The 72,089-nt window shown below is 42.7% G+C and overlaps 2 pseudogenes; both read right to left on the reverse strand.

Annotated features, from left to right (window-relative positions):
* Positions 1-26,648: 26,648 nt before the first annotated feature.
* Positions 26,649-27,800, reverse strand: LOC147423416 (uncharacterized; annotated as a pseudogene).
* Positions 27,801-27,806: 6 nt separating this feature from the next.
* On the reverse strand, positions 27,807-50,873 carry LOC147423417 (uncharacterized; annotated as a pseudogene).
* Between the last annotated feature and the right edge of the window lie 21,216 nt (positions 50,874-72,089).

Genomic DNA, 72,089 nt, shown 5'->3' on the forward strand with positions numbered 1-72,089 from the left:
ACAAACTCCTAGACTCTCTTTATGTCAACCCCTGCCGGCACTGCTTCAAAATAGTTGTGGAGATCAATCTTCTCCTAGTACCCGGCCATCTTGCTTCTTACGAACTCATTGAGTTCTCGCGGCAGCATTGGTAGCTCGATCACATTCCCTTCAGTGTCTTTGAACACTCCTTGGTAGATCTTTAGGTCGTTTGACTCTAGCAGATCTTCCTGGATCCATGTGCTAGTGGGCTTTAGTGTTCCTTCTGGTATGACGAAGGGGTCCACTTCTTCTAGGTAGTCCTTAATGGTTATTCTTTTCTTCTTTGCCGGTGACTTCGTGGCTACCATAGATCCTATTGCACTCAGTAGTTCGAAGTTAGTGTTTTTTCCATATTAGCTGAGAAACTGAGTTTTAACTAACCAAATGACTTGAAAATTGAAAATAAAGCTTAAAAGGAACTTGTGAAACTGTGCATGTGCTCATAGTCCAAATCTGGCCAAAATTTTCCATTTAGACATCCTACGCGTAGGATGTCTTTTTCATCAGAATTGGTTGATAATTGACATGCTGGTAGTGCATGGCTTATGGAACATGACTATGTGCCTGGATATGGTTTTGGGCATCAAAAAGTGGATTTTTTGGCTAATTCAGGCTTTAGGTCACCAATTGGGTAGAAAGTTCATAACAGGTAGTAATTGATGTCCAAATGGGTTGAAAATTGGTATATGGGCTCATTGCACCATGGTATTGGCTCCCATGATGTCACTCTTTGCACAGAAGGTCCAAATTATGCTGAAGACATCCTACGCGTAGGATGTCTATTTCATCAGAATTGACATGAGATTTGTTCTGTGGGTAGTGCATGGCCTATGGAACATGGCTATGCTCTTGGATTTGGATTTGGACAAGGATTGATGCTTGTAAGAGCCTGTGTAGTGTTTTTGGGCTCAAAAAGTGTATCTTGGAGGTGTTGGGGGTCAAAAATGATTAGAATGGCTTCAAACTTGATATATGAGCTCTTGATGAGGAGGTGATTTGATCTGGAATGGACAAACATCCTCTGTAGGCCAAAAATGTCAAATAGACATCCTACGCGTAGGATGTCTACTTCACCAATTTTTGCTTCTGACCACACAGATTGGTTGGTGATGTGTTGGTGAATGTTTTGTGCAAGTTTCATGTGATTTGGACAAGATTTGGTAGGTCTATGGCCCATTATTGCCTCTATGCCCTAACTTTACCTTTTTTCATACATATGAGGTCAATTTTGGTCCAAATGTGATGAGACTTGGTGGATAGCATGTAAAGGTCATTCAGAAAATGTGTATGATGAAAAATGTTGGGATCTATGCCCAGAAATGCCCTTGAGACATCCTACGTGTAGGATGTCTCCTGATGATTTTTTCATGGATTGTGCCCCTAGTGCCTGCCCTTGGTCCCCCTGAGTCCCTTTTAAGCCTAATTTCAACAAAAAAGTCAAATGGATAGAAATTAACTCCCTGTGTGGACTTCAGAGCCTCCGAGCCGTTTTCTGACTTTTGGAGTGCTTTTTGGCGATGAAATTTCTTGATGTTGGTCTCCATAGCTTCCCGATCACTTGGGGATCCTTGCCGTATGGTTTTTGTCGACTTTGGCTTCACCGGAGCTTCATTTGGTAATTTGTCACTCTAGAAGCACCCGTGGTTGCGTTTACATGTCTTTGATTATTAGTGGTGGTCTACCACCATAGGACTTGGTTGTTGATGGTCTGAGAAAGCCGCTCGTGAAGTTTGGTGGCAAACGGGCATGCGGTTTGGCCGCGAGAGCAATTTGACGCTTTGTGTGTCTGGTGCCATTTCTGGAGTTTAGTGCCGCTTGGGGTCACTTTTTGGTCATGCGGGTCAGATAGACTTGTCGAGCAATTCGAGATGCTCCTACCCATGAATTTTGGTAGCATTTGATCGCCTTTTCGCCGATTTCCCATTTGGTGGCCTCTTGCGGGATTCTAGGAATTAGGGTTTTTCCCGATGGTTTTCTACTGCCTTTGGACATCCAGGATTGGTCTCCTATGCTAGGTTAAGCTGCCGATGAAATCTTGTTGCTTTTGTGTTAGCCATTAGGCCGCCGTCTCTACTTGTATGTCTCTACCGCCCGCTTTGTGTGTGATCCCTACTCTAGTTTTCGCGACATAATGACAAACATGCGCGAAAAGCTCAAGGTGGTGAGCCTACCTCTCATGTCTGAAGCTCGTCAGGTAGTCGTGCACGTCGTAGAAGCTGCTGGAAGGTCCGTCCGCTCTAGGTGGCAGAAGCTCTCTCCACAAGGTCAATAGTGAAAATGAGCTAAAATTGAGGTGAAAATTTCTTATAATGGAGGTCCCTGAACCACTTTTCATGAAATTTGACATGTGCTCCTATCTTCTTGCGAGATGCGGTTTAGGCTCAAAAATTTCTTGATTTGGACTCCATTTGACCTGTTTACCAGAAATTTGGCATTTCCGTCAAAACCTGGCCAAAACACGCTTTCCGCTCCAGTCTCATAATTGCACCCCCACTGTACCATAGGTTGTCCTATAGTCATTGATCATCCCCCTATTTTTTTGTTTCATTACGACTGTTTTTCACCTGCTTTTTGTATTTTTGAAGTTTCTCTGCCGAAAATTAGCAAAATTAAAAGGAAAATAGCAAATCAAACCCAAAAAATCCCCAAAAATCATAATGAATCACAAACATCTTCGCAAAACATTATATACACTCACATGCAATTTTTATGGCCGGATTTCTCCGTTTTACCAATATTTTGTCCGAAAAATGTCTATTTCTACTTATATACACACACCTAGGGGCTTGATTTGGCGTTTGGTTCCATATACCTATAGATACATGCTGTATAAGGGCATATGTACTTGGGTTAGTCCAAAAATTCGCAATCAAACAACAACCCTTAAAATAGTCAAAAATCATGCCCTTTTTTGCTCTTTCCGCTATTGGTTCCGCATTTGAGAATGCCTCCCCCCCTCCTAGCCGGAGTCCTCCCGGACGACAAGGTATTGCCTCGGAGTATGTGCCGTGCATAGGTTGAAAAAGTTGTGCTAATGCTTGGCCGATTAATGTGGCCCTAATTGATGCATACTCGGTCAATGCATGGAAAAAATTAATGATGTGCAAGAGAAGGGAATAAGCAAGATGCTTATTGGCATTCGCCGTCAAGGTTTCCTATTTTCTTGGCAAGTAACAGCTGTAACTCTACTGCTCTCTATTTAATTGTCTTTTTTGCAAAAGGCAATCGCTTTGCCGCTTCTGTTGAGATAGCCGTAGTTTCTTTTATGGTTAGGATTGTTAGAATTAGGGTTGCAGAGAAACACACACAGCTTGGAGAAGACGAAGGAAGCTCAAGGTACACAATAGAGAGTGTGTTACTTAGTGTGCAATGGAAAGATAGATAGCCCTAGAGTGATGGGCGTATATACAATGCACGGGGGAAAAAACCTCCTAAAGAGGGAAAAAATGCCCCGGCAGTCCTAGTGTGTTCACACACATCACTACCACATGTATATGGTAACAAATCCCCCCTGGAGTGATGCGGTGAACGAGAGCTGGCACATGAGTAAAGGGAAGTGCCATGCCCTGAGGACAGGATCAGTCCACAAAGGGGAGTAAGCCCAAAGCTTTGCGGAAAGCTTCAAGCTTCTCACGAGACAATGCCTTTGTGAAAAGATCTGCAAGGTTGTCCTGTGTTGGCACATAAGCCAAGCTGATCTCTCCTGCTGAGAGCCTCTCCCTAACATAGTGGTAATGCACCTCAATGTGCTTTGTGCAAGCATGAAAAACTGGGTTCCTCGCAACTGCCAATGCGCTCTGACTGTCAGTGTAGATAGTGTTGGCAGTGTCCTGTCCAACACCCAAATCAGCCATAAGGCGTCTGAGCCATACACACTCAACCGTAGCTGTGAAGACTGCCCTGTACTCAGCCTCACAACTCGAAGTGGCCACAGTAGGTTGCTTCTTGCTCAACCATGATATACATGAACTGCCAAGCATGAAACAAAAACCACTTGTGGACACTCGCGTGTCAAAACAACCAGCCCAATCTGAGTCCGAAAAAGCATGTAAGTCTGGCGGCAATGATCCCCCCTTGGGATAAAACAAGCCAAGATGTAAAGTGCCACTAAGGTAGCGGAAAATCCTCTTGACAGCCTGCCAATGCTTAGACCCTGGGCTATGCATAAATCTGCTGACCTGCGAGACTGCAAACTGAATATCTAGCCTCGTGTTGCATACATAAATGAGGCAACCAACAGCAGTTTGGTAAAGAGTGACATCAGCAGGATCGCCAGCATCATGTAGACTCAACTTCAAACCTGTTTCCATGGGAGTGGCAATAGGTTTGCAATCCTCAAGTCCAAACTTACATAGCAATGTCTCTATGTAACTTTTCTGACACAAGGCAATACCACCATCACACTGCTTAAACTGTATACCCAAGTAATGATGCAACAGCCCCAAATCTTTCATCTTGAAAGTAGCATTCAAATCAGCCTTAAATTCAGCAATATGTCTCTCATTTGGTCCAGTGATCAGCAAATCATCAACATAAAGAACCACAATGAGAAATACATCCTCCTCACGCTTTACATACAATGTGCTTTCTGTTGGACTATTACGAAAGCCTTGTTTAACCAAATGAGTGTCAGCTTTCTCATACCAAGCACGAGGAGATTGCTTCAACCCATACAAAGCCTTCTTACATCTGCACACTTTGTCCTCTTGTTTTTTTATGACAAAACCGCGAGGCTGCATTACATAAACTTCCTCAAATATGTCACCATTCAAGAAAGCAGTAACAATGTCTGATTGATGTACATCCCAACCAAAATGAGCTACCAATGCACATAGAAAACGCACAGTAGTCATACAACAAGTGGGAGCAAAAGTCTCTTCATAATCTATGCCTTTTTGCTGTGCATAACCCTTTGCAACAAGTCGAGCCTTATGGCGGTCAATCTCACCATCCGGCTTGCGTTTCAACTTGTAAACCCACTTCGTACCAATGGCCTTTTTGCCAGGAGGCAAATCACATAAAGTCCATGTGTCATTTTCTATAAGTGCATCATATTCTGATTGCATGGCAGCCATCCAATTTTCTGAATTCTTTGCTTCATCAAAAGACAGAGGCTCCTCAACATCATGTAAACTAGACACAGCCAAAGCATAACAATCTGATGCATAAGATGCATGGCGAGAGCCTGAACGAGTACGACTAGACAAAGGTGCATCCAATTTACTATCACGCAAAGTGTGCACCAGCCATTTTGGCATACCTCTAGCCTGCTCATTTTCAGCCCTTTCCTCATCAAGTACATCATGTACATCTGCATCAGTAATAGGCTGATCTAAAACATTTTCAGAAACCCCCATAGGCTGTACATTTGCCTCATTGGAACTTACATTCGTATTTCCACCACTGAAAAGAGGCAACAAAGTGTCATAAATGTCCTGTGAGCTTACATTACTGTCTCTAGTGCATGACAACAAGGGCTGAATAGAATCTTCCACAAACACTACATCCCGAGAAACCAGAATACGTTTTGTTTGCGGATGATACAACCTGTAACCTTTGCTTTCAGCACTATAACCAACAAAAATACATTTGACAGCCTTATCATCCAATTTTCTGCGCTGCACTTGTGGCACCAAAGCATATGCCAAACAGCCAAAAACACGCATGTGCTCAATAGAAGGCTTTCTATCATGCCATGCTTCATATGGAGTAATAGACTGCAAAGCTTTCGTAGGACACCTGTTAAGTACATAAGTGGCACACATGATGGCCTCAAGCCAAAAAGAATGCGGCAAAGCTTGACTTTTGACCATACAACGTGCCATTTCCGTCAGTGACCTGTTTTTCCTCTCAGCAACACCATTTTGCTGAGGTGTACAAGGCACTGTACATTGGTGTTTTATCCCACGACTAGCCAGAAATGCATTAAATTCATGAGACATATACTCCCCCCCTCGATCGGAACGGAGGGTGCCCATAGTACATTATGAGACATTTTCAGCCATAGCCAAAAATTGTTTGAAGCACATAAAAACTTCGGACTTCGCTTTAAGCGGAAATACCCATGCATGCCTGGAGTAATCATCAATGAAAGTCACGAAGTACAGGTAATTGCCCAAGGACGGAGTTTGCATGGGCCCACAAACATCACTATGCACAAGCTGCAACCTGCATGTGGCCCTAACTGAACCATCCTTTGGAAACTTAGAACGCTACATTTTACCCAGAATACAGCCTTCACAAACATGTTTGACAGGTGCTTCAAGAGGCGGCAAAGAAGCAACCATATCATATTTCTGCAAACGCAGCAAACTGGCAAAATTCAGATGACCAAAACGTGCATGCCAAAGTTTTGCATCTGAAATAGCCCTTGAATCTGCAACAGCATTTGCAAAATTTTGTCCACACTTGTCATACAAAGTGAGCTTATACAGCCCACGGCACAAAAGCCCAGATGCAACAATTTCATCACCAAAACTGAGATCATGAACTGTACATCTGTCATCCACAAATTTGACTACAAGTCCAATTCTAGCAAGTTCGGATACAGACAAGAGATTCTTCTTGATCCCAGGTACATAAAGTGCATCAACAAGTGTGAAGGAACTGCCATTAGCAGCAATGAGCACAATCTTTCCAACTCCCTGAACTGGATAAGAGGCGTTGTTGGCACAAGTGACTGAATTCCCATGAGGGACAGACTCGAGAGAGGTAAACAATTCACGATGTGAGGTAATGTGCTTTGTAGCACCACTGTCGAAATACCACACATGTGAATCTGCAGCAACTGACAAGCATGCATCATGGACAGCAGGATTGTAAGTGCACTCTACGCTAAAAGCCCATTCTGCATCAACATCAGCATCACAGTCTCCTTTTACAGAAGACTCAACAATGGCTGCATTTGTATTGGAACCAGCATTTGCAGTGGAACCACCCTCTTTCTTCTTAGCCTCTTTGGCCTTCAACTTAGGACACGACTTGATCAAGTGATCATTGGCTTTACAATAATGGCAACGCATCTTCTTTTTGCCCTTATCACCAGAATTGCCAGACGAAGTGCTGCCACCAGAAGCATTAGGAACAGAATTTTTGCCACTCGTAGCAGAACCATAAGAAGTGGCTGCATTGCTGTTACCACCCTTTCTTTGAGAAGCAATAAAAGCTTGTTCAACTGCACGCTGTCTAGTCCTGTTTTTTCTGGAAAGTGACTCTTGCAACAGCAATGTGCATAATGCATCAAACTTGACAACTTCTGGATTTCCTTGGGTCATCAGTCTCCAAGTACTAGCAAAAGTCTGGTAGGAATTTGGTAAGGCATCAAGAACAGTCTGCACAAGGGAACTGTCTGAAATGACTTCACCTGCAGAAATAAGCTGCTCATTGATATCCTTGACACTAGCAAGGAAAGTGTCCATATCATCTTCCTCATGCATAATCTTCGACTCCAGCTCTTTACGCAGCAAAGCAATTTTAGCCTCATTGCGGCTTGCATAAAGACCTGCTAGAATATCCCAAGCCTGTTTTGCAGATTTTGCTGAACGGATGTGAGGAATAATGGTGCGCTTCATAGATAACGCAATCAATGCATGAGCCTGCGCATCCTTAACATCCCAACGAGCTTGTTCTGCCGTAGGCAAAACAACTCTAACAGCTGCAATCCTTGCAGCAAGACCTGCAACATCCTCAACATCGCCTACATCCTCAGAACCAGGACGTACATCAATGCCCTGCACAATGTTCCAGACACCTTTTGACACAAGAACATGTTGCATCATATAAGCGCACATAGGGTAGTTGTCCCCATCCAACCTGTCCTCAACAGCAAACATCTTGAACACATCTTTGTTGTTGTTGTCAGCCATGGTAAATGCTGCACCTGATGTGAAAACTGCTCGAAAATAGGAGAAATGGAGCGGGAACAACCTGTGCTATATAGCACAAACCATAGAAGACTATAAGGCACCTGTTATGCAGAAAACGGCACTGACAGAAAATCTGCACAAAATGACGAAATAGCCTGTGCAGTACTGCCTGTAGTGGAAACGGAGGCCGAAATGAGCCCAAATCAAAATTCTGAGCAGACCGAGCTCCACGAGCTCGCCCAAAATATTTGTCGACCTGCGAACGCTCGCCAAAGCTCACTGAAATTGGAGAAAGTGAGCAGGCGTATGCTGGAGTAGCTGGCGACTAAGCCCGGGAGGACGTGACCTGCTCTGATACCAATTGTTGAAATTAGGGTTGCAGAGAAACACACACAGCTTGGAGAAGACGAAGGAAGCTCAAGGTACACAATAGAGAGTGTGTTACTTAGTGTGCAATGGAAAGATAGATAGCCCTAGAGTGATGGGCGTATATACAATGCACGGGGGAAAAAACCTCCTAAAGAGGGAAAAAATGCCCCGGCGGTCCTAGTGTGTTCACACACATCACTACCACATGTATATGGTAACAAGGATTGGATTGGTCGGACTGGCCCATGGACCATATTTCCTTTGCTTTCCATTTGTAGCTTGTTTTTGCCGGTTTTTGTAGATGTTTTGGTACTTCCTTGGTTGCCACTATTTTGTTGCGGATTGGCATCCACATAAGTCAACTGTCCTTTTTCAAATACAGCTGTCTAACTTTCGTTGTTGCTTGTATTGAAGGTAGTTCCTTTTGCTTTTGTTTTGGTATCCAAATGCGAGTAACATTTGGGTTATTGCTGAGCATTTTCTTTGGGATCCATATTTGTTTTATGCCCTTGGTTTTTGGTTGAACTATCTGCTTCGGTTGAATTCTTTCTTTGCATTGTTGTTTGTCTGCCATGTCATTTCTATCCTTCCGCATCCATACTTGTTTCCTTGTTTTGGTAACCTAGATCTTTGCACTGTGGCCAGTGACTTCGTATGTATGTAGTTAGCATGGTTGGCTTTTACCTGTCTATTGGCCTTTGGTATCATGTTGTTCTTTGGTGGCATTCTTTCTTTTGGCTCTTTTTCCAGTGATTGCATTGCTTGCAGCTGATTATTCCGGCATTGCTGAGAAAAGGCTATCACTTGTTGTTCTTGTGCATGCTAAATTTTGATTGCATTCGCATTCCAATATATCTGCACATTGTACTCTTTTTTCCAAGGTTGTCCCAACATCATTGGGTGTTATGTGCTTTCATCCTCCACCACATAGAATTTATGTGGGTAAATATATTGATGTACTTGTACATGCAATATAGTCCATCCCAATGTTTTCGACGGGTTTGATGTACTACTTTCTAGCACTTGAGGAGTAGGATGAAGTTGGCCTGTGGTTTTGAGCTATTGGTATAATCCGTAAGAGATCAAATTTTCTTGAGCTCCCGAATCAAGCAATGCTACCGATTCAACTTGATTGCTACCCACTTTGACTGCAATTATTGGCTCCACTGTGTCTTCATCCAACTTCGTCAGTCGAATGGCATTGATTCACACTGGTGCTCCACTTTGTTGTTGTTGTCGCAGAAGTCTTCTTTTTGCAATGGGTTCTTGTGCTTCTGCTTGAGCTTCCTCTCGTACTCTCTGTTTTTCCTTCATTCGTTGTTTTCCTTGATGAATTTGTTGAAGCATATCCTGTGTGAGTGGTAGATGATATTTCTTTAGACAACATCCGCTAATCCAGTTCGACATTTCTTCACCTGCTAATGTAGCAAGCTTGACAGCTCCACTTTGTGATAGATCACTAATCACAAATGGTCCCATCCCTCGCTTTTTAAGTTTCTTGGCATGTTGCTTCAAAGTATAAACAAGTACATAATCACCTGTTTTGAACTCTTTAGTGCGCACATGTTTATCAAAAAATTCTTTTTGTCTTCTCATTTTAGCATAGATTGAAGCTACAGCTCTCAAGCGGAGTTCATCTAGCTTTTCAAGATCATCTATTCTTGAAGAGAGTTCATGCCCTGTCCATTCTAAGCGTTTTGCTACTCATAGAGTTGGAATTAAAAACTCTATGGGTAGTATAGCATTAAGGCCAAACACCATGTTGTACGGTGTTGTTCCTATTGATGTTTTGTAAGCTACCCTGTATGCCCATAGTGTTGAGCTTAGATGCTGATCCCAATCTGTTCGTGACTCTGACACTATTTTAGTGAGAACCGTGCATAGTGTTTTATTTGTGGCATCAGCTTGTCCATTTGCCTGTGGATGGTATGGAGCGGATTTCCTATGTATGACCATGAATTCCTCTAGCAGATATTCAATAACTTCATTAAGAAAATGTGTCCCACGGTCATTGACAATTTCTATAGGTAACCCGTATCGTACAAAAACATTCTCATACAAAAATTGTGCAGTGGTCCGTGCATCTGCTTTTTGCGTTGCCTTGGCTTCCACCCATTTTGTGAGATAGTCTGTAGCCACAATGATATATTGGGTATGGGTGCGATATGCAGGGGGTGAGATAGGTCCCACAAAATCAATGCCCCATTTTGCAAATGCTCTTGCTCCCATCATTGGCCGTAGTGGCATCTCATCTCTCTTTATCGGCACCTTGGTGCGCTGACATGCGTCACAACGCTTTACAAACTCTTCAGCATCCATGTGCAATGTAGGCCACCATATACCTGCGGTTAAGACTATTTTTGCCATCTTATCGCCCGAAAAATGGCCTCCACTTATTCCGCTATGTGCATGTTCTAGAATCAGCAGGTATTCGCTTTCACTTGCACAGATTCTAAGTTGATTGTCCTTTCCTCGCTTATAGAGTTGGTTCCCTATTAACTGAAAGTCACAGGCCTCCAGCGCTATAGCTTTTTTCCGTGCTCTTATTATGTTCTCGGGAAATGTCCTGGTGGTTAATAAATCAATGATATATTGACTCCATGCAGGTGCAATGTTTACCTGAAACAATGCCGCGTGATCCACTGGCCGTTTGACACTACATATAGTACAATTGGTAACATAAGAATGTGTATCCGCATACATAGTTGGCCAATAAACCCCTAAATGTTTCAGTCTCTGGTATGTGTTCACTGTTGAACAATGAAATGCACAATCCTGGACATGTGCTTCTTCAAGGTAGCACTCGAATTCTTCCAGATTTATACATAATTGTAGGATTTGGTCCGATCCTAGATGATACAGCCGTCCTGCTATCAACTGGAAGTTTTTTGTTTGTCAAATTTTTTGTTGTTTAGATTTGTACTCCGTATTATCAAATCTACTTCCAAAGGAAAGAATGCTAACAATTTCCTGAGACCATTTGGGTACCATTTCAACATTGAAAAGATAAGCATCTGGTATGTCATCATCTACTCCTTCAAGAGCTTCCCCATTGTGTATCCTTGAAAGATGATCCGCTCGTAGATGAGTTTTACCCTTTTTGACCACCACTGTGAAATCAAACTCTAACAATATAATAAATCAGCATACAATTCTCCCTGTATTGCATGGTTTATTTACCAGATACAAAAGAGCTTGATGATCTATGAAGAACACAAATTTGTTTGCAAGCAAACAATGCTGAAATTTCTTTACAACATAAATCATTCCTAACCCTTCTCGTTAAGTGGTTGTGTAGTTCTTTTCTGCACTGTTTAACTGTCGGCTTGCATAACACACTGGAAAATCCATTGTTCCGTCTCCAGGTTGAGCCAGAATACTCCCGATTGCATATGCAGAAGCATCAATGTGAACATGGAATATCTTTTTCCAATCTGGTGCCTTCAGTACAGGTGCTGATATAAGGTTTTCCTTCAGCTTTTGGAATGAAGTTTCACACTCCTCGGTCCAATCCAAATTGACTAGCAAACGATACAGAGGTTGTCAATGACTTTGACTTTGTCTAGGTCAGTGGTTATGCCATTTCTTGAGACAATGTGTTCTAAGATGCAGCCTTGCTTAACCATGAAGATACACTTTTCTGGGTTAAGGCAGATTCGATATGTCCTGCATTTTTCAAAAACCTTTTGCAAATGGTCAATATGTTCCTCTCGTAGAAGAGAGTGTACACAAAGATCATCCATGTATATTTCTAAGAATATTCTTAGATATTCTTTGAACGCGTGCATCATTAACCTTTGGAAGGTAGCTGGGGCATTAGTTAAGCCAAACAACATAACTCGATATGCATAAATTCCCCATTCTGTGGCAAACGCTGCTTTGTGTTGATCCTCCCTTACTATTGCCAGTTGGTTATATCCTGAAAACCCATCCAGAAAGGAATAAGCCCATTTTCCAGCCACCCGCTCAAGTACATGTTCTGTGATTGGCAAGGGATAATTATCCCTTATGGTGCCTGCATTTACCTTTTTGAGGTTCACACACACTCGTAGTTTTTCATTCTTTTTGGGAACTACCACAATGGTGACACCCAATCTGTATGTTCAATTTCATAGATGAATTCAGCTTTCATCAGTTTGTCGATCTCCTCTTTGATTCGTTTAGCAAATGTATCATTGTATGTATAAGGACGTTGTTTGCTAGGTTTTGCATCCGATTTCAAAGGAATTGTATGTTGACATATCAATGGATCAACTCCTTTGAGGTCTTAATAGGACCATGCAAACACATCTTTATACTTCTTGAGAAGTTGTGTTAGCCGTTCTTCTTCTTCAGGCTCTAAATCATTTGCTATATAGACCGGCTGAGGCTTTTCACCTGGTTCTGCAAGGTCTATCCTTTTTGCATTTTTTGGCCCATCGTAAGATTCTTGGTTGGTTCTTTCCCTGACTGGTGGTGTCATGATGATTTTTCTGTCCTGGATGGTAAATTTCCGATAGTGTGATGGTACATTTATGTTTCCCTTTTCGGACTCCCCTTTACCATAACTATCTTCTTCAGTAGTCCAAATCTCACGTAAAGACCGTTTCAGTTCTTGGTATTTTTGTTTACGCTCCAATTTGGTCCATTCTTGGTGTTTTGTTGTTTCTTCTTTTCATTTTTGAGATTTTTGTGATTTTGTTTCTGTTTTAGCTTTTCGTTTCTGCTTTATTTCCTCTCGCGTTCTTTCCCTTCGATCTTTTGAGAATCTTCCTGATATTCGATCTTTTACACAATCCTCTGCTTTTACAAGCATCAAATAGTGAGTTTTACCTTTTATCCTGGGCATCTGGTTCTCTCTTGCTTTGTTTCCTGCTCGTTTCCTCCTATAGCGTTCCTAGCGTTTAGGGTACTGATTAGCAAAATCATAAAACTTAATATTCTCGGGTTCCCTTCCACGCTCACTTGAGGTGTCTGAACACTCATTATCTGCATCATCATTTACTTCCAGATGTTCAGAGGAGTTATAAAAATGTTCTTGTCCCGGTGGTTCTATCGTCTCATCTTCTCCTGGTATAATGTTTACCATGTAGTAGGGTAGCACATCATAGCCATCCTTATCGCAAAATTTTGTTGTTGGACTATCTGTAATGGTACAGACATCCAATGTTGCTAGTATGTGTTCCCATTCTAGAGGTTCCAAGGCATCTTCAGGGAAAGGTTCCGAAATATACTCCTTGTCCTCAATTGCTCTTTCTAAGACGCATTCCTCTCTTCTTAAGCTTCCACAATGTGAATCTCCGCACGTCCATAGCTCTTTTTGTTGCCCTAACCATGCTATGAGTTCTGATCCTGCTACTGTAGCTGAATCAAACTCTTCCACAGGTGTTTGGTTCACATCTTTGTAACTATGGTCTTTCAGGTGTATTTTAGTTGTTGTCTCGCCATGTCTGAGGTATATATGGTCATAACCCCAATCTTGGACCATCTTCAATTGTCGCATGAATGGTCTTCCCAAGATGATCTTGTAATTGTTCTTTTTGTCGAAATCGACTATCGCAAATGTATGCTCATACTCGATCCTGCACGAAGTGACAATCACTTTTTCTAAGAGTCCCAGAGGCTTCTCCATGAACCCGTCTGCCAATTGCAATTTCATTCTGGTAGCTCTCAAAGCTAGTTTTTCCCATTTTTTCCGGATTTCCTTGGTGGCGATAGCAACTCCCGCTCCACTGTCAAGAATAGCTTTGGAAACTACTCCTTGGAATTCTACTGGTAGCGTGGTGTTTCCATCTTCTCCCTCGCAATACTCTCCAACCTTGTTTGATGGTACTGGCCTAGTGTTTAGTTGAGGCCTGTCCAACTCTCTGATTCCTTCCTGTAGCTTCAAGGTGGGGTCTTTCACTCCAAATTTTTCTAGGCATTTACCTACTGTGGTCCATATGTTTGGTCGTAACCTGAGGAGTTCTGCTAATGTGATTGTGCATGTCACCGGTGTGGACAATAACTCAATCAATCCTTGTGAATCCATCACTTTGTTAGAAGAAAGTCTTTGAGATGGGATTGCTCTCACTTCCGACTGGCTTCATACTCTCCTAGGTAAGAGGGTAAAGTTCTTAGCGAGTCTGGTTGGCTGTGCCCCGAACTAATTGATCCTTGGTCTCCCCCTTGTGAATGTATCTCAAAGTTCATTTGTGACCTTGCCTCAAATTCTTCAATAGGAGGTAAGGTTAAATTCTTTTCTTTTCTCGTGCTATTCATGTGGTTACTCATCCTATTAGCCTCGTTGGCCTCACGGATTTGCTTTCACAGATCGTCTAGACCGTTACAATCCTTACCCATTTCTGTCAATGTTTTAGGCTAGAACCCGTCACTTGCCTCATCTGTTGTATTTGGCACTATGATAGGCTCTCCTCTGGACTCATAGGCATTAGTGAGTCTTTCCTTTGTTTCTACTTGTTCCTCTAAAGTTGGTTGGATAGGGGTTGGAGATGGTGCCTCATGCCAATTTGAAGGTTTACCCAATGGGTCTTCCATCAATGATTGAGCTGTCTCAATCATCCTTTTACACATTTCCAACCTCTATTTTTCTATTTCTACATATGGATAAGTCATCCACCTTTGCTCCTGGGTTTGGTTTTTTTTTAGTCTGGATTCATAAGCCTTTAGAAGCGCATCCAACTGCTCATTTACCTTGTCTGCCAGTACAAATTCTCCTGATCCTGCACTTTTGGGCTCTGCTATTTCCTTGGGTGCTATGGTTGTTGTGGTGTGTGAGCTTAAGCTAGCTAGATCCTCTAACTGCTCTAATCTATCCTTTGTATGTTTCAACTCCTCGGATAGAGCTGTTTGCTCTCGTTCTTTCCTGGCTTTCATGCCCGCTTTTCTAGCTTTCCAAGTGCTTCTCTGATTTTTCGTTTCTGAACTGTGGGCATCGGTTTTTGGCTCTTCAACTATGGGTTCGTTCGTCATTCTATGAGCTTGGGTTCCTGTTACCGCCTGAATAGGTATGATTGTTTCATTTTCTGACCCTCCACTGGAAGGTACTGTTTCTAGCATGTTCAAGGTGGTTTTTGCTCCTTTGCTCGGGTTTTTAAGCCAATCGGGAATCAAATGAATAACTCCACACTCGGTGCAATATGCGTTGACTCTGATTATTTCATCATGAGAACAGTCTCTTATCCAATGGTCTCCACCACACTTGTAGCAAGGTCCCTTGGTTGTTGAGGTGCTCCTTGAGCTCCTCTTTGTTGGTATGCATGTCTCTGTCCGCCCTTGCCTCCGTTGGCTATGAACAACAATGTTTGTTCATCTAAGTTATATCTTCTTTCTCCTGCTGCCTGTGCAGCTGTTGGTGGTCATGTACTTCCTATCATGCTCCATGGTTCTGGTGTTGAGGGTTCTTCCGGTGGATAATATACAGGGTTTGCCGCATATCCATTGGGATCTTCATAATATGTATGCATAGGCACCAAAGCCTTATCCTCTGGTTCGGTTACAGTTGGTGTATATCTTATACCAACTGGTCGTAATCCTGGTAGGGGTGGTTGTTGCCCCAACACTGGTTGTGGTCTTTATACACCTACAGGTCCTGGTAGGTTTCCTGCTTGATACTTAGGCATTGGTGGAGCTTGAGGAGAAGCTACCTGAGATTGGGGAGCGTAAGGTCTCTCTCTCACATATCCCTTGTTATAATAGCATTTCTCGGTCCCATGGTTTGTCCATTTTTGTTCAATAGCACACCACTTGGGCTGTTTAGCCTGGGGTTTGGCGTACAAGTTAATCTTTTTTAGCACTTCATCTACAAGCTGCTCCTGGTTTACAGCTACTTCTCCTTTCGGTGCTGTCTTAGAAGACTTGCTTCCACTTTGTTGTAAAGATGAATCGTCGTCAAGGTCCTTGAACTCCCCCTCTTTGTAGACCGCACAATTGTCCACAAGGTAAAGAGCCTCCTTGGTCAACTCATTCAACGTCGTGCTCCTCTTCATATGTAAGTCTTTCTAGAGATCCGCATTCCTTAGTCCTTGGATGAATATAACCATAAGTTTGCACTGAGTTGGCAGTTCTTCCACCGGACAGAACTTAACATATCTTTTTAGTCTTAGGGCTGCTTTTCGTACAGATTCCCTATCTTTTTGTTTGAATTTATGGATTTGTGAGACGATATTATGAGCTGTCCCCCTTTGTGAGAATTCCTTGATAAATGCATCAAACACTTCCTCCATAGACTCAAAGTCTCTACGCTCTACAGAGTCAAACCAAGTGGCAGTGTCATCCTCTAGGGTTAGTCCAAACCCTGCAAATTGGGTAGGGAAGTCTAACACCTCTTCAGCTCTAATTACACGCACAAAGGCTGCTACGTGATCTCTTGGGTCTCTGCTTCCTATGTATTTCTTATTTAGCCATTTTTGCACTTGAGAAGATCTAATTCCTCGATGGTCTACAAACCTCATCATTGGATCTCCATGTCTTGATCGATATACCTCCTCAGGTCTTCGAAAGTAAGCTGGTTCCTCTCCCAGTGGTGCTCCTAAGCCATAATTTCTAACAGTTGTCGTCAGAGATGGTTTATCTCTTCGAACTTGTTCTAAGGGTGGTCCTCCAGGCTCTATTGACCCTTGAGTCTTTGGATTACTCTCTCCTTGATACCTTGAATAGAGTGGTGGTTCTTGCAAATCCCTTAGCCCTCGTGCGGCTTGATAATCATCTTGGCTTTGGTCTTGTTCCATTGTAGCACTCTGTCGAAGCCATGCCTACAATGATGGCTGGGTTGCTGGTTGGTTTTGGTTGTTGAAATGCTTGCGGTCAGGTGGAATGTGAGGTAGCATCATAATCTTCTGAAAAAGGATTCGTTGACTTGCTTGGGGTGTAGGTGGCTCTTGGCACTTCCTCAGGGGCATATGTTGATGCTCCTGGACCTGTTGCCCTTTCTACCTCCTCTGGGAGAATACGTTGGTATTCTCGCCCGTATCTATCAACAAAAACTATACCCTTTCCCATAGCAGTTTCATAAGAGAATAAGTAAAGAACCTTATCTTTGCTTAATTCGTTTACATATGGTTCTTTGCTGCAAAAGTAAGCGACTATACCCTCACTCTCATGCTTGTAGATTCCCACGTTCTCATTATAAGTTGGAACCCTGGTTGTTTTCTTATCATACATAAAAATAGCTCCGGGCCGATCAATGTTTGGTGGCGGTTCTTGAGCTACTGAAACCATTTTCTCTTTCGCCACATTATCTCCATATCTGTTGTAATCTTCAAGGTTAGTGACTATTAGATAGTGGTTACCCTTTTCGTCTCGGAATCTATCTCCATCATCATAGACTCGGATTATCTCCAATCTCTTATCTGGCCTCTCTTTGATACAGTATAGACTAGGGCTCCCCTCGAGTTTGTTCCCTCTAAGAAGATCACAATGAGCTTGGAATCATTCAAAGGATTTAGGGAGGTACTTCCTCCTGGCATTGGCCCGTCATAGGTGAAACCTTCTGGCTGTTGACTACCCATCATGAAGAAAGATTTGTCTGACAAAGTGTCAGTATCACTACCTTCCTCAATAATCGGTGCTAGCGGATCTAGCCTTGCCTGAGTTACACTCTCCTCGGTGGACACTAAGCTACCTTGGTCACCTGCCACCTTCTGGTCTCTAACAATGTATCTTCCTGATCTTAAATTCATCAAACTTATCAATGCAATTTATCACAAATCCAACCACTCACCTGGCAAAGGATCAGTTTCCGCACAACTTCTTGCTTTGTTGCTGAATATACATGTACACAAGCGTTTAATTTCGGCAATCGAATGAAAGCATTTATCTGCTAGAGGTTATTTTAGTAATGACTGGTATATCTGGAGAGTTAATCTCAACCACTACTGTATTTTATACAATGTTGATGTTCTGGATTAGGTCTGCTATTCTGGAACTGTACTTCCCTCGGATGTTGGTAAATTTACGCGAAAAAGTCTGAATTCAGTCTTTGCACCGTCAACTGGATAAACAAGGTCCAAATTCACTGCTGAAAAAAGTTCTGGAACCCTTAAGCCAAATGGAATCTCACTGTCTAAGCCCAGTCAAATTTTCTCTTCAGCAAGCCCCCGCGGTAGGATGTCTCCTGCTTTGTTTTGCCTGGATTTTTGCACTATGGATTCCGCTTGATGTGTTGAGTCTACAGCTGTTTTACTTTTTGATTTGGACACCTATAAGTTGGTCAATGAGTCAAAAATCTGTTCCGACAGCCTGTTGCTGATCTTGACCACTCTAACCAACTCCAATTTGGACCAAAATTGACCAGGAGGCTTGCCTTAGGCTAAACAACACCTTGATATGCCCCCAATTAGTGTATGGCTTCAATTTCTTGCTTTAGACATCCTACACGTAGGATGTCTTTTTCTTCAGAATGGCTTCAAATTCAAAACACAGGCTCTCCTTGAGTTGCTGATCACTTTGATATGCTCAAAATTTGGTTTGGAGTGCAAAATGATATAGAAGACATCCTACGCGCAAGATGTCTTTTTGGCCTGTTTGACCCCAGACTTAACCCACAGCTTCCCCTTGATGTCAGCAACCCAGTGGTATGCCTAGATTTTGGTTTGGATTTCAAAAGTCCCCAATTTTAGTTGTTCTTGCCTTTTTCAATCAAAAGTGCTAAAGTCTGCTTTGAACCCAATTTTCTCACCCAAATGAGATGAAACCCCTCTCAATCACTCAATATATCATGTAAGACATGCTCATGCAGCCATCTTATGGTTTTGGTCTTAAAATAATATTTTGGCACAATTTGGGTAGGATGTCTGGCAATTTCAGTCTATCTGGCCTTATCCTATCAAGATATGGTCAAATTTCCACTTTCCCGTTGAAATTAGGGTAAACCCCACCTTCTGAACACACTGGTCAACTCAAAATCCCAAAATTCCCACTAGATTAGCCTGTAGACATCCTACGCGTAGGATGTCTCCTGGCTTGAATTTTTTTTATTTTTAAACAGAAATGCTCCTGATGCTCTGTAGCTCTATCAGAAACACTCACAGTAACTTTTGGACTTCACTTAGGCTTTCAAACACACTTTTGTGTCTTTTTGCGTCTTTTACAAACTTGTGATGAATTTACCAAGCAAGTATACATGCATGAAGTGCTCTAGATTCTGAATCATGATGTCCTACTTACTCTACTCCTACTTATCATGTGAAATGGTGATAATGGTGTTTTGGTTGCTTTCTGGACTCTCCGGACTCTCAAGCTCTCCTCTCACCGCTTCTACCACTCCAACTCCTACTCAAGAACTCGACTACTACCTAAAACTATCTTAGTCTACCTAATTCTACCTAAGTCGAAGGATCTAAGCCAGACACACGCTTCCTAGACTCCCTCTAAGAATTAGAGAGTCCTCCACTCTCTGATCCTATCTAAATGTAAAACGAGACTCTTGGCAAGCCAAAAATCCATATCCTCAAGGATTAGTCTCGGTCACCTACCTAAGGTTTTCGTCCCCGGCAGCGGCGCCAATGTTGAACGGATACGCCGCGACGGACGTCAGCACAGCCAGAACTCACCTAACAAGATTTGTCAGCTAAGGACAAAGCTCGACCTGCAGGTGCATGGAAGCAAGCATAAGGTGTCAACCTACACTCGACCGACTCCTAACTAATTCCTACAGAGGTCTCTACCAATTGTCTAAGTCACAGCCTTCAAGAGTGCATAAGAGGAAACTTCCTACAACGCTTTCTAGAGCCGAACACCCATCAAAAAATCTCAAAACACCATAGAACTTGAAGGAGACCCTACTAATACCAATAGGTCGCTCTCCCTAAGATCTATGAATCAAAACCCCAACCCAAAACATAGGGTGCAAAATCAGTAGGATGTCTGGCCGAAATTTGCAGGTCTTCGTTTCCAAAATCTAAAGTGCCTAATGTGTAGTTCTACTCAATGTGAACGCGTGGATATGATGCAATGCGAAATCGGACAACGTATGCTAACCAAATTACCAGATGAAGCTCGTAGAAAGAGCTCGTAAAACCGGACCGTACGCGCGCAATGTAGGTATCAGCACGTAGCTCTCGTCGGGGGCAACACGCTGCACTTCTCCGCACTCGATTCCGACCATCGGTGCACACGTAGGGTCAAAATGAAGCTCACACTCTTTGTCGTATCATAGACTTCAAAACTTGTTTTTAAAATGACAAAAGGTTTTTTCATTAAGGTCAAAAAGTGGTATAAATACCTTACAATTCTCAAACCCTAAAGTTCCAAATCAACCATCTACTCAATCTAACTATCAAAACTGGGATACAATCTGGAAACTTCTGTAAGCCCCAATATTTACAAGGTGAAAAATCAGGTTTCCTCAATAAATGAATAATTACAAAAATGCTAATCTTCCGAGTAGTTAGTTTTCGTGGGGTGTGTCCAGCTTCTAACAACCATCAAAAAGAAGAGGCCATAGGAAATCCTATGCCACATGGAAGAGGTCACCCAAGCTCAAGAAGTTCAAAGAGGGAGGGAAGAGCATCTCTTTCCTTACCTACGATGGCACTTTTGGTGCTACGGACAAAGTCTTGGCCTTTATCTAGCAACTCGATGCGGCATTTGGAGATGAGGGCTTTAAGGAGTCCTCTAAGCTACGCCATGTAGCTATGCACTTTCAAAAGTCCACCAGACAATGGTGGTCTACCCTATGGGCCAACGGTGAAGCTCCACGAACATGGAAAGCTTTAAGAGCTTCCATTATGAAGCAGTTGTTGGCCACCGATGCCAAAGACAAAGTACTCACTGAATGGAAAAGCTTAAATCTCTCTCCCTATGAATCCATCCACAAATATATGGACAAGTTTTGGGACCTACAACTCAAAGCCATTGTCTTCAAAAAGTTGGATTTTGGAGAGCAAAAGCAGCTATTTTGTGCGGGCTTAACCGAAGAAATGGCGGAGTATGTCAACTCCCAAAGGCCACGCACCATATCGGCGGTAATACATCATACTATGGTGGCCTCACAAATCAATTTCCAAGCAGGGGCTAAGAGGAATTCTAAGCCCCCTGAAAACAAGGGTTCCAATGAGCCTAAGGGGAAGGACAATGTCCAAAAGTCTCATAAGGGCAACTCCAACAAAGCTAGAGAGAAGGGAGTTTAAAAAGGCAAAAATAAACTCTCTCCTGAAGAGCTTGAGCGTTATCGCAAGGATAACTGGTGTTTCCAAGTGCAGCGAACAAGGGCATGCATACCGCGCTTGTCCCCAAAAGAACAACTGCCATGATCCTCCTAGAGCTACCTTGGTCAAAATCCAAGAGGAGGAAACTCACCACAAAGGATCTCCTCTATGCCATGCTTGGGGAAAGGTAAGAGAACATGATGCTTTTATTCTCTTTGACCCCGGTTCTACTCATAATTTTATATCTATAGAGTTGCCACAAAGCTAGGCATACAAACCTACAAGATGGGAGATGTCCTACCCGCAGACGGTGCTTTCAAGGGGCAAGAAGCTTCAGACACTCCCTTAATCGGGAAATTGAGGCTCCATGTCCAAAGCTATGTGGACAAAGAGGACTTCTTTGTCTCTCCTCTCAAGCATGAGGATGTAATCCTAGGGGCACCATGGTTTGATCGCATGGCTGCCAATGTTTAATTCCGTGAAAGGAGAATCTCCTTTAAGTTCAGGGAAAAAGATATGTATATAGATGCTAAGGAAATGGGTAACACTATACCCATTGTACATACACAAGCTTTCAACAAGTCAATAAAGAGCTCTATTTCCGTGTACATGATTTTTGTTAAAGATTCTCAAAATGAACCTAATGTTTTAGCAAAAGAAAATATACACAATCAAAAGGAATTAGAGTTATCCAATTTTCTCAAGGGGTTTCAAGATGTCTTTATTGACGACATCCCTTCTTACGAGCTACCTCCTAAACGAGGCAATGATGACCATGCAATTCAGCTTCTTCCAGGAAGTTCGACTGACGGATGAAAAGTCCCCCGGTTGGGATGGACTGACGGATGAATTCTTCAGGGTATTTTGGGATGATCTCAAGGGCCCAATCACACGGATGGCCAATCAAATTGTTTTCAAAGAGTCATTGGATGCAAGTGTTAAGAGAGGGCTTATCAAGCCCATCCCCAAACAGATCTACTGCTCTCAACTTAAACATTGGCGTCCCATTACGATGATGTCAGTAGCATACAAAATTATTGCCAAGGCTATAGCTCTTAGACTTGCCCCCCTCCTGAGTTGGATCATCTCTCCCCATCAACACGGATTCATTAAAGGGAGATCTCTGTATGACAATATCTTGGCAACAATGGTAGGAATAGAGTATGCATCCTTCTCCAAGCAAGATTGCATCTTGGTACAACTGGACCTTGACAAAGCCTATGATAGAATAGAATGGTACTATATAGAAGAAGTCATGGGAGCTCTGGGCTTTCGACCTCGCTTGTGTCGCCTCATACTTACACTAGGTGTTGGCATTCAATTAAAGCTCCTGTTTAATGACATAATTGTGGGGTCCTTTGAGGTTAAAAGGTCTATAAAGCAAGGATGTCCCCTGGCCCCCTTGATTTTTTCCATCGGGTCGCATCCTCTCATTACGATGCTCAAAGCCAGTGCTGCGCGGGGAGAGATTCAAGGTCTGGCATTATCGGGCAACGACCAGCTACTGGCCAAAATGTTCGCAGATGACTCGCTCCTATTCTTGAAGGCGTGCCCTCAAGTTGTTAGGAGAGCTCTGGAGATTGTGAAAAACATTTGTCGTGGCCGCTGGATCCAAGTGCAATATAGAGAAGTCAAGGCTTATCTCCCTGTCGGAGAATGACTCTTTTGCCCCTGCAGTTTGGACAGGAGAGATTATCTCCAAAGGGAGTGTATTCAGAAAGCTGGGAGCCCGCGTAGGGGTGGACGTAACCCACGGGCAAATATTTCAATGGGTGCTTGAAAAAATAAGCTAAAAAAAGAGAAAATGGGAGTTTGTTCTCCTCCCCTTCCAAATCCGGATTAGAGAGATTAATGCTATTATGATCCTGTATATTGATTTCCTCAACCCCGTGCTCGAGATGGCTAAGTGTAACCCGAAAGAATATTTAAAACCAGTGAAAAGGTTTCTTTGGAAGAACAACACGAAAACCTCCCGGCCATGGCATGGGCTAGATGGGAGGTAGTTGCTCGCCCGGTAGACCAAGGAGGGCTTGGCATACTTAACTGTGTATCCCATGCTGAGGCCCTTTGTGCCAAATTTATGGTCTCATTGGCTAAACAGGACCAAGCTTGGGCTATCATGACCAAGGAAATGTTGGATGCGGTAAAACTGGGATTAAAAGGGGGAAAGTGGCAGGGGGTTGTGATGCACGACAAACTTCTCGCCCCAAAGTGGTCTTATCTAGATCTTAGATCTGGTGGACTCTTAGGGGAGCTAATGAGGAAGTGCAAAAGGAGCTGAGGTTTTGTAATGGGGGGAAGCAACCAGATACTTTAAGAACTCCATTTTCACTGGTCCGCTTGGCTCTCTAAAATATTGGGGCCGCCGCAAAGCCCCTATTGGATAGTAATGGCCAGGAATGTGAATAATAAGGGGCTCGTTTGACTAGAGAAATTATGGGATGGCAACAAGAAGTGCTAGAAAATTGATGACTCTTTAGCCATCCAATTTCAATTGAATGGCTTTGAGATCTTACTAGTCTACAGGGTGATGAAAGAGCTTGATAATGTGGTGATGCCAATTTGTGAATCCAACTTTTGAATGGGATGCTTGGAGATGGCCCGGGAGTAGACTCTTTTGGAAACCACATTTTAAAGGCATTTACCATGCATTAGTGCACGAGGCTAATTGGTGTAGCCCCCTCAACAAAGTATGGAAGAGGCACTGGACGGAAAAACGGTGGAAGGGAGTCATGGAGAACATCTGGAAGCCAAGGTGGCCTCAATATATGAAGATATTTCTGTGGAAAGTGATGTGGGGTGCTCGATCGACGGGCATAAAGATACAAGAAAACGGAATCGGGTCCGATCGTTGCTCGGGGTGCAGAATAGCTAGTGAAGACCTAGCCCAACTTTGCCTGGGATGCCAGGCAATCAGAGGCATGGTTGGGACCCCTCAAACACCTTCGAAAGTGGAGAGAGCTAGCGGGGAATGAGAATAGGGAAGAGGAAGAAGAAACATTCCATATGAGAAAGAAATAGTTTCTCACTTATCATCACTCTTCTTGCTTAGCATAGCATAATAGCATAGTAATGAAGATGAAGAAGATGGAAAGCTTAAGCATTGAAGCATGGCTCTTGGTTGTATTTTCATTCCACAGCCAAGAGTGTTGGTGTAGGCTCTCCACTTCTCAAAAAGCTTGCAGAAGGAGATGGAGCTCTTGCATTTTGCACTCCACACAATAAGAGAATGTGTGTGTGTGTGTGTGGGAGAGTATACCCCCCCTCTCATGCTTGGTCCACACCTCTCTCTCTCTCTCTCTCGTATTATTTTATTATTTCATTATTTCATTTTGGACATGTGTCCTCTTTTTCCTCTTTGAGAGAAAGAACTTAATTATTTATTTTTATGTATCTAAATTCTCATTGGACCCCTTCAAAACCTAACCAGTAGCATTCAAGAACATCATGAGGGCCACATGTGGAGAATCATTTGAACATGTATCTTTTATGCTTATTAAGTCATTTGGCTGGATTGAATACTTCAAGGATTTAGTCAATCAAGAAAGCATGTGTCTTTTATGCTTCTTAAGTCATTTGTTTTGAATTGAATACTTCAAGCCTTAGTCAAGCAAGCATGGACGTTCATGCCTCTTGAGAATTTATCTTTGAATTTAACATTTCAAAAACCTTAGTCATTTAAGCATAAAAATCACCTCAAGCTTTGGGCAAGGTTCCCACAACCACTTTAAGCGTCTTAGCACCTCTTGCTTGGGTACGATTCCTACCTCAAGGTTAGCCCTAGCTTGCGTAAGTTCAAAGGACTTCTTAACACTAACTTTTGGAGGTCTTTAATGAAGCTAACCCTAAGGTATTTTAGGCTCCATTAGATGCATATTTCTCTTCGATAGACTACCTTCGTTTGGACCCCTTTTGAGATGTAACCATCTCTCCTCTTGGTCCCTTGTTGAGGTAAATCTAAAAGCACTTATTGCACATTGCTCTTTGGTAGACCGTCTCCTTTTGGACCCCTATTGAGATACAACCATTTCTCCTTTGGTCCCCTATTGAGATAGGTCTAGAAGCACATATATATATATACTAAGTCTTGTTCCCATTTTATCTTCCCATATTAAATGATCAGTTTAATATGAGAAAATAATTTGGTAAAGCTAGATATTATATTTTAAGACATTACCTCTCTCTTGAAATCATAGTCTTCCTTGACTATGAGGTAGAGAAGATAATGCATACTCATTAGTCCATGTTTCTTAGCGGGTAGAGGATCCCTTTTTACCCTACGACATCATTCTAGAATGGATGACTAATCCATTTGGTGGTCGGGAGACTTAGTTGCGGCAAGCATGTCTGCTCTTTAGTCTATATCATACTTCCAAAGTAGAGTGACAAGTTCTATTTGGTGTTTGGAAGATGTCGTCACCACAAACATGATCCTAAGCATGTATACTTCTTAAATTTTGTGCACAATAAAAGAAAGATAATGAGTCTTATAAGACAAAAACGTTGTTCATTTAAAATTCATTTTCATTTGCTTACTCTAGTTTAGCATTGTAAGCATTGACACGGTTCATATTATCCTTAAGCTAGGTTCCTTATGCATCTAGCATCTTTAAAAGGATAATTCTTAAACTTAACAAGATATCATTGGAGATCTTACCGTTTCTTAGTACCTTGTCTTCGTGTGTTGAAGAATCAATTTGGGCTGCAACACCTCTTCCTCGAATCTGGAAGTTAGGTTGCTGATCACTGGCCCAAAAATCTTCGTTCGCCATGTGAAAAACCCTGTGTAGAATGCTTCCTCAAATGCCAACATCTTGTAAGATGGCAAGAACATGCGGCGGGTGTAGAAGCCATATAGGACTTCTTCAAAAGGGTGACCATTTAGGTCATAGCATAGAACCTTATTTCCCTCAAGGAAGGACATCCACGGTGCTCCTGCTTGCTCTGGCTCATGAAAAGCTTCAATGCATGTGAGCAGCATTTGGCAAATCTTGCATAGCATGGCACATGAGAGATCAAGAAAACTTTTGAAAATTTCATGGTGCCCGTTAGGGTTTTCACCATGTATTCCTCTGTCAGCATTCCCTTTTTTGGAGCTGGCAATCGCGGATAAGTCAGCCATGTAGGCCGCTTCTTTGTCATTGCTTCATGTGCTTGCCACATCCTTACTCTTGGTACATGACAAAAAGTCGGGTCTTTCTGAAGTGTTGCAGGTGCTCTTGTGAACCCCCCTAGCCTGCTAGAGCATTCATGCTCAACAACAATACTAGGAGATGCTCACTCCACCTGGATCCCATACATAAAAACTTGGCCTTCCATGCATTAAATTAGTAACCAAACCTCCACCTGGCTCCCAACAAAATTTCAAAAGCTTGCCATGCATTAACATCACACCAAAAAACATATCATAAACTCTATCATCCTCATGCATATGAATCATAAGACTTCCCTTCTCGTAATCTCTTGCACAAAAACTTGTAGTTTGGTTCCAGGGCTTGGGAAGCACTTATAACAATATCATGAGGAAAAGTTGTGGCCTTCAAGAGGCATTGAAAATCATACATGCCTGCAAATCCCTTAAATACATTCATAGCAGATGCACAAGTATTACCATTCTTCAGAGCATCTATCACCGTCTCAAGAGGTACTTTCTCATCAAGTAAACGATCAAAAAACTCACAAGTAATATCTTCTAGCATACCAATATCACAGGTAAAATAAAAGCATACATGAACACCTACTTCTAATAAGAGGCTGTCAAAAAAACTAATATCATCACTTACATCATCACACAAACTCTCCATCTGCACCACTTCTTCACACTGATTCTCATCATCACAATAATTCATAACATCTTCAAATGAAGCATCCTCACTCTTCTCTGCTACTGGTTGCACAGACTCCTCACAAGAGACAAGTCCTTGTTCTCCCTTTTCTATGCTTACATCCTCACTTCTCCTAGGAGACTCCAAAGTTTTCTTTTCTCTCTCATCATTTTTAAATCCCACCAGCCATCTTTCTTTCAGTGATCTGATGTCCGTCATGATATGAGCCAAGTCAAACACCATTGAGTCATTGCAAGAAGACTCTTCATCAATAGATGCATCATCGAGCGAGGCACTATCACATAAATCATCTTCACACAAAAAAAGCTAGATGTATTAGACTCAAAATTGCTACAATATCCATCTTCTAAAACCTCATCATCATAATGCCTAATCTCTATGATAGATGAATCTTCCACCATGTCAATCACCGACCTCTCCATAAGGGGCAAGCCATACAAATCTGAATCCCAAGTGTCTCCCTCAAACAAACTCCACACCATATGCCCAAACTCACCTTGTAGTGATTCAAAAGTAGTGACAAGGGAGTCCTCTATTGAATCTTGAGGCTTTGGTAGCCTCCAATAGCGCATTAGCAATGAGACCTTCAAGGCTGACCAATTGTAACGTCACTTGTCCAGAAGCATGTGAAAAAACATGAAAGCATCATGAGACAAAAGCCTTGTGAAGCATCTGCAGCTTTTGCTACATCACTGTCAATTGCAAGTTGCATCATCTCATGCTCCATTTGTGTTATACAAGACTGTATGCATTCACTTGTAGTGCCACAAAAATATACATGACCTCTTGCTGGCAGCTTTGAACATGCATAATATTTCAACACAGCATACTTCATGAGTTTCCAACTATATTGCACCTACTCAGGAAGACATTCATAAAAATGCCAAGCATCCTCGTACAACCTCTCATACATGAAATCAGCCCTCTACATCATCAAAGATATCAATCTCTAAACGCAACATATCTGCTTGAACAAACCATGCCTGTGCATCCTCATCCCTCCTCCCACAAAAGCATACATTCATTGTTGCCATGTTTACAGAAGTCTATGATGTCTATGTCGGATGCCCAAAACCAAAACACCTACTCTTGTTACTGAAGGTACTCAATGACACACTCCTCAGTGGCGGGCTCCAAAACGATGATAGGAGAAAGCCAGAGCAGAACTATTGGAATTAGAGAAACGCACACAGCTTGGAGAAGACGAAGGAAGCTCAAGGCACACAATAGAGAGTGTGTTATTTAGTGTGCAATGGAAATATGGATAGCCCTAGAGTGATGGGCATATATACAATGCACACGGGAAAAATCCTCCTAAAGAGGGAAAAAATGCCCCGGCGGTCCTAGTGTGTTCACACACATCACTACCACATGTATATGGTAACAAATCCCCCCTGGAGTGATGCGGTGAACGAGAGCTGGCACATGAGTAAAGGGAAGTGCCATGCCCTAAGGACATGATCAGTCCACAAAGGGGAGTAAGCCCAAAGCTTTGCGGAAAGCTTCAAGCTTCTCATGAGACAATGCCTTTGTGAAAAGATCTGCAAGGTTGTCCTGTGTTAACACATAAGCCAAGCTGATCTCCCCTGCTAAGAGCCTCTCCCTGACATAGTGATAATGCACCTCAATGTGCTTTTTGCGAGCATGACAAACTGGGTTCCTCGCAACTACCAATGCGCTTTGACTGTTAGTGTAGATAATGTTGGCAGTGCCCTGTACAACACCCAAATCATCCATAAGGCGTCTGAGCCATACACACTCAACCATAGTTGTGAAGACTGCCCTATACTCAGCCTCACAACTCGAAGTGGCCACAATAGGTTGCTTCTTGCTCAACCATGATATACATGAACTGCAAAGCATGAAACAAAAACCACTTGTGGAAACTCACGTGTCAAAACAACCTGCCCAATCTGAGTCCGAAAAAGCATGTAAGTCTGGCGGCAATGATCCCCCCTTGGGATAAAACAAGCCAAGATGTAAAGTGCCACTAAGGTAGCAGAAAATCCTCTTGACAGCCTGCCAATGCTTAGACCCTGGGCTATGCATAAATCTGCTGACCTATGAGACTGCAAACTGAATATCCAGCCTCGTGTTGCATACATAAATGAGGCAGCCAACAGCAGTTTGGTAAAGAGTGACATCAGCAGGATTGCCATCATCATGTAGACTCAACTTCAAACCTGTTCCATCGGAGTGGCAATAGGTTTGCAATCCTCAAGTCCAAACTTACATAGCAATGTCTCTATGTAACTTTTCTGACACAAGGCAATACCACCATCACACTGCTTAAACTGTATATCCAAGTAATGATGCAACAGCCCCAAATCTTTCATCTTGAAAGTAGCATTCAAATCAGCCTTAAATTCAGCAATATGTCTCTCATTTGGTCCAGTGATCAGCAAATCATCAACATAAAGAACCACAATGAGAAATACATCATCCTCACGCTTTACATACAATGTGCTTTCTGTTGGACTATTACGAAAGCCTTGTTTAACCAAATGAGTGTCAGCTTTCTCATACCAAGCACGAGGAGATTGCTTCAACCCATACAAAGCCTTCTTACATCTGCACACTTTGTCCTCTTGTCCTTTTATGACAAAACCGCGAGGCTGCATTACATAAACTTCCTCAAATATGTCACCATTCAAGAAAGCAGTAACAATGTCTGATTGATGTACATCCCAACCAAAATGAGCTGCTAATGCACATAGAAAATGCACAGTAGTCATACGACAAATGGGAGCAAAAGTCTCTTCATAATCTATGCCTTTTTGATGTGCATAACCCTTTGCAACAAGTCGAGCCTTATGGCGATCGATTTCACCATCCGGCTTGCGTTTCAACTTGTAAACCCACTTCGTACCAATGGCCTTTTTTCCAGGAGGCAAATCACATAAAGTCCATGTGTCATTCTCTATAAGTGCATCATATTCTGATTGCATGGCAGCCATTAGGAAATTTTGGAGGTCATTTGGAGGGCCTTCTAAGAAAATGTATTTTTATCACTCTCTCTCTAGAAAAAATGGCAAATAACAAAGGTAGGTCTTTCATGGTAAAAGTTCAAAAAGTGTACTTTAAGTAGATTCCTTACTCTTTTGAACATTCATTCGTAATGATTGAGGGATATTCTTCTTTTCAGTTGCATTGAATGAACCTCGTCAATATGGAGGGAATGAGGCTAACATGGAGGGACGAAGGCACAACCACCTATTCACTTTCCATTAAACTTGCACATTTGGCTAATGGCGCACTCCTCAAATGGCACAAATGTTACGCAGAAATGAGCCAAATATCACCTTCACATTGATTTGGACAATGAGTACCAACCATTGATTAAGCGTAGTAAAACAAACACACATATACCTCCCGCATCCATAGACACGCTCAGAGCTCAGGGAGCTAAACACATAGATATCTGGACGAGAGGCTCTCTCTATCCTAAGAATCCAATGACTAATGCGTCTCCACCGTTTGTCAATCCTACAAGCTTATTGATCTTTGCTGGTGATGGAGAAAAGGGCCTTCTGGGTTATTGTAAATCTCTTACAAGGGAAGCTGAAACTTATAAGGGCATTCTCCAAGCTCAACAATGTGAGATTGTTCGTCTTTCACATTTACATTCTATAGATCAGGTTACCATTTTTCAACACAAAACAGAGGTACAGGAACTGAAAGGAAAGGTACGAAGTTGTCAAATGAAGGACACCATCTTGGGTGGTCCTATCCAAAAGAAGAAATTGCGCAATCTTGAAACATTGCAGGTTGCATCCGGAGGTCTCAAGAAAAGAATCCGAGCATTGAGGTGATGCTTCTTGGTTGGTACATTGTCTTAGTTAAGTAATCTTTTTGTTTTTTCTTGCTATGCATTGTTTTCATGTGCCTAAATAGTGTTAGTGAAGTAAATTTTTTGTTATTTACTTATGCATTGTCTTCATGTAGAGATTCAATCTATCCTGACAAGGAAAACATTGACCCCAAAGCCAATATAGGAAAGAGATTGAAGCCACTTATAACTAGAAGCCTGGCAACAAATATAGTACATGACAAGAAGTTTAAGGTCCTACAACGAAATGTAGTGGACCGCTTTATTTTAGAGAACTCAGTGCTTGTAAAAGAGATACAAGGCACACTTGATTCACTTGGTGTAAGCAAAAGAGGATATTCGGCTATACAAAAATCAGTCTCATCCATCTTTGTTAAGAAGGGTATAAAATCCAAACTTTTACCATCAGCCTCAAGTGTTTGGAAAGAGAGGCTTCAGCTTAACGAGGCACAGGGGGACTATCTTGGACAGCCCTTTCATATTAAATCAACTTACAGTGGCCATGGGGCAAACATGGCATATGATGAGTTCAATAATATTTTACCTGCAGATGTTACAGAAGAGAATGGTGGAGTTTTACAACATCACATTTGAAGAGTCACGAGGGGTATTACATTTTGTGTTAAAACTGGATGAGTGTGAGCTTGTTAAAGAGAAAAATCTAGAGCGTGTTACTATTACTTTAATGAATAGAGCCCTCTCAAAGTGTCCCATTGATGATCCTTTGTATTTTAGTGTCAATCAGAATCTAACAAATGGTGGCTTGGTGCGTTTGAGGTAAGCAAGATTCTCAGGTAAGCTCAAGTGTTCACATCTACTTAAGTCTCATTTATTTTGTGTTGCAGGTAAAGAAAGAAGATCATGAGATTCTATATTGGGTGTTCCATCGAACTAATATTCCGGAGGTGATTGATCGACAGACTAACCAGGGAGAGGTACTACATCTAGATGGAAGGGGAGACTTTCAAGTTTAGTGGCATCTTGCAGGTGACCTCAACACATTAAAGTGCATGTATAATTGTGGAATGGGTGCAATGGAAAAGTCGCCGTGTTTGTTCTGCATGGAGCCTGCAAAGGTCATGGACCCAAAGTGGTGGAGAAAAGCTCCAACACGTCACATTGAGGACCCTGCTTTTCGACCGGTTTTGAAAATACCACTTGTGAATGTCCACATCTGTACAATGCATGCCCTTTGTAGAATTGTGGAGAAATTGGTCTACTTATATATCGGGTTTTCTTGGAAAATTAAGAACTCAGCAGAGCGACAAGTAGCTCTGTAGTGATTAGAATTGGTACTGTCAGATATGGGGCTTTATGGTGGCAATGTGAAAATCCAGCGGGATGAAAAGAGATCAACTGCTGAGAAGGATGTCCCATGAAACCATCCATCGGTGGTGTGAAGGCACGGAGGTTTTTATTTAAACCCCAAGGAATACGAGATCCGAAGCTAACAAAACATGGAAAAATATATAACACATCTTATGTTAGCAAGGTAGAGTATCAGAGCTGGAAAAAGCTACATATTGCAGTCAAAGACCAAGAACCAACTACTCGTAATGTGAAGGTTGAGGTTTGGCGATCAATAGACATCCTATTTTTGATGTGCGACAAAGATGACTGGTCACAAGGTGATATGAACAAGTTCAAGGAGAATCTCAACCTTCTCAAAAAATCATTCAAGACAGCATGGACAAACACCCAGATTACTCACTGCATGGTATTATGGTGTATTTGATTCTCTTTTATGTGTAACTATGTGAGTGTAAAACATTCTAACTAATCTGTTTTCATATCCAGCACATCATTTTCAATCATTTACCATATTTTATACAAAAGTATGGGAACCCGGTGTCAGGAGTTTTTTGGAGCAAGGGATTGCGCATATGTACATACCCATGCATGGTGCATCAAATAAAGTATTGCCCATTTTCCAGAGCCAGGTGGTTACGTGGGGCCCACATGTGTACAGGTAGGACACCATGTACATAGTGCATCGATTTTCATCGTTACTAGTACCATTGTGTTTTTCTACAATAAGGAGGAGTTGGTAGCGCGTAAAACTTCTCGAGGAAGCTATCCGCGGGCCGACGACGTGAGGTCAGCAGGTGCGTCAGATGGCATGTAGTGGCGTCAGGAGGGCGAACGAGGTCAATATTTGCACGCAAATGAGGACGGACACAACGTGGGTGTTTGCTTGTGAGAATTATGCAGAAAGGTCATCATGAGGACCTTTTTTTGGGGCCACTTCACGTGGTGGCCAGATGCATTATTGGAAAAAAGCTGAGTGCCAGGTGTGCGAATGATGCAAAAAGGTGACAACTATGCACTGCGAGGTCAGTTTTTGGCCTGTTCGGGGTCCGTTTGAGGTCATCTAAAAGGCCAAGGGTGCCCAAGTAATAAAGCTAAGTGTGGGAACTAAAAAAACTGAGAGAAGACCAGAAAAAACGTGGAGAAGAGAGGAGGAACAGCCGCAGGTGTGTTTTTTGGGTTTTTGGAGCCTGTTTTGGCCGTAAACTACTCATCCGATGTCGGATTTGAGCACTTTGACATTGTAGACTGGGGTTTTGGGCCGTTCCGAACGCGATGGCGCTGTCCATTTTGCCAAATTCCTCACTCTTTTTCTGCTGTTTTTCTGTGTAATCTTCTCCGGTGAGTGAAGCTTCTTCTCCAATTTGTGATTGTATCTGGTATCTTTTACCCATATTGTGTGAGCTGTTTGCCCCATTGGTGTTGGCCCAAGATCATTTGTATTCAAACATCAGAAATTCTCCTCTTTTGAGCTGAGTTTTTTGGGTGTGTGTGTGTGTGTGTCTGTGTGGAGTGGACAAGTGGATAGTCTCTCTCCTCTCACTCCAGAGGTGTGTTCCCTGTCTCGGCCAGGTGTGTTGTGTAAGCCGAGTGGTGCCCCATAGTGTGTGTGTGTATCTTCCCAAGAGTGTGTGTCGGGTCGTTATAGAGGCGCTGTGTGTGTTTTCATCCCGCTCACATTCTTTTGGTGCCCCCACGGAGGATCTTCTTCGAGTACCTTCTGCTTCGAGCTTCGAGCTTCGAGCTTCGGGATTGCAGATTACAGGTTACAGGTTACAGGGACAGGGACATGTACAGGTACAGGTGATTCACACAGGTACAGGTAGCAGAAGTACAGTGATATACTAGCAGTGATGTCACTTGCAGTTGTTGTGGGAATGCATCACTTGGCGCCTATTTGAGCGCATTGTTTGCTGGATTGTACGTTACTTGTGGAAACTGCCATTGTATGCCTTTGTGGAGCCATATATGGTTTTATTTGGCAGTCCCAGCCATTTCTGAGACTTGGTCTGGAAGATAGTCATTTATGAGACTTGACTATACGCGATTTGCATTAGCTTTCGTGTGAGGGTCGATAGCGTGAGGTTTTTATTGAGCTGGGGGATTCTCAAATGTGGAGATCCTTTCGGTGATACAGGTAGCTGGAGCACCCTTTTCGTGACCTCGCCATAGGCTATGTACTAGTGAGTCCTACTTGATGCTCGGGTTCTATTGTTGACAGTTTATGCGTACATAGACAGTCTATATTTTGGGTTCCTACTGCTTTACTTTTGGGGAAACTCTGTCGAAATTTTCCCAAGTTATGATGGCTGGTTTTTTGGTATTTTGAGCCATTTATGCTGTTATGCTGCTGGAATTTTGGCAAAATCAGAGGTTGAGTCAGGTGTGCCTTCTTGGGAGCTTCATGGTTGGCTTTAATGGATGATCAAAATGGCCCTCAATTCACTCCATTTCATTTAACTCAAAGAATTCAGATTAATGTTCATGTGTCCAGGAAGATCTTTTTCCAGCAGCGCATAGTCTTTATGTTTGGGCCAAGAAGATTGAGAGAGATCCTGGAATGTCCTTTGCCTGTTGTAATTCCGATGATCAACTATGAAAACTCATTTGATGTGCATGTGTTTGTTCTCATCTAAAGCTGAGCTCCATTGAGGTTTCTGGGGATTGGGTAGTAAAAAGTTTTGGGTTCTTGCACGTGTGTTCGAAGGGGTTCTCAAAGCATCATAATTTGGGTAGCCATGGCTTTCTCTTATCCCGAGTTTCATGGAAGAAGTGATGAAGATGTGGAAGAATTTTTGGAAAAGATGGAGGTTGCCTGCATTAGCAACCAGATTCATGACCCTACGCAAATGTTACGCCTTCTCCAAATTTGTTTGAAGAGTGATGCACGAGCTTGGTCCAAAGCATTTGAAGAGGAGTTGCGTATGGCTGATCCACCTATAAGATTGAGTTGGGACAATCTAAGGCATGGATTGGAAGTGGAGTTTGTGAAGATTGAAGACCCTGACAAAGTGTGGCAAGAAGTACAGGCTTTGGTGCAAAAGGAAGGTGAGCCAGTAGATGCGTACATAAGTAAGTTTTCATTGGCATGGGAGCGAATGTGCAAGGCTTTAGCACCACAGGTACCCCCGCCTGACATGATGAAGAAGGACAGGTTCTTGGCTGGTCTTTGGGAGAATATACGTTGGAGAGTGGAGCTAAAGAAGCCTAGGACATATGAAGATGCACTAGAGGTAGCAAGGAACAAAGAGTGGAAGCTGAGGAAAATGAGCCAGTTACGGGTGGAGTCTTTGCCAATGAGGTCTGAATTTCAGCCTATAGAGTCTTTACAAGGGCGCATGTCAGGGGTTCATCATGAACCAGTGGTTCCTATTACTACTCAGGTTATGCCAGCAGTGGTCACTACAGCAGTGCAAGATGATGGCCTAAGGCAAGACATGAGGCAAGTGGTTGATCTGATGAAGAATCTCAGCCTAAACATGCTAGGTCAAGTGGGAAATAATCGAGGTCGAGGGCGGTTTGCAAATCAGCCAGGAGGTGAAGAAAGACCTAGGAATGGTGCTGGACAAAGTAATAGTAGGTTTTGGAGGCAGACGCCCACATGTTATAATTGTGGAGAGTTGGGTCACATCAGCCCGCAATGTGATAAGCCACCAAGGATGGGGGGAGACATGTATCCATTGCCAAGACAGGTGCTAACTAGATCAAATGATTATGGCATCGAAATTAAGGGAGACGAAGGAACCAGTGGTCTGACCCAAGAGGAAAAAGGAAAGACAAAAGTGCTAAGTGTAGTCACCTTGGAGAAGGCATCAAAGCTAGAGGATACATTAGTGATGCCTATTGGGAAGAGGACCACAGAGGATAAGGAAGGAAGAAGTGCCTCAGGTCCTAGTAAGAAGAAAGGAAAGAGCCATGAAGGCGAGGATGTCAAGGCCAAGAGGAAAAGGAGAGCTCGTCGAAAGATTCATGTTTCAGATTTTCCACTAGGGGATGGGCAATTAAGCTATGACTTGAAGGAGGATCTGACGAGTAGGAAGGCAGATGTTACTTTTGGGCAGCTCATAGAAATGGTTCCTAAACTAAAGCGACAGTGGAAGAGGATGGTTAACCCAATGGAGAAAGAGCCAGAGAGAGGTTCAGTGAAGGTGTTGGCAATGGATGAGCTACCAGACATTTGTCCAATAGTAGATGTGTGGCATAAAAGGAAAAATTTGGGACAAGGTTATGTGGATGGCGGAGCCCAAATATGTGTCATAACACACTCATGCGTTGAGAAGATGGGTCTCACAGTGGCTGGGGTGTCAGGTTTTCGGATCAGATTGGCAAACCATCAAAAAGTAAAATGCTTGGGTGTTGTAAAGAGCTTAGAAGTGGAGGCATATGATGCAAAGGCAGTGGTTGATTTTCATGTGATGCCAGCAGGGTTGGGAGCATATCCTATTATATTGGGCAGACCATGGTTACGTGCAGTGGGAGCTGTTCAAGATTGGCGACATGGTACAATTAGCCTCTATGGAAAGACAGGTACCAAGAAGCTTTATAATATGGACACAAGGAAACGATTAGAGGAGCTTTATGAAGATGAGGATGAGTCTAGTGATGAAGACTCTTCCACGGTGACAGATGAGGACAGTGATAGCACTACCAGCAGTGATGAGGATGCTGATGTTGCATTTCTTTTGATGGATAAAGAAATCCAGGAGTGTGGTTTAGTCGCATTTGCGAATGAAGTTGAAGATGAAAGTGAAGGACCTTATGAAGTGATTGAAGGCCTGATGCAAACCAATGTTGAGTTGTCAAAAAAGCAGGAATTAATGACGCAAATGATTAGTGGAGACCTCTCAGCTATGGAGAAGGATATATTTTTGCATATGCTGGCTAGTTTTCCTGATTTGTTCATTACTTCATATGAAGAGATCAGAGGGTTCAAGGGCGAAGAGATGCATATAGAGCTGAAAGAAGGTGCTAAGCCAGTGCGGCAAAGGCTAAGAAGGATGGGTCAAGAGCAAATGGAAGCCTTGCGGGAAGAGGTGGACAAGTTATTGAAGGCAGGGTTCATAGTCCCTGTGGAGACCACAGAATGGGTGAGTCCAGTAGTAGTCAGTCCAAAGAAGGATGGGAAGTGGCGGATTTGTGTAGATTTTAAGCCCTTAAACGCAGCCACTAAGAAGAACCCATATCCTCTTCCATTCATCGATCAGATCTTGGATTCAGTGGCAGGTTATGAGAGGTATAGTGTGTGTGATGGTTTTTCAGGCTATTTTCAATTGAAGATTTCTCTTAAAGACCGCACAAAGACAACTTTTATTACGCCATGGGGCTGCTATTGCTACACAGTATTGCCATTTGGGTTGTCAAATGGACCATCTTTCTATCAAGAAAGAGCAAATTGGGTGTTGGAACCATTCATTGGTAGTTGTGTTAAGGATTTTATGGACGACTTCTGTGTCTATAGCAGTAGGGCTGAGCATCATGAGAAGTTGCAGATGGTATTGGCTCGATATGATGAATGTGGAGGATAACTAAATCCAAAGAAATGTCATCTAGCACAGCCAAGGGTGAAGTTATTGGGCCATATGGTGTCAGAAAATGGCATTGAGGCTGATCCAGATAAGGTGAAGTCTATTATTCTTCTTCCATCACCTATGAGTACGAAGCAATTTGCAACCTTTATACACAAAGTGAAGTACATGGCACGGTTTATTCCATTGTCTTCGCAGCTTCTTTATCCATTACAACAAGTGGCAAATCATGATCCATTGCAATGGGATGACAAGTGTGAAGAAGTGTTTCAAGAGGTGAAAGAGGTGTTAGGGGGGTTGTCAGCCATGCAGGCTCCTGATTGGGAGAAAGTTTTTTATGTAAATCCATCAGTAGGGGATGATGCCATTGGAGCCATGCTATTGCAAAATGGGAAGGGCAGCCATTATATGAGGCCAGTGTATTGTGCAAGCCGAGTGAAGTTGGTAGCGGAGAGAAAGTTATCGGAAGTAGAGCTAGTGATGGCCAGTGTAATATTTGCTTGTCGACGATTTCGTCATTACTTGCTACCACGGCCTTTTGTTTTCTTGACGAGTTATGCCTTTTTGCCACAGTTAATTAATGGTACTAACATGTCAAATGTGGTGAAGAAATGGGTAATTGAGCTGCAAGAGTTTGAGTTCTTTTTTCTAGTGGAAGATAGTAAAAGGGCTACCCTAGCTGATTTGTTGACCTACAAGGAGAATCCCCTTATTGTTAAGGAAGAGGTGGTGAGAAAGGTAGTTGAAGAAGTGCCACAGATCAGCAATGCACATGTGTTGTTCTTTGATGGTTCATACAGAAAGAGCCATGATGCAGCTTCAGGGGGTATAGCACTTTATGATCCAGAGGGGAAGCTAGTATGCAAGAGAGGGTTCAAATTGGATGCGCATAGTAACAATGAGGCTGAATATGCTACATTGGAAGCCGGATTACACATTTGTTTGAAGCATGGGGTTCGAAGGTTGAGCATAAAAGGTGATGCCTTGTTAGTGGTGAAGCAAGTGCTGGGTGGAAGAGCAAGAACACCTCATTGAAGGAAATGTGCTTCAAAATTAAAGGCCTGTTAAAAAAGTTCGAAGCATGGAGCATCAGACACATTGAACGTGCTCTAAATGGAGAGGCACATGAAGCAGCTCAAGGCATGATTGGGGAGCTATTCGTGTTGAGGACCACTTTACCTCTTTATCATGGCCGGTAAACTTTGGCTCAAGAAGAGGAATTTTTGCTAACAGGAATCATTCCAAAGGAGATTCAGAAGTCTAAGAAGTATGGCTTTGTGCGTAGAGCATACAGGTACAAATTGATTGGTGATGTCTTATACATGAAAGGGGCTGATCTCGTGTTGAGATGTGTACCTTGGCGGGAGGAGCTTTACAGAGTGTTGGAAGAGAATCATGAAGGCGCATGTGGTGGCCATTTTGCTCTAAAGATCACCTTGCATAAGATTTTGCAAGAGGGGTATGTATGGCCTAGTTTGCACAAGGATGTTCACCATTGGTGTAGGTCTTGCAATAGGTGTCAAGCATTTGGGAAGAGAGTGTTGCAGCCAGAGCTACGAAAAACCATTATGGCGTTTGATGTGTTTGAAAAGTGGGGGATTGATGCAATAGGCCCGTTACCTATCACAAGCAGGGGCAAAAGCTATATCTTGATGGCAGTGGACTATCTCTCTAGATGGGCAGAGGCTATAGCAGTAAAACAAATCACTGCAAAGGATGTGGCAAAATTTGTGTATGATGAAATATGTTGCAAGTTTGGGGTGCCACTGGAGTTACTTTCAGATAAGGGGCCTGGCTTTAGAGCTAAACTGCTAGATTTTTTATGTGCAAAGATGAAGATTAGGCACCAGCATACCACTCCTTATTACCCGCAGTGTAATGGCTTGAATGAAAGATTCAATGGTGAGTTGGTACAGATTCTTTCGAAAGTGACAGAGCACCAAGGAAAGAATTGGGATTTGGAATTGCCTGGTGCATTATGGGCTTACCGTACTTCGGTGAAGACAGGTACAGGGTTTACTCCATTTCATTTGGTGTATGGAAAGGAAGCACTATTGCCTGTGGAGGTAGAGTTGCCTGCGGTCAAGATGTTAGAGAAGTTGCTTGGGCCGCCTAGTGATGCATTCAAAGAGAGGCTCTTGCAGTTACAAGAGGTCCAGTTGGATAGGATGAGCGCTTTGGAGCATTATGGGCAGATGCAGGATAAGGCTTTGACAAAGATAAATGAAAAGGTCAAAAGTAAGGGTATCAAGCAACATGACTTGGTTTTGCGCTACAACAGTAAGCTGGACAACACCTTCCAAAAGAAGTTTCAAATTAAGTGGGAAGGCCCTTTCAAGGTAGTAGAGTGTTTTCCAAATGACACATATCAGCTGGCTAACCTGGATGGTGTTCTACATAAGTCAAGGGTAAATGGATTGCGTCTTAAATTGTATCATGCTAGATTGATGATGGTGGAGCAAGATGAGTTGTCGGTGGAGCAAGAAATGTTGGTGAAGGATGAGGAGACTTGTGATGCGGCGAGTCTCATATCTCTCTTTGCTGCTGCTGATCATGAATGATCTAGCAGGCTAGGGGATGGGCAAATTATGTCAGGAGTTTTTTGGAGCAAGGGATTGCGCATATGTACATACCCATGCATGGTGCATCAAATAAAGTATTGCCCATTTTCCAGAGCCAGGTGGTTACGTGGGGCCCACATGTGTACAGGTAGGACACCATGTACATAGTGCATCGATTTTCATCGTTACTAGTACCATTGTGTTTTTCTACAATAAGGAGGAGTTGGTAGCGCGTAAAACTTCTCGAGGAAGCTATCCGCGGGCCGACGACGTGAGGTCAGCAGGTGCGTCAGATGGCATCTAGTGGCGTCAGGAGGGCGAACGAGGTCAATATTTGCACGCAGATGAGGACGGACACAACGTGGGTGTTTGCTTGTGAGAATTATGCAGAAAGGTCATCATGAGGACCTTTTTTTGGGGCCACTTCACGTGGTGGCCAGATGCATTATTGGAAAAAAGCTGAGTGCCAGGTGTGCGAATGATGCAAAAAGGTGACAACTATGCACTGCGAGGTCAGTTTTTGGCCTGTTCGGGGTCCGTTTGAGGTCATCTAAAAGGCCAAGGGTGCCCAAGTAATAAAGCTAAGTGTGGGAACTAAAAAAACTGAGAGAAGACCAGAAAAAACGTGGAGAAGAGAGGAGGAACAGCCGCAGGTGTGTTTTTTGGGTTTTTGGAGCCTGTTTTGGCCGTAAACTGCTCATCCGATGTCGGATTTGAGCACTTTGACATTGTAGACTGGGGTTTTGGGCCGTTCCGAACGCGATGGCGCTGTCCATTTTGCCAAAGTACTCACTCTTTTTCTGCTGTTTTTCTGTGTAATCTTCTCCGGTGAGTGAAGCTTCTTCTCCAATTTGTGATTGTATCTGGTATCTTTTACCCATATTGTGTGAGCTGTTTGCCCCATTGGTGTTGGCCCAAGATCATTTGTATTCAAACATCAGAAATTCTCCTCTTTTGAGCTGAGTTTTTTGGGTGTGTGTGTGTGTGTGTCTGTGTGGAGTGGACAAGTGGATAGTCTCTCTCCTCTCACTCCAGAGGTGTGTTCCCTGTCTCGGCCAGGTGTGTTGTGTAAGCCGAGTGGTGTCCCTTAGTGTGTGTGTGTATCTTCCCAAGAGTGTGTGTCGGGTCGTTATAGAGGCGCTGTGTGTGTTTTCATCCCACTCACACCGGCAATATGGAATACCCAAGGGATGGAAAAGTCTCATTGCATGGCGGTCACTAAGTGTGAACTCGCTAGAAGCGTACTAAGTTGGCACTATAAGTGTAGTCCAACTGTAGAATCACTGGCAGAGATCCTCCGTGTCGGTCACCTAACGCGCCAGTGAGTAAATGCCGTAAGCGGCCAAGACCCGTAGTGGATGCCAGCTCAAGGTGTAGAGCTCGACATCTCAACACTCCCCCTCGAGCTCTGCATGTCGCAGAGTCCAAGCATAGTCCGGAAACGTCGAAGCTTCTCAGCTCCGAGGGCCTTGGTAAAGATATCCGCTATATGCTCCTCTGTGCTGACGTAGACCAAGTCGATGTCGCCCGCCAACACTCGCTCTCGAACGTAGTGGTAATGGACCTCTATGTGTTTGGTCCTGGCATGGAACACTGGGTTCCTAGTCAACTGCATGCTGCTGAGGTTGTCACAATGGATGAAAATCTGCTGGTCCAACTGCACTCCCAAGTCCTCAAGTAATATGCGTAGCCAAGCTACCTCGCACGCCGCAACTGCTGCACCTCTGTACCGGCCTCTGTGCTCGATAAAGCAACCGTAGGCTGCTTTTTGTTGCTCCAAGTAACAGCAGCACTCCCAAAAGAGAACATGAAGCCACTCGTAGATCTCCTATCAACAATGCTACCTGCCCAATCTGCATCTGTATACCCATACAATGCTAATGGTGCATCTGCTGCATAGAACAATGCGTAGTCAAGAGTACCTTGCACATACCTAAGTGTGCGTCGTACTCCATCCAAATGTGGCTTCCTCGGAAGTTGCATGAACTGACTCTCCAAGCCTACTGTGTAGCTCAAGTCTGGCCTCGTGATAGTCAAGTAGATTAGACTACCCACAATCTTCCTGTACATGTTGACATCCTCAACAACATCACCCTTCTCTGCACTCAGCTTTGCATTCACATCCAAGGGAATAGAAATTGGCTTACAATCAGCCATACCATACTTTGACAACATGTCCAAAGCATACTGTCTCTGTGACAGCCATACACCCTCTGGAGTCCTGATCACCTCAATGCCAAGAAAGTAGCGCAACTCGCCTAAATCTTTCATTTCAAACTCCTGTTTGAGAAGACCCTTCACATGGTCAATCTCCATAGCATTGTCACCAACAATAATAAGGTCATCTACATATATGGTAATGACCACAATCCCCACATCACTCTCACGTACATAGAGTGAATGATCAGCATGAGCTCTCCTAAAACCAATACTGACAAGATACTTGGCAATCCTGTCATACCATGCTCTAGAGCCCTGCTTCAAACCATACAAAGCTTTGAGAAGTCTGCATACATAATCTGGGTAACCTGGATCGACATAACCAGGTGGCTGATCCATATACACTTCCTCTTGCAACTCACCATTCAAGAAGGCATTCTTTACATCCATTTGATGCATAATCCATCCTCTAGATGCAGCCACTGCTATGACAGCTCTCACAGTCGTCATCTTTGCCACTGGAGCAAAGGTCTCCTCATAGTCTATGCCATACGTCTGTGCATAACCCTTTGCGACCATCCTTGCCTTGTGACGCTCAATGTTACCATCAGCCTTATGCTTGGTTTTATACACCCATTTGCAGCCAATAGCTTTCTTGCCACTTGGAAATGGCACCAACTCCCATGTGTCATTTGCTTCCAATGCAGCCATCTCTTCATTCATTGCATCATCCCAATGCACATTTCCAACTGCATCCTCAAAACATGTGGGCTCCACATCCTGTATCACCTTAGCCATGTAGGCTTGGTGATGCGCTAGATACCCATCATAAGTCAATTTCTGAACTGGATTTCTGACTCTATTAGATCTGCGCGGTCCTGGGTCACTCCTTTTCCCTCTAGCATCTTCTTGTACTTTCCTTACACCAGGTGTCCTCACAGCCGGAATTCCAAATTCCTCATCAAGACTTTGTTCAGAACCATCTGAATCCATGTCTACATGTGAAAAACCTGATGATGCATCAGCCATAAAGGGAGGTTCATCAACCTTTTCCTTTCCTTTTCGTGATACATTCCCTGTACCTGTTGGTGGAGTAACCTGCGTACGTAGTCTACCATTCCATGGTTTCTCAACAGAGCCACGAGAAGAGGACTTTTGTGGTCCACTCAAAACCTGTGACTGTGGCCTCACATTTTGTACAACCACATCATCTTTTACATCAGCCCCAATAGTGCCATGTGCATTACTGTACCAGCTGTTCATCTCATCAAAGACTACATCTCTGCTCACTCGTAATTCTCGTGTAGTAGGATTGTAGCACCTGTACCCCTTTTGTTCAAGGGAATATCCCACAAGAATACATTTCTCTGCTTTAGGATCCAATTTCCTACGCAACTCATCTGGTACATGCACGTAAGCTATGCAGCCAAACACTTTCAAGTGTGCCAAATCAGGCTTTGTACCTGTAAACTTTTCCTCAGGTGTTACATCATGCACCGCAGCTGTAGGTGTCCTGTTCATAATGTACACAGCTGTATTTACAGCTTCAGCCCAGAAATGATGAGGCATGTTCTTCTCATTCATCAATGCACGTGCAACCTCTGCAATGTGCCTGTTTTTCCTTTCTGCGACCCCATTCTGCTGTGGAGTATATCTGCATGTAAACTGCCTGTGTATACCATGCATTCACAGAAAATCTGAAAAATCATTGGAGAAGTACTCTCCCCCTCCATTTGACCTCAATGTCTTGATTTGCATATCTGTCTCCTTCTCAATCATGACTTTGAAGTCTTGAAAGTGACCAAACACTTCACTTTTGTTACGCATGAAGTAGACCCATACTTTCCTTGTATGGTCATCAATGAAAGAGACATAATACCTGCAACCATGTATACTTGCATATCGGTTGGACCCCAAACATCTGTGTGCACCACCGCAAGTGGCTTTTTACATACATTGCGCTCATGTGGAAATGAGCCCTTTGACTGTTTTCCAAACTGGCATGCTGCACACACTTTATGCATACCATCCACCTTGAATTTGGGCAAACCTTTTACAATCTGTTTTGATTGCATGCTGCGCAATCTCTGCTCATTGACATGGCCAATGCGTTTGTGCCAAATGTCAACATCAGCCACAACACCTGTGCCCTGTGCAAATAATGTAGCTTTTACCTCAGGCATGTCTACATTCAACGTAAACATTCTGCCCGCACATTTGCCCTCTGTGATCAGCTTGCAGCCATTCTGGAAATCTTCTACATAATAGCCATTTGGATTGAGCGAACCTGCAAACCCTGCTCAACCATTTGTCCAACAGAAACAAGATTCTTTGTAATGTTTGGGACATGAAGTACATCTGCTAAGTACTTTGATTTCCCACTCTTCGTATTTAGAGGTATGTCCCCTACATGAGCAATGGGGTGAGCTGTGTCATCTCCTGTTTGCACATAGCCTGACACATCTGGTTTGCGCATATCTCTAAACCACTCTCCACGAGACGTCATGTGATTAGAGGCACCTGAATCCACATACCAAACATCATCTTGGGTGGTATTCTCTGCAGTCATTGTATTCATTACATGCTGCATAACAAACATGCGCTCGTTTCTGCTGTCATCTGCATCTCTGCTAGTAGATGCATAGTTGCCCTGTTCTCTCTTTCTACTTGCTTTTCCCTTTGGACAGTCACGTGACATGTGACCTCTTTCACCACAAGTCCAACATTCTCTACTATCTGGAGTATGTTGCTGCCTGCTTGATCCTGCACCACGACCTCTTTGACTCCCCCTGCCTTGAGACTGGTTTCCCCTGCCACCTGTATTGTTTTGATTTGATTGCCATTCCAGAAATTGGCCCCTGCAACCCCTTGGGCCTCGACCACGACCTCTACCTCTACCTCTGTTGGAGTTAGAATAGAAGGCCTGTTCATAATTATTTCTGCCATGAGAAGAAGATGTGTCAAGGTTCTTCTCCTCAAGAATAAGCATAGAAATCAAATCTTGGAACACGGGGATGTCGTCTCTTGTATTCATGGAAGACCTGAAATGTACATACTCATCTCCTAGACCATCCAAGCATGCACGGACAATGTCATCATCTTCCACTGAGACTTTAATAGATCCAAGAGCTTCAATGATACTCTTGATCTTCAAGGCATAATCATTGATTGAGAGGTTGTTCCTCTTAACCTGATTTAGCTCCGACTTTAGTTGAAGCTTCTTGGCTTTGGTGTTCACCTCGAACACTCTGCCTAAGTTTCTCCATGCAATGGCGGGGGTTTCAGCATCCTGTAGATAGCCCATCATACCATCTGTGATGCTCATAGAAAGCCAATACATCACTTTGCTCTGGCCTTGTTGCCAGTCCCTCAAAGCTTTCCTTTGTTCTACTGTAGCATTTGCCTCGGGAATCTCTGGTTCCTTTTCATTGTCTCCTTCTACATAGTCCCAATAACCTTTTCCTTTTAGGAAATTTGTTATTCTGAACCTCCATGCAGGGTAGTTATTTTTCTCAAGCTTCTCAGTAACAATCTGACTGAAACCGTCAGACATCTTGAAGCAGTAAGACAAAATAGCTGCAATCTGCAAAAACCTGCAAATCTGCTGAACCTGCTATCGTGGTACCTGTAACGCTTTCTACACTCAACGAGTGTCCACAATCAAGCGTACATACAACCACTGTACTTGTACAGTAAATCTCTGTATACTGCACTTTGGAGACCTGTTCAGAAACTCGGCATTTGGTCGTGGATTGCGAACGAGGGGATTGTGATGCTCTTGCTCTCTTAGCCTCTCTTGCTTGCACCAGGCTCTGATACCATGTAAAGAATGAGGATGCAAGAGAACTACACAAGACAAGAACAAAGCACACAGAGATGGAAAGCTTCTTCTTCTTCTTCACAGAAAAGAGAGTACAAAATGACTAAGTGCTAAAGCTGAAAAGTAGCACATATGTACATGCGGTCACTAAGTGTGAACTCGCTAGAAGCGTACTAGGCTGGCACTATAAGTGTAGTCCAAATGTAGAATCACTGGCAGAGATCCTCCGTGTCGGTCACCTAACGCGCCAGTGAGTAAATGCCGTAAGCGGCCAAGACCCGTAGTGGATGCCAGCTCAAGGTGTAGAGCTCGACATCTCAACAAGGGAGGGGGAGAGAGAGAGAGAGAGAGAGAGAGAGAGAGAGAGAGAGAGAGAGAGAGAGTGTTTGTGTGTGTGTGTGTGTGTGTTTGTCTGTGTAAGTATGTGTTGAGGTGTGTGTGTGTGTTGAACAACAGTATGGGTTTTCTTTGTTTCCACACACACACACACACACACACACACACACACACACACACACACACACACACACACACAATTTGCTACCTATTGTTGGAAATACAGAGAGACAGAGTGAGAGATCACCTTTTGTTGGTGGAGTTTGCAGAAACTCCATGGGAGGTGTCTTCTCCATTGCTTTCTCTCTGTAAATCTCTCTCTCTCTCTCTCTCTCTCTCTCTCTCTCTCTCTCTCTCTCTTTCTATGGTTCTCTCTCTCTCCCTATCACTCTCTAGCAGTAATGAGTCTCTCTCTCTCTCTCTCTCTCTCTCTCTCTCTCTCTCTCTCTCTCTCTCTCTCTCTCTCTCTCTCTCTCTCTCTCTCTCTCTCTCCCCCCCCCTCTCTCTCTCTCTCTCTGAAAATGACACTTATAACGGATACACACGGCGGCGCCCCACGTGTTACTAAAAAATAGAATATAATTGCATGATGCCGCACGTGCGGTCATTTATTGAGCACATACTTTCGTACGTCACATATAAAAGTGATGAGAGAGAAAAAACCACACCGCGTCAAAGAGAGTGAGAGAAAGAGACAGAGAGCCGTCGTCTACGTTTCCGACAGAAAGCACCTGCAAGATTGAGTTGACCCATCTTCGACATAACCAGGTCTGCGTCCTTAGAAGGTTTGGCTCTCTCTCTCTCTCTCTCTTTCTCTCTCTATCTCTCTCTCTTTCCAAAAGGTCAGGCTGTGCTTCTCTCTTTGTTTTTGAAATGTCCCTCTCCTCTCCCTCTCTCTCTCTCTCTCTCTCTCTCTCTCTGGCTCTCTGTCTCTTTTTCTCTCTCTGTTTCTCTCAGAGTATATTCCATATCTAGCTCTCTCTTAACACACAACACACACACACATACACAAACACACACAAATACAACACACACACACACACACACACACACATAAACACACAGACACACACATATAACATACACACACACACACACACACACACATAAACACACAGACACACGCATATAACATACACACACACACACAGACACACACACACACACACACACATAAACACACAGACACACGCATATAACATACAACACACACACACACACATAAACACACAGACACACGCATATAACATACACACACACACACACACAAACACACAGACACACAAATATAACATACACACACACACACACACACACAACCTCTCTCTCTCTCTCTCTCTATACTAAAGGCGCGCGGAGACATGCACTTCTGGTTTGTATGTCTCTTTGCGCGCCTTTAGTACTGTGCATCCACGAGTGAGAGAGATGGAGTGTATCCACGAGTGTGTGTGTGTGTGTGTGTGTATGTCTGTTTGTTATAGAGAGAGGAAGAAAAAGTGTAGAGACTGGGGAAGGCGGGAGAAAGAGAGAGAGAGAGTCTTTATGTACCCTTATACTAACGGCACGCGGAGGTGTATTTTGGGGTCAAAACATGTTTCACGCGCGCCGTAGGAATGTGCTTCCTATGGGACTCAAGCCAGCTCCTTCTCTCTGTCAAGAACGGATCAAAATTCTCTTTGCTGATTGTAAAGAATTTCTACTTCTCTATATTGAGGTCTACTCTAAAGATGTTCAAAGCCATGTCAAGCACCTTCAACTCTTTATACAAAAGTTGCACAAGACAGGGTTGGTGCTCAGCTTAAAAAAGAGAGGTCTCTGTAAGCCACAGGTAGAGTTTTTGGGAATTGAAAAGATGTATTAAAATGCAAGAACATGTACTGCACAAGCTACGAAGCTTTCCCAATCAACTTAAGGATCGCAAAGAAGTCCAATCCTTTATTGGATGTTTATAGTGGATTGCTCCTCAATACCCTCAAGTGGCCAAGAACTTATTACCCTTCAAAAGTCTTGAAAGAAGTGAAAATTTCTTTTGGGCTGATGAACTATCACAGGCAGTGATGAAGGTCAAGCAGGTTTCCTCTAGAATTTTCCTCCCATCAATATCCCTACTGATAAACCTCTTATGGTCTATTCCGATGCCTCTGAAGAAGCATGGGGAGGCATTCTCTATGAAGATCATAATGGAACCCCCATCATCTTCCAATGGGCTCCAGGGCGCTTCAAGGATGCAAAGATCCGGTACCATTCAATTCAAAAAGAACTTTTGGCAGGAGTCAATGTTGTTTTATCCTTTTGCCTATTCCTTATGGGAATGCCTTTTACACTTAGAAGTGGCCTCAAACACTTTGATAAATTCCTAAAAGAAAAGAATGCTGGTAAAGTTGGGATGCTCAAATTTACCAATGGGCCTAAAGGCTCAGTCACTTCGATATTTCTTATGGATATATTCCCAGGCATAAAAATAATATTGTAGATCTTGTCTCTCGTATAAAAAGTTACCAAAGCACTGATGTCATACAAAAGGGATAAACAAAGATGAGCAATGATGCAAGCAAAACCCACTACTGAAAAAAGGCACTTTACCTAAGAATGTAACACGTCACCTCGCGTAAATATCACGCAAGTGCCCAATCCTCTATAAAAAAGAGGTCTTGCTTGATTGTAAAGGGAGAGTGTTTTGAGCGAGCTCACTATTTTTTAGCTACTATCCCCTTGTACATCTACCATCACTATAGATTTGAGATCTTACCCTTTGTAACCTCCAGCAATATAAGTTTCTTATGTTCTATCAGTGTTCATTGTCATTACTCTGTGTATCCATCTATTCGTCATTACTCTGTCGTTATGTTGTGCTTCTTGCTTTTGCCCTAAATTGATATCATAGCCATTGGTGTTTATAGATTACGATTACCCATGTGAGGTATCACTAGAATACTCTCTGTGCTTGTGAGGGTTGCCTAGAATTTGTTGTTGGAGCTTCCTTCACTGTGTAGTCGCTGTCGCTAGGGTTGGTGCCACTAGAGACAGAAGTAATTACAGGTTCTTTTAGCACAGTGGAAAACTTGCGAGGAAAATCCTTATGTTTCGAGCCACTACCAAATTGACACCTTAGACATCTAGCTACGTTGTTGGAATAATCAACTATTCAACATGGCAATGATCATATCATCCTTCAACAAACTCCTCTGTGACAACGTCAAAATTGAAGAAGCTAACGCTACTGGGAAATGGAGTTTACCTAGGGTTTCTACTTCCTAGGTATATAAGCATAACAATTTTTTTTCTCTTTCTGCTAATACCTTATACCATGAAACACATGGTAAACTAACCATCAAAGATAGTGATTTTGATAATTACATAATCCATTTGTTCACAGAACTCTCTGAGTCTCGGAAGAAAGCATTAAGCAAAGGACGTCAGTTTGTGCACATAGGCTATATTGCCATGGTCATAATACCTTTGTTTCAAAAAGGCCTTAATGCTTCTTGTATAGGAGCCCTACTTGATACTAGGCATAGAAACGTACTTAACCAGACAATTAGCACCTTACAAGGAAGTTTGTCGTCCAATCTACATAGAATGTTTTCCTAACTTTCCTTGTAGTCTCACAGATAAATATTTTGACGAGGTAATTTCTCTCCTCATTAAAACACGTGGTTTAGATCTAAAACATAATTCTGACCATCTTCAGATAGCTTATCGTATGATAATCGCACTATCAATACTTGTCTACCTTCAGCATATCTCTGGTTATTTGTGAGATAATGAATCCCAAATTTGAGGTTAGAATATTGTTACCAAAGTGGATGATACAAATTTGGGTAGTTTTCCTGAAATTGCAAATTGGAAAGAAGTTGAATTCCCTCCAGAATGGAAATTGGATATCTCCTAGACTCTGCTCAATGAGGTATAGCAACCAGTAGCTTTAAACATTCGATAGCTTGGATCTACTGCACTATACAAACACTTAGGCAGATCCAAATCCAAAAAAGAGATAGCTATTGCGAAACCAGTATGCCAAAGGTCCTTTAGATCATCTGAATATCCAACCAGTCAAGCCTCTGCTTCAACTTCTCATCGGTGCCATTCTCCTCCAGCATTGGCATGTATTCATTCAGAGACCTAAAAAGATTATGAAGGGCTATTTTGATGCAAACTCTACAATCGTATCATGGCCTCTGAATTTGTCTCTAATGGTATTGATCTCCTTAGAAAGGCAACAGTCGATGAAAGGATCTTACTCACAATCTTCCTTATATTGTCCCGTCTTAGAATATTCGCTTGCAACCCTTAGAGTCAACTTCTAACTGGCATACTAATGCCCTGAAAGAGATTGCACTCCTGCAATATCAGGTACTCTCTAAGCTTTCTCTTACCATTTTCCACATCTTTTTCCCCCGGGGGGTATCTACATCTCCTTCAGATAAAGGAAAAGCACCAGTAAGTGACATGCAGGAGATAAATTTGCAACAAGCCATTAATTTTGGTAGTGATTACTTCTGTCTCTAGCTTCCCTCCAGACATGTTACCTTTTATATTAGAAGACATTGAAGATGGTTTTATTGAAGATGTGATTACTTCTGTCTCTAGCTTCCCTCCAGACATGTTGCCTTTTATATTAGAAGACATTGAAGATGGTTTTATTCCCTATCACCGTTGGGGAAGACCATGGCAGCAAAGGCAGGCAATGGGCAAAGTAGTCAGAATCATTCTACCTAAAGACATGCAACGGACAATTTTCCAGGATGATAGTTGCGTTGAGTATGAAGAGCAGGAATTGGATGAACTAGATATAGTTATTCCTCACATATTACTAGCTCCAAAAGAATCTTCTGATAATTCTTCAGACATCAGTTCTGAAGATGAAATTTGAATTATGAATTCAGTCAAAATGCAGACAGAGGATGTCAAGATTGGAACCACTAAAAGGAGTTTCCAAGAATGGATTAAATTAGGATCTAGTGTTGGGTGCAGCGGTTATGGGGGGTGGTACTGAGGTGGTGCCATGGCTAGGTACAGTGAGAAAGAACGAGAGAGAGAGAGAGAGAGAGAGAGAGAGAGAGAGAGAGAGAGAGAGAGAGAGAGAGAGAGAGAGAGAGAGAGAGAGAGAGAGAGAGAGAGAGAGAGAGAGAGAGAGAGAGAGAGAGAGAGAGAGAGAGAGAGAGAGAGAGAGGAACTCAACACACTAGAAAAGAATCACACGCTATATTCTTTGATTGAGAGCTTACAATGGATATAAAGCCACAAAAACCATGCAAAACTTGACTTTAACTGATCTTTCTACTGCATGCCTATAAGAGGCTTTCCCACGGGCTGACCGACAAGGGTGTTGGATGGATACGCCGCGATGCACGTCAGCACAGCGAGAACTCACCTAACATATAATGCCAGCTAAGGACGAAGCTCGACCCGTAGGCGCGTGGAAGCAAGCATAAGGTGTCAACCTACACTCGACCGACTCCTAACTAATTCCTACAGAGGTCTCTACCAATTGTCTAAGTCACAGCCTTCAAGAGTGCATAAGAGGAAACTTCCTACAACGCTTTCTAGAGCCGAACACCCATCAAATAATCTCGAAACACCATAGAACTTGAAGGAGACCCTACTAACACCAATAGGTCGCTCTCCCTAAGGTTTGTGAACCAAAATCCCAACCCAAAACACCGGTGCAAAATCACGTAGGATGTCTGGCCGAAATCTGCAGGTCTTTGTTTCCGAAATCTAAAGTGCCTAATGTGTAGTTCTACTCAATGTGAATGTGTGGATATGCTGCAATACAAAATCAAACAACGTATGCTCACCCAAACACCAGCTGAAGCTCGTAGAAGGAGCTCGCAAAACCGGACCGTACACGCGCAATGTAGGTATTGGCGCATAGCTCTCGTCGAGGGCAACACACTGCACTTCTCGGCACTCGATTCCGACCATCGGTGCACACGTAGCGTCAAGATGAAGCTCACTCTCTCTCTCGTACACAGTATGCTCACTCACAGACTTCAAAACTTGTTTTAAAAACGACAAAAGGTCTTTCATTAAGGTCAAAAAGTGGAATATATACCTTACAATTCTCAAAACCTAAAGTTCCAAAATCAACCATCTACTCAATCTAACTATCAAAATTGGGATACAATCTGGAAAATTCTGTAAGTCTCAATATTTACAAGGTGAAAAATCAGGTTTTTCTCAATGAATGAATAATTACAAAAATAATAATCTTCCGAGTAGTTAGTTGCTGTGGGGTGTGTCCAGCTTCTAACACTCCCCCCCTCCTTGCTCATGGCATCCCCGACATGGCCGCTGATCTGCTTCTTCATCGTATCATTTCTTGCATCTTTAGCAGTGATTCGTATCTTGCATGCAGGTTCATCATTGTCGGGCCAAAAATGTCAGTGTTTATTGTGAAGAAGCCTGTGTAGAACGCTTCTTCAAAAGCGTGGAGGTGATAGGATGGAAGAAACATTATTCTCTGATACATTGCATGTATCACCTCCTTGGAAGGCTGGCCAAACAGATCATAAGCGCATCTGTAAGTATCCTGGAAGAAAAAGATGTTGTCGATCACCTGGCCTGGCTTGAAAGTCTCAAACACTGCTAAGAGGGTTTTGCAGATTTTCTTCATAATAATGCATGTAAGGTCAGGTGAGCCAGTGAACAACTTGATGGCACACGTTAGGGTTTTTCTCCACTTTAGCTGAGAATCAACAATGAGCCTGACCCCTTCTGGTTGTGAGGTATCGGCATTGTAAAGTGGTACGGTTGGCTCTTCTCTTATCCGCTTGTTGATGGTGGCTGCCGCATATTTCAACAATGGATATGGGAGAGAGGGTTGAAGCCACTCGCGCCTGAGGTTGCTGGCGTCAATCTTCTGAATGGTCATAGACTTGAAAACCCTCTGCTCCCATTCCAAGGCTTCCTTTGTTGTCTCTCTGAGCTCCACCTCTGTTGCTTTACGCAATTTTTCTTCCTCTTCCTGTGTTAGATCCTGTGGCTCTTGAGAGGATCCTTCTAGGATTTCCTCTTGCATAGGCGTGTCCACCGGATCTGCCACATTTTCTAAGTCAATGCCCTCATTGGCTGCTGGCCCTGTGCTCTCTGGCTCTCCTGCTTGCTGTTCTTTCAACTCCTCAATTTTCCTCAGGAGTTTTTGCTTTTTTGTTTCCGCTTCTTCGCCCATATTCATGAGGAGGTCATTTAATTCGACGTTTATTCTCTCCGCCTCCTCGAGCTTTCTCTTCATGCTTTCTACTTCCTCTTGCAGGGATTTTTGGCCTTCTTCCATTCTCGTTTACATGACGATAGATCCTTCTGCCATCATCAATCTCTGCTTTTCCTTTTGAGTCAGCTCTTTCTGAAGTTCTTGCATTTGTTCTTCATAGAGTTGACTCTCAGTCGTGATTTGAGTTGAGCTAGTAGCTCTGACTCTGGCAGGTGATGCTCGTAGCCTCTGGATGGTCTGATGTTTTACTTTGAGTTGGTCCTTGAGCTCAAGGAATTCATCCTGGATTGCTTCTTGATCTATCTCCACCCTTTCCTTGGCATTTCTCATGGCTTCTACTTCTTTAGCACTAGGTTGGTAATCTAACAGGACATAAAAGTGTCCTTTCAGGGTTTTGAAAAAAACCTCCAAAACCATAGTAGATTCACTCATTTTGTAAAATCCTTTCATGAGGTTATAGTTCAAGGCCTACTACACATGGAAAAAATACGAAACTTGTAAAATTTCTCATCTTTTGGTCACACCAAGCCTCCAAAGTTGATGGACCAGTACATTTTCATCAAAACAGTCATTTCTTATGTTTTGTTGCATAAAAGTAAGATTAAGGATTTTTGTAGGACTTGAGATAAATTCCCTAGTTAGCTTCAATGGGTTGGTGATCAGAACATATGATTGCTTCTCACTCACTATTTTTTGTTTTGCCAAAAGAAATAGGTATAAAAAAGTTGAATTTTTACCATTCTGCAAACCTATCATCAAAGTTTCTATAGCCATGCTCAATACAAATAATATATGCATGTTTTCTTAGTTCCCTATTGTCCTTTAGGTTCATAAGGAGCCATGGAGCATGTCAAAATAATAATACATCTCTTACCAAGGGGAAACTTGGGGACAAAGATGAAGTGCTAAATACAGCAAACATGAAAAAACTGGGTTCAACGTTATGAGTTGTAGAATCCCATAGAAACTATTCAATATCTAGCCAAATATGACTAGATATGGTTACTACCTACAAAATGCATGTAGTTGTCACAAGAAACTAACAATATTGAAAAAGCTATACTTGATATACTAGAATGTTTCGTTTTCTTCTATAATTGAAAATATCAACCATCGTTGTCTACTATGCAAAATAGGGTATTAGGTGCCCCAAAACTCAAGGAATATTAGCTTTATGTTACAATATGCAACATAGAAAATCAAAACTACATTTAGATATCATGAAAGCCACCAAAAAAATCATAGAAGAGGTAAAATTGGCTAAAAAACAGGATTTGACAATTTTTGTAATTTGTTCATAACTTACAACTTTAACATTTATTTCTCCCTAGAAGCATCAGGACATGTTGATGACTACTAAAGATAGTTCTCTAGCATTATAGACCTCACAAACATGAATTCTATAGTGGTATAGTTGCAAAAAGTTGAAAAAAGCCAAAAATAGGACCCGTTTTTTCACACAGTTTATGTTGTGAAATGTTGTGCAAGGACAAGGTTAAATTAGATTCTTCTGCCAGCTGTAGTGTCAGGTTACCTGTTTCCTTCTCGGCATCTAGCAATGATTTTCTGAGCTGTTGACATTCTTCTTCAACTGCTTGCATTCTTTGTGCGGCTACTTGATTTTCTTCCTCCATTGCCTGGCATCTTTGCAGTGCCCATGCTAGGCTGGCCTGTAGCTCAGCTTACCCTCTCTTTCTGCCTTTGGATTTGTCCTTGTAGAGAATCTACTTCCATTTTAATCTTCACTTCGTTGGCCTTGAGAGCCCATCTCTCTTTCTGAAGCCATGGATTGAGCTCTCAACCCGGTTAGTTTTGTCATCATCACGTCCTAGTCGTTGGAGGGTGGGTGCAGGTCCAGTGTATCTGTGGCAATTTGCTTTAATTCCACTAGCCTGATGCCTTGCATTTTTTCTTTAGGCCCTGTCCTCGCCAAGTCGAATGTGACTGTGGCGGCTTCTTCCTTTGTGTATCCTGCAGCTAGTAGGTCCAAAAATGCGTAATAAGAATCTTCTAATTCTTTTTTCTCACTTCGAGGCTTAGCCTCTTCCTTTGGATTTTGCTCCTGACTTTGCTCTTGCTCTCCTGCTTGCTGTTCTTATGGTTTGTCCCCATCCTCCTTATCTTCTTGTGGAGGGCTGCTAGGAGGTGGCAAGGGTGGTGGTGAGGGCTGTGGGCTGGGTTTAGGGCTGGCCGGTAGAGATGTAGGCTTGCCCTTTAAATCCCCGTCTGCTTTAGTTTTTCTTTCTCTTTCTTGCCTCTCTGCTCATCTAGCAGTTTCTGCCGTATTTGCTGTACTTCCTCCTCTGTGAAAGGGACATGTGGTATATTCTCTGATGCGGCATCAAGAATCTCAAAATTCTTGATATAGTCCTAAAATCTGTCCCTTTGCACTCTTCGGGACGATCCTGACATATACTCTAGAGAAGGCTTCCAGAGTTCAATTAAATCACCTTTGAGGGCTCTCTTTGCTCGGAAGCTCTCCATCAGCCTCTCTAGTCTTGCCGCTTTCTGTGACCTTGTTTCTTTGGCAGGCACTTGGCCAAATTCCTTCTTCCCTTTCTTTTGGTCGGGCTGCTCCTCTTGAACTGGCTCTACCTGTCTTTTCAGTCTTGTAGCCCCCCTTGGTGCTCTTTGAGGCTCGTCTTCTTTGTCTTCTTTTAGCCTCAGCTAGTCATTCTGAGACGGGGGTTCAGGCCACCTTCCTTTTGCGTGTAGTGCTCCATAAACTCGGGGGGTTCACTATGTGTAAAACTACCATATCACGTGCGTTCAAGCCATGTTTGTAAAACCCCTTATCTGTGAAATTTTTTAGGAATATAACGTACCCCTTTCTTTTGAAATCTGTAAGTTTTTTTCAAATTTGAAAAAATAATGCCCTTTTGTATATATATTTATGTAAGTTTCAAGAACTTTAAATACCCTTCTGTTGAACTCACGTGATAGGTTACATTTTTATTAGGTGACCTCCCCGGGTCCATAAATCACCTTGGTGATTAGTTCTCCTGGCACAATATAGGTTGGCTTCTTGTTATCCATCTTTACTAGGTTGTCACGTATATACGCCGCATAATTGATTATCTTTGGGGTGCCTTTCGTCATTGCCCAAGTGAATGTCGTGGCAATTGCACCTGGCGGCATTCTGTACTTCTGTGGCCTCTTCGTGCACATGTGGAAGTACTGGTTGTATAACTGGCTCATGATTGCCACTCTTGGGTTGGCAATATCTTCAAAGGTGTAATTCCCTTTCTTCTCATTGTACACCTTGACCTCATCCCTTCTTTTAGTTACACTATCCCCCTCGTTGGAGAGGTCTAGTGCATCTGCTACAACCTGCTCAGTGATGATTATCTCTGTTTCTGACCTGCCTTGTAGATCTGTTACTTTGGCCACTCCATCCTCTTTGATGGTTGTCACAAACTCCTAGACTCTCTTGATTTCCATTGCTTCAAAGTAGTTGTGGAGATCAATCTTCTCCAAGTATCTGGCCATCTTGCTTCGTACGAACTCATTGAGTTCTCGTGGCAGCATTGGTAGCTCGATGACATTGCCTTCAGTGTCTTTGAACACTCCTTTGTAGATCTTTAGGTCGTTGGACTCTAACAGATCTTCTTGTATCCATGTGCTGGTGGGCTTTAGTGTTCCTTCTGGAATGACGAAGGGTTCCACTTCTTCTAGGTAATCCTTGATGGTCATACTTTTCTTCTTTGCCGGTGACTTCGCGGCTGCCATAGATCCTGTTGCACTCAGTAATCCGAAGTTATCGTTTTTTCCATATTAGCTGCGAAACTGAGTTTTACTTATCCAAATGACTTGAAAATTGAAAATAAAGCTTAAAAGGAACTTGTGAAGCTGTGCATGTGCTCACAGTGCAAATCTGGCCAAATTTTTTTATCTAGAAATCCTACGCGTAGGATGTCTTTTTCATCAGAGTTGATTCATACTTGCCATGCTGGTAGTGCATGGCTCATGGAACATGGCTATATGCTTGGATTTGGATTTGGATATCAAAAAGTGGATTTTTGGGCTGATTCAGGCTTTAGGTCACAAATTGGGTAGAAAGTCCATCATAGGTAGCAATTGATGTCCAAATGGTTTGAAAATTGGTATATGGGCTCATTGCACCATGGTATTGGCTCCCATGATGTCACTCTTTGCACAGAAGGCCTAGATTATGCTGGAGACATCCTACGCATAGGATGTCTTTTTCATCAAAATGACATGAAATTTGTTGTGTGGGTAGTCCTTGTCCTATGAAACCTGGCCATGCTCTAGGATTTGGATTTGGACAAGGATTGATGCTTGTAAGAGCCTGTGTGGTGTTTTTGGGATGCAAAAGTGTATCTTGAAGGTGTTGGGGGTCAAAAATGATTAGAATGGCTTCAAACTTGATATATGAGCTCCTGATGATGAGGTGATTGGATCTGGAATGATCAAACATCCTCTGCAGGTCAAAAAAGTCAAATAGACATCCTAGGCGTAGGATGTCTATTTCACCATTTTTTTTGCTTTTGACCACACAGATTGGTTGTTGATGTGTTGGTGAATGTGCTGTGCAAGTTTCATGTGATTTGGACAAGATTTGGTAGGTCTATGGCCCATTATTGCCTCTATGCCCTAACTTTGTGTTTTTTCATGCATATGAGGTCAATTTTGGTCCAAATGTGATGAGACTTGGTGGATAGCTTGTAAATGTCATTCAGAAAATGTGTATGATGAAAAATGTTGGAGTTTGTTCCCAGAAGTGCCCTTGGGACATCCTACGCTCCTGATGATTTTTTCATGGGTGGTGCTCCTAGTGCCTGCCCTTGGTCCCCCTGAGTCCCTTTTGAGCCTAATTTCAACAAAAAAGTCAAATGGATAGAGAATAACACCCTGTGTGGACTTCAGAGCTCCGAGCCGTTTTCTGACTTTTGGAGTGTTTTTCGGCGATGAAATTTCTTGATGTTGGTCTCCTTAGCTTCCCGATGCCTTGGGGATCCTTGCCGTATGGTTTTTGTCGACTTTGGCTTCATCGAAGCTTCATTTGGCAATTTGTCGCTCTAGAAGCACCCGTGGTTTTGTTTACATACCTTTGATGATTTGTGGTGGTCTACCACCATAGGACCTGGTTGTTGATGGTCTAGGAAGGCCGCTCATGAAGTTTGGTGGCAAACAGGCTTGCGGTTTGGCTGCAAGAGCAATTTGACGCTTTAAGTGTCTGATGCCGTTTCTGAAGTTTAGTGCCGCCTCGGGTCACTTTTTGGTCATGCGGGTCACATAGACTTGTCGAGCATGTCGAGATGCTCCTACCCATGAATTTTGGTAGCATTTGGTTACCGTTTCGCCGATTTCCCATTTGGTGGCCTCTTGCGGGTTTCTAGGAATTAGGGTTTTTCCCGATGGATTTCTACTACCTTTGGAAATCCAAGACTGGTCTCCTAGGCTAGGGTAAGCTGCCGACGAAGTCTTGTTGCTTTTGGGTTAGCCGTTAGGCCGCCGTCTCTACTTGTAGGTCTCTACCGCCCGCTTTGTGTGTGACCCCTATGCTAGTTTTCGCGACATAATGACAAACATGCGCGAAAAGCTCAAGGTGGTGAGCCTACCTCTCATGTCTGGAGCTCGTTGGGTAGTCGTGCGCGTCGTAGAAGCTGTTGGAAGGCCGGTCTGCTCTAGGTGGCAGAAGCTATCTCCACAAAGTCAATAGTGAGAATGAGCTAAAAATGATGTGAAAATTTCTTATAATGGAGGTCCCCGAACCACTTTTCATGAATTTTGACATGTGCTCCTATCTTCTTGTGAGATGCGGTTTAGGCTCAAAAATTTCTTGATTTGGACTTTATTTGCTCTGTTTACCAGAAATTTGGCATTTCGGTCAAAACCTGGCCAAAACACGCTTTTCGCTCCAGTTTCATAATTGCACCCCCACTGTACCATAGGTTTTCCTATAGTCACTGATCATCCTCATATTTTTTGTTTTTCATTACGACCGTTTTTCACCTGCTTTTTGTATTTTTGAAGTTTTTTTTGTAAAAAATTAGCAAAATTAAAAGGAAAATAGCAAATCAGACCCAAAAAATTCCCAAAAATAATAATAAATCACAAACATCACCGCAAAACATTATATACACTCACATGCAATTTTTATGGCTGGATTTCTTCGTTTTACCACTATTTTGTCTGAAAAATGGCTATTTCTACTTATATACACACACCTAGGGGCTTGATTTGGCGTTTGGCTCCATATACCTATAGATACATGCTGTATAAGGGCATATGTACTTGGGTTACTCCAGAAAATTTCACAATCAAACAAAAACCCTTAAAATAGTAAAAAATCATGCCCTTTTTTGTTGTTTCTGTTATTGGTTCCGCATTTGAGAATGCCTCCCCCCCTCCTAGCCGGAGTCGTCCCGAACGACAAGGTATCACTTCGGAGTATGTGCCGTGCATAGGTTGAAAAAATTTGTGCTAATGTCTGGCCGATTAATGTGGCCCTATTTTATGCATACTCGATCAATGCATGGAAAAATTAATGTTGTGCAAGAGAAGGGAATAAGCAAGATGCTTACTGGCATTTGCCGCCGAGGTTTCCTGTTTTCTTTGCAAGTAATAGCTGTGACTCTACTGCTCTCTGTTTAATTGTCTTTTTTGCAAAAGGCAATTGCTTTGCCGACACTGTTGATAGAGCCGTAGCTGTTTCTAAGGAGAGAATTGGCTGGGCCGGAATGGCTATGGGCCGTATTGCCTTTTCTTTCCATTGGTATTTTGTTTCTGCTGGTCTTTGTAGATGTTTTGGCACTTCCTTGTTTGCCACTGGTTTGTTGTTGATTGGCATCCACATAAGTCGGTTTTCCTTTTTCAAATGCAGTTGTCTGCCTTCCATTGTTGCTTGTACTGAAGGGAGTTCCTTTTGCTTTTGTTTTGGTATCCAAATGCGAGTGACATTTGGGTTATGGCTAAGCATTTTCTTTGGGATCCATATCTGTTTTATGCCCTTGGTTTTTGGTTGAACCATCTGCTTCGTTGGAATTCTTTTGTTGCATTGTTGTTTGCCGCCATGGCAGTTTTATCCTTCCGTATCCATACTTGTTCCCGTTGTTTTGGTAACCTAGATCTTTGCATTGCGGCCGGTGACTTCGTATGTCTGTAATTAGCATGGTTGGCTTTTACTTGATTGTTGGTCTTGGGTATCATGTTGTTCTTTGATGGCATTTTTGCTTTTGGCTTTTTTTCCAGTGATTGCATGGCTTGCAGCTGATTATTTTGGTATTGCTGAGCAAAGGCTATCACCTGTTGTTCATGTGCATGCTGAATTTTGACTGCCCTTGCATTCCAATCTATCTGCACATTGTACTCTTTTTGCCAAGGTTGCCCCAACATCATTGGGTGTTGTGTGCTTTCATCCTCCACCACATAGAATTTGTGTGGGTAAATATATTGATGTATCTGTACATGAAATATAGTCCATCCCAATGTTTTCAACGGGTGTGAATTGCTACTTTCCAGTACTTGAGAAGTAGGATGAAGTTGACCTGTGACTTTGAGCTGTTGGTATAATCCGTAAGAGATCAAATTTGCTTGAGCTCCCGAATCAAGCAATGCTGTCGATTCAACTTGATTGCTGCCCACTTTGATCGCAATTATTGGCTCCACTGTTTCTTCATCCAACTTCGTCAGTCAAATGGCATTGATTCGAAATGGTGCTCCACTTTGTTGTTGTTGTCGCAGAAGTCTTCTTTTTGTTATGCGTTCTTGTGCTTCTGCTTGAGCTTCATCTCATACTCTCTGTTTTTCCTTCATTCTTTGTTTTCCTTGATGAATTTGTTGGAGCGTCTCCTATGTGAGTGGTAGATGATATCTCTTCAGTCGACATCCACTAATCCAGTTTGGCATTTCTTCACCTGCTAATGTAGCAAGCTTGACAGCTCCACTTTGTGATAGATCACTAATCACAAATGGTCCCATCCCTCGCTTTTTAAGTTTCTTAGCATGTTGCTTCAAGGTATAAACAAGTACGTAATCACCTGTTTTGAACTCTTTAGTGCGCACATGTTTGTCAAAAAATTCTTTTTGTCTTCTCTTTTTAGCATAGATTGAAGCTACAGCTTGTAAGCGGAGTTCATCTAGCTTTTCAAGATCATCAATTCTTGAAGAGAGCTCATGCCCTGTCCATTCTAAGCGTTTTGCTACTCGTAGAGTTGGAATTAAAAACTCTATGGGTAGTATAGCATTTAGGCCAAACACCATATTGTACGGTGTTGTTCCTATTGGTGTTTTGTAAGCTACCCTGTATGCCCATAGTGTTGAGTGTAGCTGCTGATCCAATCTGTTCTTGATTCTGGCACTATTTTAGTGAGAACCGTGCATAGAGTTTTATTTGTGGCCTCAGCTTGTCCATTGGCCTGTGGATGGTATGGTGCAGATTTCCTATGTATGACCATGAATTCCTCTAGAATATATTCAATGACTTCATTGAGAAAATGTGTCCCACGATCACTAACAATTTCTATTGGTAACCCGTATCGTACAAAAACATTCTCATACAAAAATTGTGCAGTGGTGCGTGCATCAACTTTTTGTGTTGCCTTGGCTTCGACCCATTTTGTGAGATAGTCCGTAGCCACAATGATATATTGGGTATGGGTGCGATATGCAGGGGGTGAGATAGGTCCCACAAAATCAATGCCCCATTTTGCAAATGCTCTTGCTCCCATCATTGGCCGTAATGGCATCTCATCTCTTTTTATTGGCACCTTGGTGCGTTGACATGCGTCACAACGCTTTACAAACTCTTCACCATCCATGTGCAATGTAGGCCACCAAATTCCTGCGGTTAAGACAATTTTTTTCGTCTTATCGCCTAAAAAATGGCCTCCACTTATTCCGCTATGTGCATGTTCTAGAATCAGCAGGTATTCGCTTTCACTTGCACAGATTCTAAGTTGATTGTCCTTTCCTCGCTTATAAAGTTGGTTCCCAATTAACTGAAAGTCACGAGCTTCCAGCTCTATAGCTCTTTTCCGTGCTCTTGTGATGTTCTTGGGGAACTTCCTAGTGGTTAAGAAGTCAATGATAGATTGACTCCATGCAGGTGCAATGTTTACCTGAAACAAAGTTGCGTGATCCACTGGTCATTTGGCAGTACATATAGTACAATTGGTAACATAAGAATGTATGTCTGCATACATAGTTGGCCAATAAACCCCTAGCTGTTTCAGTCTTTGGTGTGTTTTCATTGTTGAACAATGAAATGCACAATCCTGAACATGTGCTTCTTGAAGGTCGCACTTGAGTTCTTCCGGATTTATACATAATTGTAGGATTTGGCCCGATCCAAGATGATACAGCCGTCCTGCTATCAACTGGAAGTTTTTTGTTTGTCGAATTGTTTGTTGTTTGGATGTGTATTCCGTATTGTCAAACCCACTTCCAAAGGAAAGAATGCTAACAATTTCCTGAGACCATTTGGGTACCATTTCAATATTGAAAAGATAAGCATCTGGTATGTCATCATCTACTCCTTCATGAGCTTCCCCGTTGTGTATCCTTGAAAGATGATCTGCTCATAAATGGGTTTCACCATTTTTGACCACCACTATGAAGTCAAATTCTAGTAATATAATAAACCAGCGTACGATTCTCCTGTATTGCATGGTTTATTTACTAGATACAAAAGAGCTTGATGATCTGTAAAGAACACGAATTTATTTGCGAGCAAATAATGCCAAAATTTCTTTACAGCATAAATCATTCCTAACCCTTCTCGTTCGGTGGTTGTGTAGTTCTTTTCCGCACTGTTTAGCTGTCGGCTCACATAGCAAACCGGAAAATCCATTGTTTCATCTCCAGGTTGAGCCAGAATACTTCCAATGGCATATACTGAAGCATCAATGTGAACATGGAATATCTTTTCCCAATCTGGTGCCTTTAGTACAGGTGCTGATATAAGGTTTTCCTTTAGCTTTTGGAATGAAGTTTCACACTCCTCGATCCAATCAAAATTGACTAGCAAATGATACAGAGGTTGTGCGATAACCGCATACATGTATATGAATCTTTGATAATATCCGCAGTGTCCCATGAAGGATTGCACTTGTTTTGCATTAGTAGACTTGGGTAGGTCGACAATGACTTTGAATTTGTCTAGGTCAGTTGTTATGCCATTTCTTGAGACAATGTGTCCTAATATGCGGCCTTGCTTAACCATGAATACACACTTTTCTAGGTTAAGATAGATTCGATATGTCCTGCATTTTTGAAAGACCTTTGGCAAATGGTCGATATGTTCCTCTTGTAGGAGAGAGTGTACACAAAGATCATCCAGGTAAATTTCTAAAAATATTCTTAGGTATTCCTTGAATGCGTGCGTCATTAACCTTTGGAAAGTGGCTGGGGCATTAGTTAAGCCAAACGGAATAACTCGATACGCATAAATTCCCCATTCTGTGGCAAACGTTGTTTTGTGTTGGTTCTCCCTTGCTATTGCCAGTTGGTTGTATCCTGAAAACCCATCCAGAAAGGAATAAGCCCGTTTCCCAGCCACCCGCTCAAGTACATGTTCTGTGATTGGCAAGGGATAATTATCCCTTATGGTGGCTGCATTTACCTTTTTGAGGTTTACACACACTCGCGGTTTTCCATTCTTTTTGGGAACTACCACAATGGGTGACACCCAATCTGTATGTTCGATTTCATAGATGAATTTAGCTTCTATCAGTTTATCAATCTCCTCTTTGATTCGTTTAGCAAATGTGTCATTATATGTATAAGGACGTTGTTTGCTAGGTTTTGCATCCGATTTCAAAGGAATTGTATGTTGGCATATCGATGGATCAACTCCTTTGAGGTCTTTATAGGACCAAGCAAATACATCTTTATACTTCTTGAGAAGTTGTGTTAGCCGTTCTTCCTCTTCAGGCTCTAAATCGTTGGCTATATAGACCGTCTGAGGCTTTTCACCCGATTTTGCAAGGTCTATCTTTTTTGCATTTTCAGGTCTATCGTAAGATTCTTGGTTGGTTCTTTCCCTGACTGGTGGTGTCATGATGATTTTTCTGTCCTGGATAGTAAATTTTCGATAGTGTGATGGTACATTCATGTTCCCCTTTTCTGACTCCCCTTTACCATCACTATCTTCTTCAGTAGTCCATATCTCTCTCAAAGACCGTTTCAGTTCTTGGTATTTCTGTTTACGCTCCAGTTTAGTCCACTCTTGGTCTTTTGTTGATTTTTGTGATTTTGTTTCGGTTTTAGCTTCTCGTACCTGTTTTATGTCCTCTCGCATTTCTTCTTTTTGATCTTTTGAGAATCTTCCTGATATGTGATCTTTTACACAATCCTCTGCTTTTACAAGCATCAAATAGTGAGTTTTACAAGCATCAAATAGTGAGTTTTACCTTTTATCCTGGGCATCAGGTTCTTTCTCGCTTTGTTTCCTGCTTGTTTCCTCCTATAGCGTTCTTGGTGTCTAGGGTGTTGATCAGCAAAATCATAAAACTTTATATTCTCGGTTTTATTTCCACGCTCACTTCAGGTGTCTGAACAATCATTATCCGCATCATGTTTTTCTTCCAGATGTTCAGAGGAGTTGTAAAACTCTTCTTGTTCTGGTGGTTCTACCGTCTCTTTTTCTCCTGGTATAATGCTTACCATGTAGTAGGGTAGCACATCATAGCCATCCTTATCGCAAAATTTTGTTGTTGGACTATGTGTAATGGTACAGACATCCAATGCTGCTAGTATGTGTTCCCATTCTAGAGGTTCCAAGGCATCTTCAGGGAAAGGTTCCGGAATATACTCTTTGTCCTCTATCGCTCTTTTTAAGATGCATTTCTCTCTTCTTAAGCTTCCACAATGTGAAGCTCCGCACATCCATAGCTCTTTTGGTTGCCCTAACCATGCTCGAAGTTCTGATCCTGCTACTGTAGCTGATCAAACTCTTCCACAGGTGTTTGGTTCACATCTTTGTAACTATGGTCTTTCAGGTGTATTTTAGTTGTTGTCTCGCCATGTCTGAGGTATATGTGGTCATAACCCCAATCTTGGACCATCTTCAATTGTCGCATGAATGGTCGTCCTAAGATGATCTCATAATTGTTCTTTTTGTCAAAATCGACTATTGCAAATGTATGCTCATACTTGATTCCGCACGAAGTGACAATCACTTTTTCTAAGAGTCCTAGAGGCTTCTCCATGAACCCATCTGCCAATAGCAGTTTCATTTTGGTAGCCCTTAAAGCTGGTTTTCCCAATTTTTTCCAGATTTCCTTGGTGGCGATAGAAACTCCCGCTCCACTGTCAAGAATAGCTTTGGAAACTACTCCTTGGAATTCTACTGGTAGCGTGGTGTTTCCATCTTCTCCCTCGCAGTACTCTCCAACCTTGTTCAATGGTACTGGCCTAGTGTTTAGTTGAGGCATGTCCAACTCTCTGATCCCTTCCTGTAGCTTCAAGGTGGGGTCTTTAACTCCAAATTTTTCTAGGCATTTACCTACTATGGTCCACATGTTTGGTCGTAACCTTAGGAGTTCTGCCAATGTGATTGTGCATGCCGCCAGAGTGGACAACAACTCAATCAATCCTTGCGAATCCATCACCTTGTTAGAAGAAAGTCTTTGAGATGGGATTTCTCTCACCTCCGACTTGGCTTCGTACTCTCCTAGGTAAGAGGGTAAAGTTTTCAGTGATTCTGGTTGGCTGTGCCCCGAACTAATTGATCCTTGGTCTCCCCCTTGTGAATGTATCTCAAAGTTCATTTGTGATCTTGCCTCAAATTCTTCAATAGGAGGTAAGATTACATTCTTTTCTTTTCTCGTGCTATTCATGTGGTTACTCATCCTATTAGCCTCGTTGGCCTCATGGATTTGCTTCCACAGATCGTCTAGACCGTTACAGTCCTTACCCATTCCTGCCAATGTTTTAGGCTGGAACCCGTCACTTGTCTCATCCGTGGTATTTGGCACTATGATAGGCTCTCCTCTGGACTCATAGGCATTAGTGAGTCCTTCCTTTGTTTCCACTTGTTTTTCTAAAGTTGGTTGGATAGGGGTTGGAGCTGGTTCCCCATGCCAATTTGCAGGTTTACCCAGCGTGTCTTCCATCAATGATTGAGCTGTTTCGATCATCTTTTTACACATATCCAGCCTCTGTTTTTCTATTTCTGCATATGGATAAGTCATCCATCTTTGCTCCTGGGTTTTGTTCCTTTTAAGTCTAGCTTCATAAGCTTTTAGAAGCGCATCTAACTGCTCATTTACCTTGTTTGCCAGTACAGATCCTCCTGATCTTTCACTTTTGGGCTCTGCTATTTCCTTGGGTGCTATGGTTGCAGTTGTGTGTGATCTTAGGCTAGCTAGATCCTCTAACCTCTCTAATCTATCCTTTGTATGTTTCAACTCCTCGGACAGAGTTGTTTGTTCTCGTTCTTTCCTGGCTTTCCTACGCGCCTTTCTAGCTTTCCAAGTGCTTCTCTGACTTTTTGTTTCTAAACTTTGGGCATCAGTTTTTGGTTCTTCAACTATGGGTTCGTTCATCCTTCTTTGATCTTGGGCTCGTGTTACCGCTTGGATGGGTATGATTGTTTCATTTTCCGATCCTCCACTAGAAGGTACTGTTTCTAGCATGTTCAAGGTGGTTTTTGCTCCTTTGCTCGGGTTTTTAGGGCATTCAGGGATCAAATGAGTAATTCCACATTCTGGGCAATATGCATTGACTCTAATGATTTCATCATGAGGACAGTCTCTCAGCCAAGGGTCCCTTGGGTTGTTGAGGTGCTCCTTGAGCTTCTCTTTGTTGGTATGCATGTCTCTGTCCACCCATGCCTCCAATGGCTATGAACAACAATGTTCGTTCATCTAAGCTATATCTTCCTTCTTCTGCTGCATGTGCAGCAGTTGGTAGTCCTGTGTTTCCTATCATGCTCCATGGTTCTGGTGTCGAGGGTTCTTCCGATGGATAATAGACAGGGTTTGCTGCATATCCATTGGAATCTTCATAATATGCATGCATAGGCACTAAAGCCTTATCCTCTGATTCAGTTACGGTTGGTGTGTATCTTATACCAATTGGTCGTAATCCTGGTAGGGGTGGTTGTTGCCCCAACACCGGTTGTGGTCTTTCGACACCTACAGGTCCTGGTAGGTTTCCTGCTTGATATCTAGGCATTGGTGGAACTTGAGGAGAAGCTACCGGAGCTTGGGAAGCGTAAGGTCTCTCTCTCACATATCCCTTGTTATAATAACATTTCTTGGTCCCATGGTTTGTCCATTTTTATTCAATAGCACACCACTTGGGCTGTTTAGCCTGGGATTTGGCGTACAAGTTGATCTTTTTTAGCACTTCATCTACAAGCTGCTCCTGGTTTATAGCTACTTCTCCTTTCGGTGCTGTCTTAGAAGACTTGCTTCCACTTTGTTGTGAAGACGAATCGTCATCAAGGTCCTTGAACTCCTCCTCTTTGTAGACCGCACAATTGTCCACCAGGTAAAGAGCATCCTTGGTCAACTCATTCAACGTCGTGCTCCTCTTCATATGTAAATCTTTCTGGAGATCCGCATTCCTTAGTCCTTGGATGAATATCAGCATAAGTCTGGACTGAGTTGGCAGTTCTTCAACAGGACAAAACTTAACATATCTTTTTAGTTTTAGGGCTGCCTTTCGTACGGATTCTCCATCTTTCTGTTTGAATTAATGGATTTGTGAGACGGTATTATGAGCTATCCCCCTTTGTGAGAATTCCTCAATAAACTCGTCAAACACTTCCTCCATCGACTCAAAGTCTCTACGCTCTACAGAGTCAAACCAAGTGGCAGCATCATCCTCTAGGGTTAGTCCAAACCCTGCAAATTGGGTAGGAAAATCTAACACCTCTTTGGCTCTAATTACACGCACAAAGGCTGCTACATGATCTCTTGGGTCTCTGCTTCCTGTGTATTTTTTGTTTACCCATTTTTGCACTTGAGAGGGTCTAATTCTCCGATGGTCTACAAACCTCATCATTGGATCTCCACGTCCTAATCGATATACCTCCTCAGGTATTTTGTAATAGGCTGGTTCCTCTCCCATTGGTGCTCCTAAGCCATAATTTCTAACAGTTCTCGGTGGAGGTGGTTCATCTCTTCGAACTCGTTCTATGGGTGGTCCTCCACGCTCTGTTGACCCTTGAGTCTTTGGCTTACTCTCTCCTTGATACCTTGAATAGAGTGGTGGTTCTTGAAAATCCCTTAGCCCTCGTGCGGCTTGATTACCATCTTGGTTTTGGTCTTGTTTCAACGTTGCACTCTGTCGGAGCCATGCCTGCAATGATGGCTAGTTTGCTGGTTGGTCTTGGTTGTTGAATGATTGCGGTCGGGTGGAATGTGAGGTAGCATCATAATCTTCTGAAAAAGGATTCGTGGACTTGCTTGGGGTGTAGGTGGCTCTTGGCACTTCCTCAGGGGCATATGCTGATGCTCCTAGACCTGTTGCCCTTTCTACCTCCTTTGGGAGAATACGTTGGTATTCTCGCCCGTATCTATCAACAAAAACTATACCCTTCCCCATAGCAGTTTCATAAGAGAATAAGTAAAGAACCTTGTCTTTGCTTAATTCGTTTGCATATGGTTCTTTGCTGCAAAAGTAAGAGACTATACCCTCACTCTCATGCTTGTAGATTCCCACGTTCTCATTATAAGTTGGAACCCTGGTTGTTTTCTTATCATACATAAAAATAGCTCCGGGTAAATCAATGTTTGGTGGCGGTTCTTGAGCTTCTGAAACCATTTTCCCTTTCGCCACGTTATCTCCATATCTATTGTAATCTTCAGGGTTACTAACTATGAGGTAGTGGTTTCCCTTTTTGTGCTCGGAATCTATCTCCATCATCATAGACTCGGATTATCTTCAATCTTTGAGCTGGCCTCTCTTCGATACAAATGCACTTGCGTCCTCGATAGTCAGAATAGACTAGGGCTCCCCTCAAGTTTGTTCCCTCTAAGAAGATCACAGTGAGTTTGGAATCATTCAAAGGATTTTGAGAGGTGCTTCCTCCTGGCATCGGTCCGTCATAGGTGAAACCTCCCGGCTGTTGACTACCCATCATGAAGAAATATTTTTCTGATGAAGTGTCAGTATCACTACCTTCCTCAATAATCGGTGCTAGTGGATCTAGCCTTGCCTGAGTTACACTCTCTTCGGTGGATACTAAGCTACCTTGGTCACCTGCCACCCTCTGGTCTCTAACAATGTATCTTCCTGATCTTAAATTCATCAAACTTATCAATGCAATTTATCACAAATCCAACCACTCACCTGGCAAAGGATCAATTTCTGCACAACTTCTTGCTTTGTTGCTGAATATACCTGTACACAAGCGTTTTAATTTCAGCAATCGAATCAAAGCATATACCTGCTAGAGGTTATCTTAGTAATGATTGGTATAACTGGAGAGTTAATCTCAACCACTATTGTATTTTATACACTACTGATGTTCTGGATTAGGTCTGCTAATCTGAAACTGTACTTCCCTCGGATGTTGGTCAATTTACGCAAAAAAGTCTGAATTCAGTCTTTGCTTTGTCAAATGGGCAAACAAGGTCCAAATTCACTTCTGAAAGAAGTTATGGAACCCTTAAGCCAAATGGAATCTCACTGTCTATGCCCATTCAAATTTTCTCTTTAGTAGGCCCCAATAGACATCCTACGCGTAGGATGTCTCCTGCTTTGTTTTGCCTGGATTTTTACACTGTGGTTTCCCCTTGTTGTACTGAGCCTACAACTGATTTTACTTTTTGATTTGGACACCTATTAGCTGGTCAATGAGTCAGAAATCTGTTCCGACAGCCTGTTGCTGATCTTGATCAGTGCAATCAACTCCAATTTGGACCAAAATTGACTAAGAGTCTTGCCTTAGGCTATACAACACCTTGCTATGCCCACTGTCAATATCTGGCTTCAATTTCTTGCTTTAGACATCCTACGCGTAGGATGTCTTTTTCATCAGAATGGCTTCGAACTCAAATCCCATGCTCCCCTTGAGTTGCTGATCACTTTGGTATACTCAAAATTTGGTTTAGAGTCCAAAATCACACAGAAGACATCCTACGCGTAGGATGTCTTTTTGGCATGTTTGACCCCAGACTTGTCCCACAGCTTCCCCTTGATGTCAGTAACCCAATGGTATGCTTAGATTTTGGTTTGGATTTCAAAAGTCCCAAATTTTAGCTGTTCTTGCCTTTTTCAGTCAAAAGTGCTAAAGTCCGCTTTGAACCCAATTTTCTCACCCAAATGAGATGAAACCCCTCTCTGTCGCTCAATATATCATGCAAGACATGCTCATGCAACCATCTTATGGTTTTGGTCTCAAAATAATGCTTTGGTACAATTTGGGTAGGAGGTCTGGCAATTTCAGTCTACCTGGCCTTATCCTGTCAAGATATGGTCAAATTCCCACTTTCCAGTTGAAATTAGGGTAAAACCTACCTTCTGAACACACTGGTCAGCTCAAACTCCAAAAATTCCCACCAGATTAGCCTGCAGACATCCTACGCGTAGGATGTGTCCTGACTTGAAATTAATTTTTTTTCTGACAGAAATTCTCCTGATGCTCTATAGATTTATCAAAAACACTCACAGTAACTTTTGGACTTCAATTAGGCTTTCAAACACACTTTTGCATCTTTTTGCGTCTTTTACAAACTTGTGATGACTTTACCAAGCAAGTGTACATGCATGAAATGCTCTAGATCCTGAATCATGATGTCCTACTTACTCTACTCCTACTTATCATGTGAAATGGTGATAATGATGTTTTGGGTGCTTTTTGGCCTCTCCGGACTCTCAAGATCTCCTCTCACCGCTTCTACCACTCCAACTCCTACTCAAGAACTCGACTACTACCTAAAAATATCTTGGTCTACCTAATCTACCTAAGTCGAAGGATCTAGGCGAGACACACGCTTCCCAGACTCCCTCTAAGACCTAGAGAGTCCTCCACCCTCTGATCCTACCTAAATGTAAAACAAGACTCTTGGCAAGCCAAAAATCCCAATCCTCAAGGATTAGTCTCGGTCACCTACCTAAGGTTTTCGTCCCCAGTAACGGTGCCAATGTTGGACGGATACACCGCGACGGACGTCAGCACATCGAGAAC

The sequence above is a fragment of the Adiantum capillus-veneris genome, chromosome 26 (assembly GCF_014529385.1).
Source record: "Adiantum capillus-veneris isolate H3 chromosome 26, ASM1452938v2, whole genome shotgun sequence".
Classification (NCBI taxonomy): Eukaryota; Viridiplantae; Streptophyta; class Polypodiopsida; order Polypodiales; family Pteridaceae; genus Adiantum; species Adiantum capillus-veneris.